The sequence below is a fragment of the Lissotriton vulgaris genome, chromosome 4_1 (genome assembly GCF_964263255.1).
Source record: "Lissotriton vulgaris chromosome 4_1, aLisVul1.2, whole genome shotgun sequence".
Classification (NCBI taxonomy): Eukaryota; Metazoa; Chordata; class Amphibia; order Caudata; family Salamandridae; genus Lissotriton; species Lissotriton vulgaris.
Window position 1 is genome coordinate 1,423,824,277 of NC_141691.1, and position 72,089 is coordinate 1,423,896,365.

A 72,089-nucleotide genomic window follows, 5' to 3' on the forward strand; every position below is an offset into this window, starting at 1 on the left:
TAAACATTTTGCCTTCTTTCTAGACCTTTTTCTGACATGATGTTGCCGACTTGGATGCTTTGGGCACCACTGCTGATCAGTGTCAAAGTGCAAGTGCTCCCTGTATAAAGTGTTATGGTAATAGGTTGTCCCTAATTGGTATGTTTGTCTTACTAGTAAAGTCCCTAGTAAGGTGCACAATGTGTGCCAGGGCTGGTAATGCAAATGCCGGTAGTGGGCCTGCAGCACCAATTGTGCCACCCACACAAGTAGTCCTAAAAAGAAATCTCAGGCCTGCCCCTGCAGTGCCTGCACACAGTTTGCTAACTGCCTTGTTGTCCTGACTAGTGCACCCACTTGCCAGGCCTTACCCTTCCCTTTTTATGCGCATCAGACATCCCTATAGTAGGCCCAAGGTACCCCCCTGGGCAGGGTGCATTGCATGTGAAAGGTAGGACATGTACTGAGGTGTGTACCATGTCCTGTCAGTAAAATACTGTCAAATTCGTTTTTCACTGTTGCAAGGCCATCTTGCTTATAGGACAGAATGGGGAATGCAGTGTCACATGTTTCCAGGATATCTTCCCATAGGCATAAGATGGAGAGATGGAGTTTAGTGTGCATGAACTCAGACTTTAATAACACATCTTTGTGTGAAGATTGTTTTTAAATACTGTGTTTAGAAAACACGCTTTTAGAAGTGGCTGGTTTCTTGTCTTAAACCATCCTGTATGCCTCTGCCTGGTTGTGTATTGACTTTCTGGGTTTTTTGATGTGATGGGGTCTGGGGAGTGTCTGACACCAGAGAGGAGTAGGTGGGATAGCAACCGGGATGGCCTGCATTTGGTGTGGGGGGAGGAATAGCCCCCTGGATGTGAAGAGGGCTGTGCTGCTGCCACAAAAGGATGGCTTCACCTCCTGTGGAGCGTCTCGGGCCCAGACCCTCACTATCAAAGGAAGAGGGCGTGCACTGGCAGGAAGACTCCCCGGAATGCTTTGGACCGGGGTTTGAGCCCCCTGATCACAAAGACTTCAAAGGCATTTAGGGGTATAAATGTGAGAGCTGAAACCCCTAAACTCAAGACTGAACTCAAGCCTGAAAAAGGATTGAGACTACTTTGTGATCAAGAGGAACCTCTGCCAAAGAAGAACAGCTGAAGAGACTGAAGAGAAGGATTGCCCTTGCTGTGTGTTCTGTGGCTGGCCTGTAGTTTGCTTATTTGACTAAGGAGAGGACAAGGGACTTTGCTGTGTGCTGTGTCCCCCTGCTTGAGAGGACTTTGCTGTATGCTGTGTCCTGAAGTAACTTGTCTCCAAGGGCATGAGAGGTCCTGGCTCCCTGTTGTGGTAACTCAGGAACATCAAAGTTTTCAAGTGTGTCTCAGCGATGATGTGTGCATGTGCTTTTTGCAGCCTGAGACCTTGGTGAGATTTGCTCCGTGACCATGTGCCCTGGAGCAGTCTTGTGCTCTGCTATTGACAGCGTGATCAGAAGTTATGTGATCAGTATTGCCATCAGCCCGGACCGTCGTCCCAAGGAGGAGCTGTGAGAAATTACCGCCACAAGCCCGAGCCTGCCTTTGCCAAGGAGCGACCCATGAACCTTCATCATCGTGGGCCCCAGGTCCTTTGCGCAAGATCAATGGAGTCATGCCAGGTTCCGAGAAGCTGCGAGGCCGTCACCTGGTAGCCCATCTCTCACTGCTAGGAGCATCTGCCGCCAACCTGAAGGCACACAGCATGTCGCCCAAGTCTCGAGGAGAGGAGAGAGAGACTGCACCCCCTCCCCCCAGGTAACGCTCAGCGAACGTGCATGTGTTACCTCCTGGGACGGAGTGCGTGCTACAAGAGACTGCTCCTGGCCTTTCCCATCTTTGCAGCGGGAGCCTCCGCTCAAGTCAGTATCTCAGCCCGTACTTGCCGAGGAGTGGCAGTACCGGGGTCAGATTGTAGAGCTGCACTTTGTTTACTTCCTAACAGTGTTGGGGGCATATTTAGGCAGTTGCTGACCGCGAGTCAGCAAAGAGTGGCATAGAGACGTTCATTAGCACCGTGATTGGTGCTAAATTGCTTTTACGATCCACATTAGTACTTGCACTATGAACTGCCTTATTACTTGCTTTTACGATCCGCATTAGTACGTGCACTACGGACAGCATTATTACTTGCTTTTACGATCTGCATTAATACTTTAATTACAGACTGCATTATTACTTGCTTTACAAACTGCATTAGTACTTGCATTATGGACTGTCTTTTTTGTACATTACGAACTGCATTACGAACTGCATAGCATTGCATTAGGAGTGCACTAGATCATTGTGAACTGCTCATTAATACTGCAAGAACCTACAAGTGATTGTGGGCCTAATTACAGGCCCAGTGAAATATTATAAATACGCATATGCTGGATATTTTTATTGTTTGGTCTCATCGTATTTTTTCTTGCTAAAGATACCGCATTTTCATAAATCAGTATGGTGTCCATTTCTGTTGTTATCACTGTGTTACTGGGAGTGTGATTGCAAATGCTTTACAGATTGCCTTGGAGATAAGCCTGGCTGCTCGTGCCAAGCTACTGGAGGGTGAGCAGGGGTTATGTAAGAGTGTGTCCCTCTTTCCCCTGACTAGAAACAAGGGTCCCTATTTGCACTAAGGTACCTACCTCAGCCAACTAGAGACTCCCAGTTCTAACAATGAGTAATGTAATATTTGAGGTCATATGTTTTGCAGGCAGGGGGCACGTTATAATTAGTTAACTAAAAATAAAACTGACGAATGTGAGTTTTTTTGTTTTGTTTTTTTAACATTAGTTTTTAACTCATTGCAACACCTGACTATAAAGTTACTTTAACCTTTATTTTTTTCAGTGAATATGAATCTATTTATATTTATATATCCTTTGTAGATGACCTGAACAGTTTTATCTACGGCCTAATGCATGCCTTACAAAATTTACTTTTAGATACACTACTGAGCATCTCCCCAATACCCCTATGAAGTAAACACGACTATTCCATTTGTCCTACTAGCTCTAGGGCCATTGTTTCTTTTGGCTGATTTTCTTCTATATATATATATGCAGATAATTTGAGATCTTTTTTTAGTCAGAGAGTGACTATTTCCCAAAAAATCTAACTTTCGATCTCACAAAACTGGCTCATTTCATGGAATCTAACTCTTGTACCACTTTCTTTGGTGCTGATCAGATTTAGATTCCCTTTATTTGGATTCACTCTTTCAATCAGATAATCAACAGTGTGGTATTAACACGAAATGGTGCATGGTTGTCCAGAAACTTTTGCCCATTAATGCACTTTCTGAATGTTCCTACTACTTGTACTAGCACTGCTGAAATCAGGAGCACTCTTCCAAATTAACATTGTCAAAGTGTGTGGTGGTTTGATAATGAGGTTTCTTCTGAACACTGGTTAAGGTGCTCTTCACTCAGAAAATGTAAAGATTAGAGTTCTAGGATTCTGTTTTTACTGCCAGAACATTTGCCCTGCAATGCTAAATTTAATAAATGTGGCATAATGCAAAACAATTAATCTCATAAAAAGTTGTCAGTGCTGTAAATAGTAAAATTGACTAAATATTTGGGACATGTGTTGAACTATCAGACCCCAACAATATCAGACATACATCAGATATCTGTACAATATCAGTTATTTTATCACCTCTATTGGATGTGGGACTAAGTTCATCCAGTAGCCTTAAATTATGAAACAACCAACTGTAAGTTCATCATGTTTGCACTTATATGCATGTTAATGATAGAAAGTAAGACTTCTGTATTCATAGGTCTGAATGTTTGGTCAACTATTTTTTAAAGACATTCACATTTTTCGGGCTCCTTTGCTATCCAATTGGTTCAATTCAATATTTTTCTGACAGACAAAATTCAGTTCATCTGGTGATGGGTTATACACTTCTCATTTAGAAAAGAGGTTTGCATAAGGATTGCCAGAACTATCAGTACCTCACCTTGCTTAGTTAAGTATCTTGAATGATTTCGCGCCATGGGTAGACAGTAGTGACATTCTCTTAACAACCCACACTGGCTTTTGCAAGGGATGTTTGTTAGAAATGGGATTTATGGTTGGCTAAGGTTTGCACCAAAGCCACTCACAAACCACCACTCTAGTCATGGCAAGGAAGTTACAAGTTGAAGATAACCCCTGCTCACCCCCTTGGTAGCTTGGCACGAGCAGTCAGGCTTATCCCAGTGGCCATGTGTAAAGTATTTGCGCACCCACACAGCAACACACTAGGTACACCACAAAAAGGACTCCACACAAGGCAATATAAAAAATAGCCTTAGTATTATCAGAAACACATTAGAAACATAATCACACATTTACACTGTGCCAACTGGCATGGGCAATATTCACAGGGGATTATATACAGAACCGGGCCAATCGGGCCATGGTCAGAACCATCAGATCAGGTAAGTAAATGCATATATAAAACACAACCAGTAACTACTGGCACCATAATGACCTAAGCATTATCATATTAGCCATAAACTCACACTAGGCCCAAACTTTATCTCACCAGCATAAACACAGTATACCTAGACATCCTAAACATAAGTACAGTATGATCTAGGCATCATATTAGGCCTAACCTTATGCATACATCACATTACGCATAGACATCACATTAGGCATACACCATCAGGCCAGAACATGGAGCATAAATCTCCTAAGCATAAACAAGGTATGCAATCACTGTAGGCAGGAACATTTAGCCTTTGGTCATCACAGTATGGCCTGGCACCCTATTAACACTCTCAACTGACTCCCAGGCCAACTGGCCTCTCAAAGGGTGCTCAAATGCCCGGCGACCAGAATGTGAGGGCTGCTGCAAATACAGCATAGTTTACACATGCACAATTGCGCTGGGGCAGAGTAGTGCCTCCCACTCCTCTCTCTCACAACATGTACCAAAGAACTGTGGCCTAAATATAGTAGCTGGCACTAAGTACTGTGTAGTTGTACCTCCATTGAAGGCCTGCCACCACTGTGCCGCTTCTGTCCGCCCTCATGGACTCTCTAAGATGACACTGTGCAAAACGTTGCAGCCACCTGCACTCTCACAGGGCAGCTGTGGTTAGCAGAAACACCCAGGAACCACTGTGCCTCCGGACCCTCCACTGGGGCCCTACGAATGAATGTGCCTCCGTTGCAGTTGCTCGCCATAACGGCGCAGCTGTGACACTCTTCATAGAGGGGGCCCGGGACCTCTATGCCCTCTGGACCCCCACATGGCACTGAAAACACATGCCTCCATCGTTGAGGTGGCCCGGTCTCTTCTGGGACTGCCCAGGCACTGACAATATGCCTCGACATTCCCCCAAGTCATAGATGGTGCTGACATTAACAAACAGTGCCACGTTGGAGCGCGGGCACCAACAATGTGCCCCAACGTGCCCCTCTCATCAGAGGCTCTACCAGAATGGCCAAATCTGGTGGAGTAGTTATAATGAACAAGGGGACCCCATTAGTAGAACCTGGGGTAGAAGTAATAATATGAAAAACAATGGTTTGGGTGGCCTCAAAAGGTCCTAATGTGGTAAGGTTTTCACTATAGTACTGGAATAAATCCTGGGAGAAAGTGTTTGTAAGGTTGCATACATATAGCGTACTTTATTTCGGTTTTTTTCTTTCAATTGTATTTTTCAGGTGCTCACACATGTGACAAGGTGCTTATAGTGACTAAGTGAACATTTGTTAAAACAACTATATACAAGGTGTCACAAACAAGGGTATTCCCCAAAAAATATATACAGTAGGGTAGGGGAGTTTCCTTGAATGGGTCGACGGCGTTTCGATCTAAACAATTCTAGATCATCATCAGGACGTGAGCTTTCCTAAAAAAATGATGAAGTAAATCAGTTTTAATACTTTATCCTTACATGAACTTTCTAATCAAAGTGGTATGGTGCTCCCAGTGGCATATAATTCATGCACATTTCTATAAATTATTAGAAGTAGGCAAACGTGGATTGAGCGCGCTACTATGGAGGAGGTTCTTTTAGAACTATAAGTACTTTTTACGCGCTTTTTTGGAGCGGGTATATATGCTTACTTCGCGAGGTGATGGAGATGTTTTCATCAGAGTTTAAAGATCAATTAACGGCTGTTGTGAGTAAGTCCAACTGCCTGAAAGTAAAGGAGGATTTTAGGTATATTGTGATCCCTATGGAGTAACCGGTTATTTCGTGTTATTTTTGAAAAAACTTACTATGCATATTCTTGGACAAGCTCGTGAATTAAATTCAAGGTAGGATCGCTCTAGTTATCATGAATTGCCACATTTATCTATAGACAAGATAAACAAAACATTTAAAATTCGAGCATAATTGTTATTGAAGGAGCCTACTAAAAGGTGAAATTATTTACCAAAAATATTCCTTTTATTCGGATATTAGGGTAATTAGTAAAAACTGGCCGGTATGGATCTAGAAAAACATGAGGATAACAATTTTAGTTTTAGAGCAGAGTAAATTGGGCATGCTACTAAAAAACATTCAGCTCAATTAGGATCATTACCCGGAGCTCGTGGCTGTCCAGACGTTCCGACGGGAGCTGTGGACAAAAGAATACGAGTGGCATTTAGAGGATGAATACTGCCACTGGACTATGTAAGAGAGTCTAGGGTAGGGGCATCCTCGGAGGCGGCGAATGTACTCACTGGATCACCGTGGGACGCGGCTCTGCTCACTGTGCCTCGCTGCTTCGGCGGTCGTTCGCAGAACTCTGTTTACTTCCTGGTTCTGAGTTGGCGCATGCGCAGGTGGCCTTAAATGATGCGCATGTGCATTGCTTGGCGACTCGTGACTACGGGGAAACACGGCGCGCATGCCTGGTAGAGGATTATACTGACAGCGCGGATAAAGTCTAATTCTGGCAGGAATATTAAACGCTCACACGGAGTGTTGCGAAGTATTCCAACAGTTCTTTCAAAAGCGCAATTTTAAGTCTAATTGTGGTGGAAAGGTTAAGCGCTAACAGGGAGTCATACAAAGTATTTTCACACAATGTCATCAAAGCAGTACTAGTTTATGCAGATAGAGCCCAACTTTTAAGCGGAGTGATTAAGCGTCTACAGTGCATATTCACAATAGCTTATAAATGGTACACAAGGAAATATTTCGTGCCTATGGACTGAAAGAAAAACAATTTCAAACAAGATCAATGTTGGCAATAGTTCTGAACTCATGAGTTAGCCACAGTTATTCCACTCATCAAGAGTGTTGAGTCCTTTCTCAATACTCTTACAGAGAAAAATCCATTTGCACTCAAGGCGGTTCAAGGTTGTCTGCTGATTGCCCCCTCTTGCATTAGGCAAAAGCTGGTCAACAACCTGCCATCGTAAATCATTCTCTGAGTGTCCATTTTCTACATAATGTTCCACTAGGGGTGCGGATAGCACCTTGCAGCGAATTCTGCTTCTATGTTGCGAGATCCTGGTCTTTATTTGCTGCGTGGTTTGGCCAATGTACAGTTGTTTGCATGGGCACTGTATACAGTATATAACGTTTTTCGAGTTACAGTTAGTAAACGATTTCAACTTATGTTTACAGTTCTCATATTCAAACAATTTGGTGTTAATCGTAAAATCGCATGCAGTGCAATTATTACATTTGTAGTATCCTACAATAGGTGGAAGATTCAGACATGTCTCTATGGTGGTATTTTTATTGGTTATGGTAGCAGCTCGTACTAGATGGTCTTTGAGATTCCGGCCCCTTTTGAAAGAAAATAGGGGCACACCTGTATCAAGTTCTAAGGGCGCCAGTACAGGCCAATGTTTTTTAATTACTTTGCAGAGTTTGTTACTCACTGTACTGAAAGTTGTCACGCACGTTATTCTCCTAAGGGGTTCTTTCTTTGTAGGTTGTAGGAGATGTTCCCTGTGGGCATACCAAGCTCGTTTCATGGCTCTCCTTACAAGCTTCCTGGGGTAGCCTCTACTCATCAATTTAGAACACAAAGTTTCTGCTTCTAAAAAGAAATCCTGTTTAAACTTACAGTTGCGCCTAATTCTGAGGAATTGGCTGTAAGGAAGGCCATCCCTAAGTGCCCTTGGGTGTGCGCTGTGATATTCTAAGAGCGTATTACGCTCTGTAGGTTTTCTAAACAGTGTCGTGTACAGTTGTTCTTCATGACATTTAATTGTGACATCAAGGTAGTCAATCTGGTGTCTGTCAAAGTTGAAGGTGAATCTCAGATCTGGTTGACTATTGTTAAGCCACTCAAAATAGTCTCTTAGTGTGTCTTCATCTCCTTTCCAGATCATTAGCACGTCATCTATGTATCTACTCCATTTAAGGATGTTGTTACGATACGGATTGTCAGAGTTCAGAATGATGTTGGATTCTAGATCATCTACAAAAAGTATGGCAAAATTGGGGGCAAAAATAGCCCCCATAGATGTACCTTTGCATTGTCTGTAGTAGGTATCTTTAAAAATGAAATAATTTCTAAAATCCTCCTTTACTTTCAGGCAGTTGGACTTACTCACAACAGCCGTTAATGGATCTTTAAACTCTGATGAAAACATCTCCATCACCTCGCGAAGTAAGCATATATACCCGCTCCAAAAAAGCGCGTAAAAAGTACTTATAGTTCTAAAAGAACCTCCTCCATAGTAGCGCGCTCAATCCACGTTTGCCTACTTCTAATAATTTATAGAAATGTGCATGAATTATATGCCACTGGGAGCACCATACCACTTTGATTAGAAAGTTCATGTAAGGATAAAGTATTAAAACTGATTTACTTCATCATTTTTTTAGGAAAGCTCACGTCCTGATGATGATCTAGAATTGTTTAGATCGAAACGCCGTCGACCCATTCAAGGAAACTCCCCTACCCTACTGTATATATTTTTTGGGGAATACCCTTGTTTGTGACACCTTGTATATAGTTGTTTTAACAAATGTTCACTTAGTCACTATAAGCACCTTGTCACATGTGTGAGCACCTGAAAAATACAATTGAAAGAAAAAAAACGAAATAAAGTACGCTATATGTATGCAACCTTACAAACACTTTCTCCCAGGATTTATTCCAGTACTATAGTGAAAACCTTACCACATTAGGACCTTTTGAGGCCACCCAAACCATTGTTTTTCATATTATTACTTCTACCCCAGGTTCTACTAATGGGGTCCCCTTGTTCATTATAACTACTCTAAGTGCAGTGGCTACACTGCAAGGGTTCCACTCATTGAGTGGTCTTCATGCTAAGCAAGTGCATTCTAGACTCCAATTCATTTGGAAATGTCTATACAAGTAGGTACTACCTACACGGAAGAATATATAGCAAGCAAGCTTACTGGCCCTTCCCTGCTTCAGGGCCCCTTACTAAGTACTAGAACCACCACAGACCCAGCCAATGATGAACTTTCTGAACTAGAGCACCTAAAGAAAAAACACGTACGGACAGAATTGCATGCCCGTATGTTAACAGATTATTTAAGAGCGGAAGTTATACCAGTGGGCCTTCAAGTGCGTAACGTTCCTGCTATTTTTATCCAGGACCCAAAATTCAAAACCGGTTATGCACACATCGGCACAACCTGTTCGCGCCATTGGATGGTGCTTGGTATAGATACAGCGATAGAACATAGCAAACGAGAACTAGAGGAGATCAAGGCATTAGAACAGGCCATAAGAGAACTAGATACATTGGCGGACGCCAAAGCTTGTCTTGAAAAGATTGATCGAACTATTCAGGATTTCGAAGCTTTCGAGATCCACAAGAAAACAACTAAAGTAACTAAAGATATTAAGAATTTTAAAAAAGAAAAAGCCTATCCTTACCTTCAGGAAGATTTCTTCACTGTAGGTCCCCAGGAGCAACAAAGATTTCCAACAGGCACCTGGGGCCGTTTCAAAAACAGAGCCCCAGTTACTTTCTCAGTCTCCTCAGCCGAATCTGACGGCTCAGACATAGCGGAGGGTCCAAGTACTTCAGCCCACAATAACTCCCATTTTTTGGACAGAGGCCAGCAGAGAAACACAGATCCCCCCAGAGGCAGAGGGAGAGGGAGAGGGAGAACCAGACAGAGATACAACTTCACTCCGGGAGAGCGCCAGACCAGGAATCGCTTCTACCAGTGGGGCTACCAATACTAAATACAGAGTTACCCCCTCAAACCAATATGGAAACAATACCCATATTTAACCTTTCTAGTCACCAACTAAACTCCATAGACATCTCCCTTCTTAGTAGAGGACTATCTTTTGTCCCCTCAGAAAAACCTAATTGGTTTAACATCCAGTCAGAGATTTTTCTTTTTTTCAGAAAAATAAGATTGCAAGCTTTCTTTAAAGACAGAGAAGCTGTCCAAAAATATGACACCACAGGACTACGTCCCAACTCCACCTTCAACCCAGCAATTGGCACTATGCCACCTGAGGTGATTACCTTTGAACATCTAATACTCCGAGAACTGGATAACATGAAAAAAGAGTATAGGTTCACACCATTCAACATTAGTAGAGAAGAAAGAAATAGCCTCACAGAACTCAGACAGAATGATAAGATCGTGATAAAACCATGCGACAAAGGTGGTGGGATCGCAATTCAAGATCGTGCCTCCTACGAAGCTGAAATTCAGCGTCAAGTTAACAATACAACACACTATGAGAAACTAAGATATAATCCCACAAAAGAGATTAGCGAAACAATCCAGCAGATTACGAAAGACGCCCTAGAAGAAGGTTACATTAGCAAAAATGAATATCTGTTCCTTAACAATAAAGACCCTCGGACCCCAGTACTGTATACTCTTCCCAAACTACATAAACATTTGACTGCTCCACCAGGGAGACCAATCCTTTCAGGATGTGGCTCAGTGGTAGAACCTTTAGGGAAGTATATTGATTTTTTTATAAAAGATTTGGTAAAAGAAACAGTGACTTACATCAAAGATACAACTCATTTAATAAATCTCATCGAATCCCACCCATACCATCCTGATTCAGAACTTCTTGTCACATTAGATATAGAGTCACTATATACTAATATAACCCAACAGAAGGGGATGGATGTAATTCGAAAACACCTGAATAATCGACCAGCGCCCCATCAAGTCCCGACGGACTTTATAATGAACCTACTTGAGATTGCCCTCACCAGAAATTATTTCATTTTTAAAGATACCTACTACAGACAATGCAAAGGTACATCTATGGGGGCTATTTTTGCCCCCAATTTTGCCATACTTTTTGTAGATGATCTAGAATCCAACATCATTCTGAACTCTGACAATCCGTATCGTAACAACATCCTTAAATGGAGTAGATACATAGATGACGTGCTAATGATCTGGAAAGGAGATGAAGACACACTAAGAGACTATTGTGAGTGGCTTAACAATAGTCAACCAGATCTGAGATTCACCTTCAACTTTGACAGACACCAGATTGACTACCTTGATGTCACAATTAAATGTCATGAAGAACAACTGTACACGACACTGTTTAGAAAACCTACAGAGCGTAATACGCTCTTAGAATATCACAGCGCACACCCAAGGGCACTTAGGGATGGCCTTCCTTACGGCCAATTCCTCAGAATTAGGCGCAACTGTAAGTTTAAACAGGATTTCTTTTTAGAAGCAGAAACTTTGTGTTCTAAATTGATGAGTAGAGGCTACCCCAGGAAGCTTGTAAGGAGAGCCATGAAACGAGCTTGGTATGCCCACAGGGAACATCTCCTACAACCTACAAAGAAAGAACCCCTTAAGAGAATAACGTGCGTGACAACTTTCAGTACAGTGAGTAACAAACTCTGCAAAGTAATTAAAAAACATTGGCCTGTACTGGCGCCCTTAGAACTTGATACAGGTGTGCCCCTATTTTCTTTCAAAAGGGGCCGGAATCTCAAAGACCATCTAGTACGAGCTGCTACCATAACCAATAAAAATACCACCATAGAGACATGTCTGAATCTTCCACCTATTGTAGGACACTACAAATGTAATAATTGCACTGCATGCGATTTTACGATTAACACCAAATTGTTTGAATATGAGAACTGTAAACATAAGTTGAAATCGTTTACTAACTGTAACTCGAAAAACGTTATATACTGTATACAGTGCCCATGCAAACAACTGTACATTGGCCAAACCACGCAGCAAATAAAGACCAGGATCTCGCAACATAGAAGCAGAATTCGCTGCAAGGTGCTATCCGCACCCCTAGTGGAACATTATGTAGAAAATGGACACTCAGAGAATGATTTACGATGGCAGGTTGTTGACCAGCTTTTGCCTAATGCAAGAGGGAGCAATCAGCAGACAACCTTGAACCGCCTTGAGTGCAAATGGATTTTTCTCTGTAAGAGTATTGAGAAAGGACTCAACACTCTTGATGAGTGGAATAACTGTGGCTAACTCATGAGTTCAGAACTATTGCCAACATTGATCTTGTTTGAAATTGTTTTTCTTTCAGTCCATAGGCACGAAATATTTCCTTGTGTACCATTTATAAGCTATTGTGAATATGCACTGTAGACGCTTAATCACTCCGCTTAAAAGTTGGGCTCTATCTGCATAAACTAGTACTGCTTTGATGACATTGTGTGAAAATACTTTGTATGACTCCCTGTTAGCGCTTAACCTTTCCACCACAATTAGACTTAAAATTGCGCTTTTGAAAGAACTGTTGGAATACTTCGCAACACTCCAATGAGCGTTTAATATTCCTGCCAGAATTAGACTTTATCCGCGCTGTCAGTATAATCCTCTACCAGGCATGCGCGCCGTGTTTCCCCGTAGTCACGAGTCGCCAAGCAATGCACATGCGCATCATTTAAGGCCACCTGCGCATGCGCCAACTCAGAACCAGGAAGTAAACAGAGTTCTGCGAATGACCGCCGAAGCAGCGAGGCACAGTGAGCAGAGCCGCGTCCCACGGTGATCCAGTGAGTACATTCGCCGCCTCCGAGGATGCCCCTACCCTAGACTCTCTTACATAGTCCAGTGGCAGTATTCATCCTCTAAATGCCACTCGTATTCTTTTGTCCACAGCTCCCGTCGGAACGTCTGGACAGCCACGAGCTCCGGGTAATGATCCTAATTGAGCTGAATGTTTTTTAGTAGCATGCCCAATTTACTCTGCTCTAAAACTAAAATTGTTATCCTCATGTTTTTCTAGATCCATACCGGCCAGTTTTTACTAATTACCCTAATATCCGAATAAAAGGAATATTTTTGGTAAATAATTTCACCTTTTAGTAGGCTCCTTCAATAACAATTATGCTCGAATTTTAAATGTTTTGTTTATCTTGTCTATACATAAATGTGGCAATTCATGATAACTAGAGCGATCCTACCTTGAATTTAATTCACGAGCTTGTCCAAGAATATGCATAGTAAGTTTTTTCAAAAATAACACGAAATAACCGGTTACTCCATAGGGATCACAATATACCTAAAATCCTCCTTTACTTTCAGGCAGTTGGACTTACTCACAACAGCCGTTAATTGATCTTTAAACTCTGATGAAAACATCTCCATCACCTCGCGAAGTAAGCATATATACCCGCTCCAAAAAAGCGCGTAAAAAGTACTTATAGTTCTAAAAGAACCTCCTCCATAGTAGCGCGCTCAATCCACGTTTGCCTACTTCTAATAATTTATAGAAATGTGCATGAATTATATGCCACTGGGAGCACCATACCACTTTGATTAGAAAGTTCATGTAAGGATAAAGTATTAAAACTGATTTACTTCATCATTTTTTTAGGAAAGCTCACGTCCTGATGATGATCTAGAATTGTTTAGATCGAAACGCCGTCGACCCATTCAAGGAAACTCCCCTACCCTACTGTATATATTTTTTGGGGAATACCCTTGTTTGTGACACCTTGTATATAGTTGTTTTAACAAATGTTCACTTAGTCACTATAAGCACCTTGTCACATGTGTGAGCACCTGAAAAATACAATTGAAAGAAAAAAAACGAAATAAAGTACGCTATATGTATGCAACCTTACAAACACTTTCTCCCAGGATTTATTCCAGTACTATAGTGAAAACCTTACCACATTAGGACCTTTTGAGGCCACCCAAACCATTGTTTTTCATATTATTATCAAATCTGGTGGAGGCACGGGTCCTTATGGGCCATCTTAAAAACAAATGTTGCCCCATCATTGGAGCGGCCCTCTGTCTGGCGGGGCCGCTCAGAACACCAAAACGCTAACCATGTACCTTGAAAGGCACCACAACACTGAGGAGCGTTTCCACTCACCGGGCTACTCGGAGGCATCTCTGTGGCAATCTCCTGCTTCACCCAGTCCCACACTGGAGCAGCTTCTCTGGTATGCGGGGATTTCCTCTTCACCCGAACTCCCTCCTGGGGCCCGGGACTTTGTTTTTGGAGCTCTTGGAGGTGGGTAGGCTCCCGTCCTCCCTTGTTTCCACGCACCAGGGCTCCCATCTGTTCACGGGTGCCCTGCACCGTCCCACAGGCACCTATACCGGCCCTGCAACCCGGCCCCACCCACGTCCCAGGCAGGATTGCCTGGCTTCCTCACTTGCCGCGGCTCGGGCCACAGGGGTAATTTCGTTTCTCGGCACAAACGCGGGGTGGCACCCGCACTGTTTAAATACAAAATAAGTAGGGTGGGCACCCGTTCAGTTTAAATATAAAAATAAGGGGGGTGGGCAACCACCTCTCTGGGCCTAACGCGGCCACGATAAACATAATTCGGGATGGGCACCAACTCAGACGGCATCACCGGGGGAATCCCTCACGCCAGGATTCCCTTGAAAAAGGCAGCAGCACAGCGCTGCGCAGTCCACGTTCTCCTCCTTCTTGGGAAATAAAAACGTAGCACTCACGAGGCGCTAGATGCAGCAAAGTCCTTAGGAATCAAAGTGGGCCATGCTGGGCCCAGGGAGGCAGCCCTCCTGGAAGGTCCTCCTGGGCCCCTGCAGCAGCCCTGCCCCTACTGGAGCCACCCACACCTCTCAGCTCCTGTCACTCACAAGCCAGACATGCAGTTCACATCAGGCAGGCAGACACATAGCACACAGAAATGCCAACTTCTAAAAGTGGCATTTCTCCAAAAGTCACCAAAATTCTGTGCATTCCATTGCGTAGCATTTATTCTCACGAGTTCATACATACTAAACTCGCCCCTGCCGCTCCTCTCATACCCGGAATTACCACTTACACACTTAACCCCCATGTATTCCTATGGGAGGGCAGGCCAATCTCATCACACACACACAGAGCGCACGCACTTTACACCGGACCACAGTGCTAAAGTGCTCAGAGGCCTAAAATCACCAACACCAAGTTACAGAAAAAGGCTAGGAGAATGCAAAACGTTTCGGGGTGAACCTGCCAAAAGGGCCAAGTCCAACAATGTTCAATACTGCACAACTACATACAAAGTGATGGCCTCCTTGAAATTATGAAAAGTTTAATTTCTCTTACTTTCAAGGTGGGTGCTGCAATTCACCTAGCTGTAATATGGTGGCCATCTTGAAAGTATAAACAATGGTCTTGATTCACAAAGCTAATCATACTCTTTTGTGGAAGTTTACAATTGTTTGCTCATCACAAATTTATTTAATGAGCAGTACCTTTGTGACTGTGGAGTCTCCACATGTAAATAGACAGGTCAGGCCTATCTTTTTGTGTGTGGAGACTTGGCAGTCATAAAAGTACTACTCTTAAACAACCTTTGTGTAGCAAACAATCATAAACTTCCACAAAAGTGTGTTTAACTTTTTTAATCAGGCCCAATATTTTGTTTATGATTGATGGTCAACTGCTATTATTGGATTTGCCAATGCCAGCACTGTTGCACTGGAAAGGTCCCTTGTATGGTGACAAACGTGCACCCCTGCCCTGAGTTCCATATGTGCAATGGTATCTGGACCCTGATGCTGATGTTTGATATTATGGGCGTACATAGATTATATGTATGCACCACGGCATAGGCCAGTATCACAAATTGCCTGTATCGCAAACTGCAATTTGGGATACAGGCCAATGCCGTGGTGCACTTGTTGGACTAGGATGGGTACCCAAAGAACTACCCTCATGATGGTGAAAGGCTACTTTCTTCCTTTACGAGGAGTGAAGTAGCCTGAGCGAGGTGATGGCAGCATACCGTGTAGTTATCTATAGAAATGAACAGGTCTTTTTACCTGTGTTACAGGAGTAAGACCTTCAGGCTAACACATGTAAAGTTCTGCTGTTGTGTGCTTAACTCACCCCAGGCCTATATCAAGTTAGTATGTAGTACTGTGGAGCACATGTTTGGTTGCAAGAATGTGCTGAGTGTATTTGTTTCTGTGAATGGTGCAATACACAGAGGACTGTGGTTCCATTTTGGGAGACCCAGGGCTGTCTGGGTGAGCATGTGGAGGAAGAGGAATCACCTGTTGTAGACATGGAATACTTGGAGTTGTTTCCCTTATCTCTTGCCTCTGCCTCCTGTATTTTTGCTGTGCTGGATTTTGTTTTTTGCTGGTCTAGATGCTTTGGGCACTTTTTCACTCCTGACCAGTGCCAAAGTGAAAGTGCTCCCTAGGTAAATTGTGTTTACAGATTGGTGTTTCCATGATTCGCTTATTTGATTGACTAGTACGTTCGCTAGTATAGTGCACTGTTCATGCCCAGGGCCTGTAAATCAAATGCCACTAGTCAGCCTGCACCCACAAAAGCAGCCTTTCAAAAGGTTCTCAGACCTGCGACTGCAGTGTCTGCATGCAGTTATAAACTGCCATGCTGACCTGGCAAGTGCACCCTCTTACCTGGCTCCAACCTTCACTCTCCTTACATATAAGGTAGGCCCAAGGCACCCACATGAGCAGGATGCAGTGGAGGTGAAAGGTAGGACATGTACTGATGTGTGTGACATGTCCTGATAGAGAAATACTGTGTATTGTTATTCACTATTGAAAGGCAAGCTGTCCTATCGGGGAGCATGGGAGACATTTTGGAACATCTTACAAGTATAACTTCCCATGGGGACAAGATATAAAGATGGAGTTTAGGTTCTCTGAACTCAGAATTTAGTAACACATATTTTAGTAAAGATGGTTTTTAAATTGTGTGTTTCAAAATGCCACTTTAAGAAAGTGCAAAAAGAACTGTTGGTGGACAGAATGCAGAACAATGTCATACACTCACCCCAGTACAGAGATCTGGGCTTAATCCATAGTTTTTTTTGCTCACCATGCCATTCCAGTTTGGACCTAGCCATATGCAAAGCAGTCTTGACCCTGAACCCAATGGGAACAATCCAGCCCGAACTGCCAGGCCAGGTCCTCCCTGGACTGGGAACAAGCATCCTTGGACCGGTTTAGGGGTTTTACCCCTCTTCAGCCAGGATAGCTTGATTCCAGTGACATGGAGAGCACGGGACTCACGTCTGAGCATGCCCGTCCCACTCGAGGTGACAAATGCCAAAAGAACTGTTGATGGACAGAATGCAGAAGAATGTCATACATTCACCCCAGTACAGAGATCAGGGCCTAAATTCATTGTTTTGTTTTGCTCACCATGCCAATCCAGTTTGGACCCAGCCATATGCAAATCAGTTGTGACCCCCCACCAATTGGAACAGTCCATCCTGAACTGCCAGGCCAGGTCCTCCCTGGACTGGGAACAAGCATCCTAGGACCCGTTTTGGGATTTCACCCCTCTCCAGCCAGGATAGCTTGATTCCAAAGGACTCAGTCTCCGCCCATCAATTGTGTGTCTTTTACTTTAAGAAAGTGGGCATTTTCTTGCTTAGCCAACTTATGTGCCTCCGCTGGGTTGTGTATTGACTGTCTGCTTTTGGAGTGAAAGGAGATGTGGATGTGCATTCACTGTAGACAGCCACCGGGGGGGTTGAGGTATGTCTTGCCTTTCTTGGATGACTCTGAGCTGAGCTGAATAGATGTGGGCTTCATTTAGAGTAGTGAGAGAAGTTTTCCTTGCATCTGAATAGGCCTGTCTCCTGTGCACAATGCAGTCACCTCCTCCCGCCATGATGCTGGATCGGAGAGGACAGAACTTGTTTGGACTGAGCTGAGAGACTTTTTGCCACAAGAGAACAAAGAAAAATGTGGTTGAAATATTGAGGCCCAGAACATTAGATTACTTCTGGACTCAAGATGAACCTCTGCCAAGGAGAAAAGCTTGGAAAGCTGAAGGAGAAGTACCGCTCCTGTGCTGTGTACTGTGTGGGGTTGGCCTGTAGTGGCAGTTTCTGCCAAAGAAAGGACAAAGACTGATCTGTGCTGTGTATCCTACTTGAAGAAGATCTCCACAGGCTTGGTACAGAGCTTGCCTCCTATTCTAAAGTTTCAGGGACACAAAGACTTTGTTTCCTCTTTTCTCCTGAACCTGGAACTTCTGTTTCAGCTGCCACAGAGGAAAATAGCAACACCGAGACAGGCAAGAGCTACTGGGAGCTGCAAAGAAGCTGTGGGCCCAGCTCATGAAGTGCACGACGCACTGGCCCAACTTGCACCACAGCTCAGAAGCCTGCCGAAGCCACACCGTACCGACTCTGATGACATCACTGAGGCCGCTACCTGCACTGGATCTGAGGGCACCACTTGTGAAGCTCACAACGTACCGTTCTGACTCTCACCCCAGCCCCGACCTCACCGACGGTGGAGCTTTATCATTGCAGAGCTGATACCTGTTCTGGATGACCTCCCGAATCCATCAACCCCACATCATCCGGAGGTACCGAAGCCTTGACGTCACCTCCCGGCAACAATAAGGAACCGACACTTAGCCTCCCCTGCATCACAGTAAGGAACCAAAGCCTCTCCTCCCCTGTAGTCAGAAGGAACCGACACAACCGGCGCTAATGAAGCATCACCTCCCCAATGCCGTGCACCGTCTTTCATTGTTTGCCAAAGTACTGTTGTTCGGGGTCCGTGTGCCTCAAAGCCTGACGTCGCACAACTTGTGGTCGTGGCCATACTTTGGGATTGTCATCTCTCCCGAGATTGTAATTGCCCCAGGTGGAGCTATTTGTTGCTATAAGATTTATTTGAGTGAATAACCTATTTTGGGTGATATCTTGATATACATATGGTGGATTTTTGTCATTTTGGTCTTGTTTTGGTTTAGATAAAGATTTCCTATTTTTTTTTTAACCGGTGTGGTGTCCATTATAGTGTTTTCACTGTGTTACTGTATGTGTGCCCAAAGGCTTTACACACTGCCTCTGAGATAAGCCTGTCTGCTCCTGCCAAGCTACCAAGGGGTTGAGCAGAGGTTTACTAAGGGCATAACTCCCTTACCCTGACTAGAAGCAAGGGTCTATACTTGGACAAAGGTGCAAATCATTGCCAACTAAAGACCCCCATTTCTAACACCTGTCCACACAGATTTGGGGATTGCTGCATTCTATTTTTTTTTTCTTTTTCCTTTTTCTTCATATGACCTCCGTAGCTCTAGCAACCATTCTATCTGTTCCACCTCTGGTGCATATAACTTGGTGGTTCCACTCTCAGCCTATGTTCTTTACAGTAAAGAAAACCTGTAACACACAACCTGAGCTGGCCAGAGGCTTTAATCATTGGATCTTATCCTGTCACTTATCTAGCATGACTCATCCAGTTCATGGATCATCCAGCGAATTCCAAAACAACCCCATAAATGGCCTTTCTCTATGTGCATTTACCCTCTGGTCTAAAGCTCTAAAATATCTTACAGAGTTCAACCAAGCATTCCAAGTAGGAGGTGCCGTCTGACGCCACAATTTACAAATCTCTCTCCTAGCTAGCAAGATCAGGTAAAATACCAATTCATGATGATGCTCCCCCAACGGGCCTAGGGCTCCCCCTGGCATAGGTATAACACTAAATAGTATAAGAGATGGACTTACCTCTAAGACAGAACCCAGGACCCTTGAGATGGCCTTACCCACACTTCTCCAGAATGTTTGTATCAAAGAGCAAGAAACTAAAACGTGTACATCATCTGCATTCTGGCAGCCACATCTCAAAAACCTAGCTTCGCCACCGCCCTCTCCCCTGCCTGACTCCTGGAGGGATGCAGTTATCGAGTTAATCCTAACGTCCGACAAGGATCCAACTCAGTGCCAGTCATATCGGCCGATTTCATTACTAAATGCTGATTATAAGGTCTTTGCTGGAATCTTGAATAACCAGCTTTGCAAGATCATTGAGCCAATAATCCATGAGGATCAAAAAGGTTATATATATAATTAACAAAACATATGCAATATTTTTCTGTAGGATAGCAAGAGGATTAAATGTACTATTCACACTACAGAGAGTGCAACAGTAGGGAAAGCGTTGGATAGTGTAGGGGTGAAAATTACTATTCCCACTTCAGACAGAGCAAAAGTAGGGAAAGCGTTGGATAGCGTAGGGGTAAAAATTACTATTCCCACTCCAGAGAGCGCAACAGTAGGGAAAGCGTTGGATAGCGTAGGGGTAAAAATTACTATTCCCACTCCAGAGAGCGCAACAGTAGGGAAAGCATTGGATAGCGTAGGGGTAAAAATAACTATTCCCACTCCAGAGAGTGCAACAGTAGGGAAAGTGTTGGATAGCGAAGGAGTAAAAATTACTATTCCCACTCCAGTGAGCGCAACAGTAGGGAAAGCGTTGGATAATGTAGGGGTAAAAATTACTATTCCAACTCCAGAGAGTGCATCAGTAGGGAAAGCGTTGGATAGCGTAGGGGTAAAAATTACTATTCCCACTCCAGTGAGTGCAACAGTAGGGAAAGTGTTGGATAGCGTAGGAGTAAAAGTTACTATTCCCACTCCAGTGAGTGCAACAGTAGGGATAGCATTGGATAGTGTAGGGGTAAAAATTGCTATTCCAAACCCATAGAGAGTGCAAAAGTAGGGAAAGTGTTGGATAGCGTAGGAGTAAACATTACTATTCCCACTCCAGTGAGTGCAACAGTAGGGAAAGCGTTGGATAGCATAGGGATAAAAATTACAATTCCTACTCCAGAGAGTGCAACAGTTGGGAAAGCGTTGGATAGCGTAAGGATAAAAATTACTATTCCCACTCCAGTGAGTGCAACAGTAGGGAAAGCGTTGGATAGCATAGGTGTAAAAATTACTATTCCAACTCCAGAGAGTGCATCAGTAGGGAAAGGGTTGGATAGCGTAGGGGTAAAAATTACTATTCCCACTCCAGTGAGTGCAACAGTAGGGAAAGTGTTGGATAGTGTAGGAGTAAAAATTACTATTCCCACTCCAGTGAGTGCAACAGTAGGGAAAGCGTTGGAAAGCGTAGGGATAAAAATTACTATTCCCACTCCAGTGAGTACAACAGTAGGGAAAGCGTTGGATAGAGTAGGGGTAAAAATTGCTATTCCAAACCCATAGAGAGTGCATCAGTAGGGAAAGCGTTGGATAGAGTAGGGGAAAAAATTACTATTCCCACTCCAGTGAGTGCAAAAGTAGGGAAAGTGTTGGATAGCGTAGGAGTAAACATTACTATTCCCACTCCAGTGAGTGCAACAGTAGGGAAAGCGTTGGATAGCATAGGGATAAAAATTACAATTCCTACTCCAGAGAGTGCAACAGTTGGGAAAGCGTTGGATAGCGTAAGGATAAAAATTACTATTCCCACTCCAGTGAGTGCAACAGTAGGGAAAGCGTTGGATAGCATAGGTGTAAAAATTACTATTCCAACTCCAGAGAGTGCATCAGTAGGGAAAGGGTTGGATAGCGTAGGGGTAAAAATTACTATTCCCACTCCAGTGAGTGCAACAGTAGGGAAAGTGTTGGATAGTGTAGGAGTAAAAATTACTATTCCCACTCCAGTGAGTGCAACAGTAGGGAAAGCGTTGGAAAGCGTAGGGATAAAAATTACTATTCCCACTCCAGTGAGTGCAACAGTAGGGAAAGCGTTGGATAGAGTAGGGGTAAAAATTACTATTCCTACTCCAGAGAGTACAACAGTAGGGAAAGAGTTGGATAGCGTAGGGGTAAAAATTACTATTCCCACTCCAGGGAGTGCAATAGTAGGGAAAGTAAATACTTCATATATAAATATAAATAACATAAATTTTAATACCAATTACAAAATAAATAAATATCAATTAAAATTACAAATAAAAATTACCTAATCATAAAAATTACCTACTAATACTAATTATTTACCAATTACCAATACATTAATTTACAATATAAAATAAATAAAAATGAGACACAAAAAAATATTTAAAAAATGTAATTACTTACAATTAAATTACTTCCAAAGCTATTCCTCTATAAACACACAACCCACTACAGAAAATAATGTAATAAAAGTAACAGATTTATCAATTAATCAATTACAATAAATTACAAATTATAGTTTAATTAATTACCAATTAATAATTAATTAACAATGAATTCTAAATAAATACCAATGAATAAACTTGCATATTTAATTAATTATAAATATATTACTTCTCACCCTATTCCCCTATAAACCCACAACCCGCTGCAGAAAATAAATTACTAAAATTAACATGTTTTTCAATTAATCAATTAAAATTAATTACCAATAATATTTTAATTACCAATTAATAATTAATTGACAATTAATTCTAAATAAATACAAATAAATAAAATAACATATTTAATTAATTATAATTAAATTACTTCCCACTCTATTCCCCTAGAAACCCACAACCCGCTACATAAAATAAATTACTAAAATTAACATATTTATCAATTAATCAATTAAAATTAATTACCAATTATGTTTGAATTAATTACCAATTAATAATTAATTAACCATTAATTCTAAATAAATACCAATAAATAAAATAACATATTTATTAATTATAATTCAATTACTTCCCACCCTATTCCCCTATTAACCCACAACCTGCTACAGAAAAAAATTACTAAAATTAACATATTTATCAATTTATCAATTAAAATCATTTTACCAATTATATTTTAATTAATTACCAATTAACAATTAATTAACAATTAATTCTAAATAAATAACAATAAACAAAATAACATATTTAATTAATTATAATTACATTACTTCCCCCCTATTTCCCTATAAACCCACAACCCGCTACAGAATTATATTACACAAAAATTAGAAATTAATATTAACTTACCTTAAATTCGATATTTTTGTTGTCTATATTATGTCTAGTCGATATTATGTCTATTCTATATTTTTGATTCGATATTATGTCCATTCTATTCGATATTAAAATTTTCTAGTCGATATTTTGGTAGTCTATATTATGTCTAGTCGATATTATGTCTATTCTATAGTTTTTTACTCGATATTATGTCTAGCCGATAATAAAAACTCAATATTTTGACTCTATACCGATCGCTTCTTTTCAAGTAAATGGGTTTGTGAGGAAATTAGCGCTATATACGGATGATTTGATGTTATTATCTTCTGACGTTAACCTCATCCTCCCGGAGCTTCTCGCAAAAAGCCCAGATTTTTGGGAAATTGTCGGGCTATGAAATAAATAATGACAAAACTGAGGTGATGGTATGGAACATCATGAATTAGGAGGGGATTTTTGCCAGTGAGCTCAGATACTTGGGAATTACAATAACGCAGGACCTCACTCAAACCCTTAAAATTAACCAAAATAGAGTTTCAAAAAAGGTTGATCTTTTATTAAAAAGATGGCAGAACATCCCACTCTCCCATTATGGTTGTGTTAACTTGATTAGGATGTGTGTCCTCCCAAAATATACCTATCTGTTTAATAATGTTCCCTTAGAATTCCCGAGAGCTGACATTCTCAAGATCCAGAGAAAGACATCGTCTTTTATCTGGGCAGGTAAAGGGATCAGGCTGTCATGGAAAAAAATGTAGGCGTAAATTACTGCAAGAGGGTATGGGCCTATCAGACTTTCAGCTGTATTGTTGGGCCTACCAATTAAAAAACTTCTGGATGCTACTGCTTACTCCAGATGATTCACTAATAGGCGGCATGCTTAAAGCTATGCTAGTGGGTATAGTGGAGCAAGGATTCATGTATAAATTCGGCTCTCCTAAATTTAAATTAAAATTGTTTGAAGACTTTGCGTATGGCGGCCAAGTTATGGTCGGACTGTCGAGACTGCCTTGGACTCTCCTAATATAGTGTCTGGGCTCCAGTGTGGTATTCTCCTGGTATACGGGAGTGTCTTTTGGACGCTCTAGCTTACCCACTAAAAGAGACTGTAGTCTCACACTGGAAGGATCTTGTAGTAGGTAATAAATGTCACTCTTGGGATTTTTGGATTAAAATCACGAGCGGAGCTTTGTCTAGGTTTAAGTTTTATCAGCTTTGGCCTCTAATGGAAACTGCCCACATGGAAAATTACCTACAAGATCTGGCCCCAAGGAAGAAATAAGTGGCTGAATGGTATAGTTATCTCCTGGAAGCAGTAGACAGAAAGATGGGACAGCCATACAGGGTCTGGGAGAACTACTTGCCAAGGGACGAGCTGAAAGATTTATTGCAAGTATCTCTACACATTCTTTACCCACTGATTAAATCTGCAGCACTTAGAAGAAACCATTTCTTTACACTCTACAGGATTTATTGGTCACCTCTTAAGATATCCAGAATAAAGGGTGGTGGGGGTTGCTCCATTCTTGTGATATGAATGGGAAACATACTGGATGAAGAAGAGCCAGTTTCTACAGTACACTTCAAAGGGTGCTCTTTGATTAAGCGAGATGTCACCGAAAAGGGGTATTGGTACATCTCATGAAAGATTTGGGATTAATAGGAGAATCATAAAAAGAAGGGCTGAGGCACTGGGGTAATCTATTGATGTACATATCACTGTGGCTGACATGCAGGTGTGAACCTCTAATCACTCCTGTGACTTGTGTTATGGGGCATTCAGATTTGGTGTGGTTCCTGGTGTGACAGACTTCTTTCTGTAGGAGCGGCAGTGCAGAGGAGAGGGCAATTCCAAAAGAGGAAGACTAGCAAAACAAACTTCAAAGACTGTAAATCACATTTGGTGTCTAGAAATGGACTATAAAAAGGAGGGTTTGAGGACCCCAAAATTGGACTTGAGATCTTAGGCCTGCCAGTTTCCCAGTAAATGAACATCACTACGGGAAACCCATGGCCACCTGCCCCTGCATCCTGGTGCACCAGTGCCTTACTGCTTGCCAGCACAGTGTTACCTGTGAGGGAAATCAGAGCACCGGAGGAAGTGAGGTCCAATTCGAATGATGATGAGGGGATCCCTACAGCAAGATATGAAGAGACAGCTTCTACAACAATCACTTTGATGGTCATGTTCAGGTTCAAGTAGGTGATCTCTTATGCCCAGGGGGGCAGCCGTGAATTAGCCATGGTTAGCAGTGCCCCCGTATGCCAGAGGGAGCTGCCGTGTGATTTCTGCTGTGCTGATCAGGCCATAGCCCATATGCAGTGTGAAGTCAGTGAACCCTTATTGTATAGGGGCTGATGTGAAGATAACTGCAACGTTGATTGGGCCATAGCCCATGTGGGAAGCGAATTTGATGACCCGGTATGCCAAAAGGGCCTGCTGTGAAGAGAAAGTCGTTGTCATGCCGATTGGGCTGATGCCTGTATACAGAGAAAGGTGGAAGATCTCATTTGCCAAAAAAAGGCACTGGAAAGGACAAGTAATGTTGCCTGGTCCAAGTTGTCATTGAAAGGAGAGGTTGCCATGGTGACCTGTACTGGCCTACGCTCCTACCTGTAGGATCAAAACCAGAGCAGACAAGCCCACTTCAACTGAGGGAAGGATCCTCCCATCCCACCGCAGGAACTCTGTGGATGCCTAGCTGCTGCTCCTGCACTGCCACAAATCTTACTCACCAATAGCAGCCTTCAGCTCTCCAAACCGCCCATGAGTGAATCTCTTCCACAGACTCAGGTTACATAATTCCTGCAGGAGCTGGTAAGACTGATCATAGGACTGCAAGGCTCCGGTGAGACTAGTTCTGCCACATAACGCTTCAGGCAACGGAACACGTTTGACTTTTTAAAACAGTTGTAGAGGGACTTCCGAGACCTGGACTACCAATGGTGCCGAACCTGAATGTCACCTATATTGAATGGAAATTAAAGTGCATTGTTGGGAGCGTGGAGAGAGTGGTATTTATTATGCTAGTGCATTATATTGACAAACAAAACTTACTGACATATCTAAAAACCATGTGGTTCTATAAGTGCTGTCCGCATGAATTGCTGCATAATGTACAAACATGGAACATTTATTATGTTTTAGAATCAGGCTGAGTCCATTAGGAGTATGTTTTTGTCAGGCACTCCTCATTTTCAGTTTTCCAACGTCCACAGAATTATGTTGAACAACAGTTTGCAGATTTTTTAACAACCAACCTTTATGTGCACATATCAGTGCAAATATATATATTTTTGACAATATTGTGAGGCTGTATCTTCTTCAAGCACAGCTGTTAGAGTATTATTTTCTTACAAATTATTTACTGCTGATATCCCCTGAACGTTGCCTTGCAAATTACACATTGGCACATATTGATGTGGTTGGTTGTTTTTCTCATCTGCCCATCCTAATTCTCTTCCCACCATGTGACCACCCTGTTCCTCTGTTTATACTACTGTTACAGCCATAGCTGCTGGAAGGTGAGCTTCTGGGGGGGTACTGATCCTAAGGATCCTTCGCGCTGACATGTTCAGGATACATAGTAGTTCGGGTCCCGGTAAATCGGGAGGAAAAGGCCTCAAGCCCCACAGTTAGGCCAGGTAGCTCCTGCTTGCACCATGGCCCTCTGAAAGGGGTTCTGATTTCAGGGCCGGACTGGGAACCGAAACCGGCCCTGGAGGTGCAAATAGAATATCACTGGTGAGGGTGATAAACAAAGAGTGGAGCATGGAGGGAAAGAGCAGGAGCCTCTGCTAAAAAAATATAAAACAAAACAGAGAAAGGAGCAGGACCTGGTGTGGGTAAACAAAGAGAGGTGTGAGATTGGGAAGTGACGGAAAGAGAAAGAGTAAGATAGAAAAATAAAACAAACTCAGAGGAAAGAGCAGAACATGGGAATGGGAATGCAGAAAAGGGTGCTTTTGCACCATGTACATAAGTACATGTACACACTGAATAAAGAAAAAAATGAGGGAGGCAAGGGCAACACATGCAATACCATAGAGTGCTAAATGCTTAATAGAAAAGAGTTCCATTGCATCAGCAGTGGGAGGAAATAACTTAGACAATCAAATGCAAAAGCAAAAGAAAAATTCCTGGGGTGGTACAAACACAATGACAAGGAGGAAAGACACCCAAAAAAGAATTTGGAACTGAGGTAGACAAGAATTTAATCCGATCTTGATCAATGGTCTGACCCACATTCCACTCTATAGTTTTGTATTCAATACGGCTGGCTTTGAAGTTGTCTATAGCGAGACAACTGAAACGTCAATTAGCATAGTTTCTAGCGCTCCGCCAAAGTTCCATCAGCACTTTAAGGTTACTCTTTGTGACTTTTCTTCCAATGTTTTAAAGCCAGAACAGCTCTGGCCTTAACTTACTGCTGTTGAATCTGGTTTCCGGTCATTGCTCAATGACTACCCAAAAATATCTATTTGGTGCAGAATTCTACAGTTCTTGATTTGAGGAATTCAAATGCTGCTAGAAGGGATTTACCTTAAGACTGATCAGACATCATCTTGGGTTATGACACTGAATGCAACTTTGAAACGTTACAATTTTTGTCTTTTCTGTGCTCCTTTGAAGGTTTTCCTGATCTAAATACCACAGCTAGAAATTATAAATTCAGACTAACCTGGACAAAAAAGTTGTCAACTACAGCCGACTTGTCCTTCATACAGTGTGCTTTCTTGTTCTACTTATTATGCTATATACTCCCTACTAACTTCTGAAAGTGCATTATGTGATGATCTTTTTAGACCGCAGAAACAATTTCGAGATACTGCATATCTGAACTGGTCACATCATTACTCTAGATTTACTCAGTAAGTAGAGGGTCATATCTCTCTCGGAGCGGCAATGCTATTTCTGTGCATCTGATAGCGAATATGTAACTCCAATTTGTCTACACTGCAAGACCAAACCTGCTCGATTGCCCATAGATTCGAGCTTTGTTTTAAGATTACTGAGTGTTTTATCTGACACTAATATTTTGAACATTGTTGTGATGGGTTTTGGGAGAACGCTCATGCTCCTTCTTTGTGAAGCATTATGAACTTTGAAATACCAATTAGTTATTTCCTTTGTTTGTATTTAGGTTTATGCATGTATTTATATTTGCAATGGTTTATTGTTTTATTTTTAAAGTTTTACATAAAATTAACATAAAAAATCTCAGCAAGTGGTAATTTATTTGGGCGCCATAGTCGTCACTGTTTGCACACCCAGTGTGACGAAAGACAGGGGCTAACCATATGTAAATGAGTCTCGGGCCAGTATTGAAACTGACATACAGAACAAACTGCGCTGCATGGCAACACAAGCAAACTTCACACATCGGGGACCTGATTCACAAAGGAAAACTTACATTACATGTTTATGTCAGTTTATGCTTTTTTACTATTTACAAAACTGAATTTAAATAGCAAATTTGTGAGTCCAGAGACTCCACAGTTGTGGCAGAGAACTCAGCACACAAAAAGATAGGACAGGTGTACATATGAGAGAAACATATATATCTGCAGACTTTCTTCATGTTAGCAATCACACAACTATCTAATGCTGAAGAATACTATTTTATTTTTCCCATCAGAACTTCAGAATTTTCCCATCAGACCTGCATAGGATTGAAAACCCCAGCACTTCGTAGAAATTTCGAAATATACTTTATTTCATTAAGATACCAGCTTCCTAAAAGCAACTTGACTCACGTCTTGATCAAGACAAAGTCATTACTTTTTTATTCTCCATTTAAAATGCACACACATAAAATGTAATAACATTGGCAACAGTTGTGAAAACACTACTTCGCATCAACATCTTTCTTAACTGATTTTGATTTTCATTCAGATTCTCTGGAACCACATCAACCTGTGTAGGAAGTGTAGACTTCAAACTTTAAAATGGAATTATCCGAATTGTTTGTGTTGTTTTATTAATTTTACACCTCATGTTTAATCTTTCATTTATTGTTTTTTTTTTACTTTACTGGTGTCACTGCCTTAATGTCTTTAGTTCAAACATCATGTGACAACACATCCTGTACCAGCAGCAGGGTCAAAACGTCATGTGGTGTACTTCCTGTGAGGTCATCGGCAGCTCAAAGGTTAAATGATGTCACTTCCGATAACTCTGGCATTTTCGTGAATAGATATCCATACTATAGGAACCACTGTTTTATTGTTTATCCTCCTAAAGTGGTTGCCCCTTGCTTTGTTTCCTTTGTAGTTCCTTTTCACATGGCTCTGGTTCCTCATGGACTGTCTTGCAACCCCTCTTCCTTATAGCTTTGCTGTGCTCTAAGCTGTAGAAGTGCCATGTGAAGCTACTCCACAGTGCACGGAGATGCGGACGGCAAGGCCTCCTACCCTGACATGGATACTTGTTGCACATTCCGAGCTCTTCCTCTGGGGCTCCCCCAAAAAGTATTTGCTGCATTTCAGGCCTGACCGCAGTGTAATCAGCAGATACACCATTGCTCAAGGTTATTCATGTATATGAAATTAATCAGGATAATGTCATAAAGGTGTACATATGCTGAACATAAATATGCCATTTAATTGTGCATGAAATTTAGCTGCTAAATATTTAAATTACAAATGAGTAACTTATGCATATTTAAATTAGGAAAAATGTGTTATGCTCTTAGTAGTATCCATGACGAGCCGGAGGACAGGAATAACATCATGGCGGAATCACGTTCTAAAGTAAAGGTCTATTTTAGAGTTTGGCTGATGGGACTTTCAGTCACAACCTCCAAGTGCATTACATCCTGTGGCACTTGTAAAATGCGGAAAGGATATCCGGCACGTTTGTGACGCTGTATCCCATCTTCCAAACTCTAAAACAGGCCCTAAGTCAAATTTTCTCTTGGAGTAAGTTTTCAATATTTCCATGAACCGCTGTTTAACTGGCCACTTTGTACATAGATTTCTATCTGTTGCTTTAAATATATGTGTTGAGATGCTGCTTTTCTACAACTTTGCTGACCAGCATTACCGCTGAAAGTACATGAAACGCCTTAGCCTTAAACACTGTCCATCTGGGCGCAAAGGGCACCCATCCAATCAAATAGTCTAATAGAGTATTGCATCCCCCTGTTCAAAATTCCACCACTGCGTGCTTAACAGAGGAACTGCAAATGTCCTATTTTCACAGGGCACGTGGATCGCGATTTTCTGTTAAAAAAGCTCGTTCTAAAAAGTCTAAAATTCACATTCAGTTTATGGGAAGGTAATAGGGTTAGTGAAGGCTACTTCTTATCTCATAATAGAGTTGCTTCATGCAATTGTCGTAAGCCCGGATGGCTCATCCCTGCTTCACTGCCCTATCACCCTCCACTTGCAAGAGGCTTTTCTATTATATGATAAGAAACCTCCATCGACCTTGGGAACATGTAGTTCAGCCTGCTACTACTCGTTAGTAGTTAAAAATAAAACAGATAAAAAACGGTCTTTTACTCCTATTACATTTTAACACATTATATCAACTGCATTTTGGAATATTTTGCATAGTATTAAGTGTAGCAAGAAAGTCAAGTCATAAACTTGTAAATAAGAAAGAAAACAGTCAGAGAGGTTGGGCAGTGTGTGTAATGTATGTGTTGTTAGTACACGCTTGTGTATGAGTTTGAGTGCATGTGTTGTAATGTTATCTTTTATTTAGTTATGGCACATGACTGAATGTTTGATTTCTGTGACGACTTTTCTAATATAAATAAACAACAAAACAATGAGGTCTTGCCACAAAGGCATTTTGTAGTACGATAAGTAGTACTCATGTAATACTCGTTTACTACTCTTACATGCCTTTGTGAATTGGCCCCAACACACCTTAATTGGGAATAATATGGGAATATTCACAGCACGCCCTATGTATATGATCAGTACAAATAGAAAGAACAGTGCCCTCTTTACACTTTTACTAATAAGGAGTTGGAGTTGGACGTTTTGGGGACAATTAAAAAGTACTGAAAAGACTACTCCTTTGATACTACATACAATACTCAAAAATGCCTTTATGAATGAACCTCTATGCATTTAATAGCAAATAGCACATACAATCTAACTACAGTATTCTTTACTCATCAATGTATTCCATTTAACTTAAATTGAAAGTTACCCAGTGCACGTATGATCCAACCGTGTTTTGCAACCTTTCGATAAGCAGTATTTCAATGGTGCAGAGCGGATATCTGGAAAGAGTGTGCCTAAGGCATGTGGGCCAGATTCACACACCTATGGCTGGAGATCTTTACCAAACAGGAGAGGTTTTAAGGCAAACTTATGAAGAGGTTTACGGGAAAGTATTAATATAATCAAACATATACAAAAAGTAAGACCATTTCTGCTTGCAAACTATACTTCTAAAGTTACTACTTTATAAAGTGTCACAAAATAGGTGTAACCCGTATTACAGCACTGCCTTGCACCAGTTTCCTCTAAGACTTTGGAGTATTAGTTTAGGGGAGTGAGAACTCACCACAAATATTAACAATCCTTGACAGGATGAACCACAAAAGTCACTAGATAAACCTGTGCTTAACACATTCGAAATTGAAGTATTATTTGGGGAGGTGGGGGTATGAACCCACCTCAAATAATAATAACAATCTGTGTCAGGGTAAACCATAAAACTCACTAAATACACCTATGATCAACCCTCTGTTAGCTTCGTACAAAAGAGATCAGGCTTAACTTAAAGGCAATGTGTAAAATATGTATGCAGTACTCAAATTGTAGTAATATTGGGCCCATGTTTGACCCAATGAGAAGTTTTACCCTTAACGGTGCAAGGTAGCAGACTGTGGCCAAAGATGGCTCTACATCATCAGATAAATGGTTAACAAGGTGTCAGTGAAGCAGTTAACTTTTGGCGGAAATCATGATTGGGAACAAATTAAATTTTATGCCCAGAGAAGGTCCCTTGCAGCTGGATACTTTTTGCACCTTTGTCCAGTGAAGATTTTCGCCTTTTATGGAGCTTGGATTCTTCCAGTGGGGCAAGGGTGCAAGTGGTAGCTGAAGAGGACCCCAAGAGGCTGGACTCCTTCTCCATGAGGTCCCGCTGGATCCTTTTGCTGCTGCTGAGAACATAGTGAGCAAAAGACACGCAATTGATGGACGGAATGCAGAACAAATCAAAACATTTACCCTCAGTCAAGAGATCTGGGTTAAATCCATAATTCTTTTTCTCACCATGCCACCCCAGTTTAGAACGCAGGGTCAAGACTGATTTGCATATGGCTGGAATGGCATGGTGAGCAAAAGAACAATGGGTTTAGGCCCAGATCTCTGTACTGGGGTGAATGTATGGCATTGTTCTGCATTCTGTTGACCAATTGTTCTTTTTGCAGAGAACATAGTGAGAGCAGACTGAATCTTTGGCTCAGCTGCAATGCACCTTCATTGTATTGGCTTGGCAGTTTGCCCATACAGCACAAGCACTTTGGCAGTGGTAAAGCGCACAGAGTCCTAAAAGCCAACAATAACAGGTTCATAAAATTGGAGGTTGAAGGGTAAAAAGCTGAGGATGGCCATCAGAAAGGGCCAAGTCCAACACTGGATAATGCTGTTAATGCTCTATAAAAATGTGAATACACAACTACCACCACATGCTCGAGGTTACAGCTTTATAACGGTATGTGCGTTTATTAGCACATTATGAAAGTAGATTCATTATTGTGTGACTATCCTCCTCCGTGCCTCGGACAGCCCCCGGCCGTCTGACGTCACTTGGGTGCGTGTGCGTCGGACAGCCGGGGGCCGTCTGACTTGCGCACCTGTAGAATTCGCCCGCACAGCGGCTAAATGTGTGCATCATTTAAGCGGGTATAGTTGCCTGTGTGTTTGGCCTGTTCCAGTGATTAAATTTGCAGCTGGACCCTACTACATGAGTTTATTTTTCGGCAACTTGTATTTAGTCATAATTTATAGACTAGGTCATATTATTATGTTTGACATGGTGTTGGATTTCGTCGGAAAAACTTGTAACTTCCAATCACAATTTCTTGCGAACCCTCTTCTAAAATCAGCAGATTTGCTTCCAGTTTTGTATAATATTTCTTCAAGTGTTTCAAGTTGCAACATGTTGCTTCCTGGTACAATGGTGTCCAATCGTGTTTTCTCCAAGCGTTCTTTTGACAGAGCAGGTGAATGGCTCAGTAAATTAACGCTCCTGGCTCCCGTGTTCTGTGATCCATTGACCACAAACTTGATTTCCACAAAGACTGATTAAACCAACCCAGGCAAGTGAATTGAAAACCATCAATTTAAAAAAAAAAGAGAATGTGCTATTTGCAGCGCTTTGAAATTGTCTAAATTGTCTATAATACCTGTAGTTTTTCTTGTTTTGATGCCGTTCCCAGATAATGGTTTGCAACACCATTAACCATCCCTTTCTATATCTCTGCATTCCTTGTCTTCCTTCATGGTCACATTCAACTTGCTAATCTGAAATAATGCAACCTCTTCTCTTTATTACAGTCCTATAATTATTATCCCATACATCCAGAGCTGGGATTTGAAATGTGTAATCTAGGGGGCATATTTACAAGCCCCTATTGCCACCAATTTCAGTGAAGTTGTGATGGCAATAGGGGCCTCGCCTTGATTAGCGTGAAAACGGAGGGTAATGGGTGTTGCGGTGGGCATTCCACAGCAGCACCCATTGATTTTGATTCTGCCCCCTATTTACAACAGACGTTGTGGTGGCAATAGGGGCTTGTAAATATGCCCCCTCATGTCTTGTTTCACTGGTGTGTTGAACTCCATTACATCAACGCACCATTTATTAACTGTGCTAATCTCTTTGTTCTCAAGCACCTCATTACAGCTAAAGTGACACATGCCCCGGTTACTTACCGGTAATCTTCATTACTCCGAGTATAGTCTTCCTCGCCACATGAGTTACATAGTGAGCTTTAGCTCCACAACAGAACCCTCCAAAGCAAAAAGAAACCACCTCCCACCCCCTCCCAACATGGCCGACCAGTCCCACCTGACCTCTATAAGAGGCGGACCGGCCCAACCAACAGCCTGATCTACCAAGCAAACAATGAAGCCGATAGCCAGACAGGGAGGGGGGGAGGGAACTCATGTGGCGAGGAAGATTATACTCGGAGTAATGAAGATTACCGGTAAGTAACCGGGGCATTACCTCCTCGTAAGTCTTCCTCGCCCCCTGAGTTACATAGTGATCAAATACCCAAGCCAACAAGGCTTCATTGACCACCAGAAGAACCACACCACACGGTGATGCAGCGAAACCAACACAAGGTTGATGTAGAAGAAATGAAAAGAAAACAGGGATCATAGGAAACCTGAAATCAAGACCTCCAGGAAAGGAAGGCCAACCAGGAGTCGCAGCTCCAGCACTCAGAACGGCCCCAGTGAAGTCCCCCCGGGACTGCTAGAGACCCACCTACAAGGCGGGGGACGACCACGCCGAAGCCTGGTAAAACTCCACAGAGGAGACACCCAAGAAGGGGGCCCAGGGGACAGAGCCGCCCCCCCGCGGACCGACCCTGGACCCCCGCCGGATCCACCGAACCCAGCGAAGCGCAGGGAAGGATGCTAGCCTGTGAAAGCCAGCGACCAAGGCGGGAAGAGGGCTAGTGGCCCTAACGAACCGGGCCAAAAGACACAAAACAGGCCAGCCCACCGGGCAAGGAAAGACGTGCGGCCAAGAGAAGCCAAAACAGCACGTCGAACAACCAGCACGGACAAGAGAGGAACCTCGTCGGCAGGGAAAAAGTGGTAAAGATACCACCCGAGTCCGGGGCCCCAGGGAAGGAACCCCGGGATGGACACGGGGGTCATGCCGGAGGAACAACCACGTCCGGCGAAACCCGCAAGAAGGGAGGGGAGCGGAGGAACGACCCCCGCACGCCCCCTTGCCCAGCAGACACCACTGCCACCAGGGAAAAACCACCCAAAAGGTGAGGAACCGCCAAGCCACCGAGGGCCGGGGCCCAAAAGGGCGGACCCCGAAGAGCTCGTAGAACGAGAGAGGGAGGATGCAAATGTATCGCGATATACATAGCGCACGTAACACCCAAAGGCATCAAGGTGCTTGCCTTGGGAACCCGTCCTGGTATTCCCCTGTGAGACAACCCCAGCAGGATACCAGGTGAAAGTCAGGCATCCCGCCGCCAGGGGCCCTAGTGGAGATTAAGTAAGCAATTGCCCAGAGTTGCAGAGTGAACACGTGAGACGAGTAGGCACCGGAATGAGAATTATCGAGTCCATGGAAGTTATTAAGCCCAAGACCCACCGAGGCGGGGATCCGAACCCTGGCCCAGGACCAATCTCAGCTACCGGGACTGCTGCCTCCAACCCCTGAGCCACACTTCTCCACTAACATGGAACGCTCCACGAATTTGCGTCTCACCCTTGCGCAGGAGCCATGCCAATCTTCTCTGTATCGTTCCAGATATTGTAAATGTGCTGCCGAAGCGAGCCCTGGAAGACCTGCGGGAACCCAGCAGCAAAGCCACAACCCCCGAGCCAGCAGCGACATCCGCTCCAGAACCAGACCTGCACAAGGAGGCAGGCCAGCCGACAAGAGCCGGCTCAACCCCGACGCCGAGAGTGGGGGACCCCACCACGGTACGGGAATATCCGGGATCGGCCCGGAGGCTCGACCCGCCAGCTCGCCAAAGGAGAGGGAACCCGGGGCGGTGGACCCCGTCGGGAACCAAAAACAGGAACGTACCATGACAGGCGTGGCAACCACGCGCGGGTGCCAGGCACCTCTCCTCTGCAATGTTCCAAAATAAGTCCATGCGCTGCCGAGGCGAGCACCCAGGAGCACCCCGGCCCTGCCCAAGCGAATCCAGCCGAGGACCCGTGAAATCAGAGGGCACGGGGGAAACGCGTACATCAGACTGAAAGGTCACGCGAAAGACCGGGCAATAAGGACCCGGAAGGAGGAGTAGAACCCGGGCCGGAGGGCCGAGTCCCCCACCCAGAACCGATCCACCGGAGGCAGACCGAGCCGAGGCACCAGGCGCCGAAACACCACCGGGACAGGGCGAGACAAGGCAACGAAGGAAGATCCGACATAGTCGAGCCGTCACAGAGCCGGACCCCGGGGGAAGGATGGCCCGAAGGGACAGGACCGGCGAAACCGACACTTCCAGGGCGACTGACCCGTTATATGGAACGCCTCACGAACATGCGAGTCCACCTTGCGCAGGGGCCACGCCAATCTCCTCAGAATTGTCCCAACTTTTGTATATGAGTTGCCGAAGTGAGTACGGCCAATACATGGGGACATCGAAGCATAGGTGCCAAGGCGGCAGGCCAGGAGGACTGCCAGCAACACCCGAAGCACGAGGAGCTGCGCGACCGCCGGAGATCCCAACGACCCCCAAACGACCCGGCGCCAAAGGATGGCCCCCCCCCCTGACTGACCCAGAGGGAAGTACCGGGTCCAGGCACCTGACCCCCGAAGGAGGACAAGCCCGAGACAGGAACCGAAGGGACCACCGCACATAGAACAGGGAGCCGACGGAGGAGAGACCCCGCCTGACGTGATGCCTCACCCACGAAAAAGATGAGGCCGGGCTGTATCAATTGCCCAGACAGGGAACACCAGGACTCCCTCCCGGCGAAGAAGATCCACCAGGCGGGTCATGAGCACCGGGCCAACCCACGGGTCAGAAGGCAAGCCCAACAGAGGCACCCGCAACCGAGAGTGGGGACCCCCACTCGCAGTCCGGCCTCCCAGGCCAACCCAAGGTCCACAGAATAGACAAGGGAAGGAGGTGGCATCCGAACCCGTTGGGAAGGGGGGACCTCGTGGAAAGACCGCAAGACCAGCAAGACCGGTCACCGGCCAGCCAGCCCGAAGATCCCAAGAACCGTGACAGCCACGGCCAAAGACGGGACGCAACGGAGGCGACAGCCCCCTTCCCCCCCAGGGAACCCCCAGGAGTGAGAGGGCCGAAAGCTAGGATCCAGGGGCGAATATTGGAGCGGCAGTACCAGTACGAGACCGGAAAACCGACACCCGGGCCCGGGAGCCAAAACCTGACCGCCCCGACCGACACCCTGAAATCCGGGTGGAATGGCCGAAGGACCCCACCCCTGCAAGGGCGGGTCAACGGACGCAGGTAGAGGAAGGGATCCCGGAGACTTGCGCAGAGAACGCCCCCAGGGAAACCCCGGGAACAACCCCCGCCGCCGGGGGAGGCAAATGCAAGCTCCAAACAGGAACGAAACACCAAGTAAGTGTGCCCTCCCCGCGTAGGGGTCCTGTCACACTTCCCAGTAGCGCAACTTGAGACAAGACCAGCGTACTACACCCCCGCAAGGGCACAAGGCGCTTGGACGCCAGCAGCTGTAGACTCATCCCGTCTAACCCCCTGAGGCGAAACTTTCACCTTGGGATACCACTACAGCATCGGCAGGATTCGACCTGTGGTCTGTGAGGGCTGTCCGCACCAAAGGCACAAGACTAACCTATGAGCTATAGCTCCTTAGTCCCGGACACCCCCGAGGAGGAGGCCAGGCATCCAAAGCATTGTGGGGGCCGAATGTGGAGAAAAAGCAAGCAATTGCCCAGGGAAGCAGAGCGGGACTCCATGAATGGAAAAGGCCCCGAGGCGCGACTAACCCGGACCCCGGACTAAATCGCACCCCAGATCCGCCGAGGAACCGAACCCAGGTCCCGGGCCAGACCACTGCCCCTGGGCCTGCCCTACCCACCAGTGGGCCATACTCCCCCACCGGGTACCGAGAGGGAGACAAAGCCAGGAGGGGGCGGGGCACCCCGCCTCGCAAAGACCCCTAGAAGGGAAAGCGCCGGAAAACCGGGGGAGCCCTCAGACTGCGACAGAAGGGGGGACACATCCGCCACCCCGAGGAGTTCCCAGCAGTGCCAACACACCTGAGCCCGGCGCATCCTGACGGCCCATGCACAGGAGGAAAACACGGGCTCCCAGGGTGCCAGAAGAAGGACTACAGTATCTCGAGCAGTCCCCATGCCGTTCCCCGAAAAGAACGCGCAAAGCGCTCCTGAGCCAAAACCCCAAATAGAAGTGCACTGGCAAACGGAATCCACAGAGAAGAAATGCACTCACCGAGGATCGTAGATACAGACGCATTGGCAGGATTCGAACCCTGGCCTGCGAGGGCTGTCTGTTCAACAACGCGCCCTAGCTCCTTCCCACGCAAGCCGCGTCAAAAACGCAGCGCCAGCAGGAGAGGGCCGTGTCAATTTTCAAATGGCCGCACCTGGCGGCAATCAAACCCCGCCCCTGAGGGGCGGGAGGCGCCCGGACCAACACCAGCGCGGCAAACCGCCGCGGCCCGTAGGGGAGAATGAAAGGACATGCACGGAGGGAGGCGGCCGCGACCAGCGCCGCGCCTCCGAGACCCAGGCTGGCCGGAAAGGAGAGCCAGTGCAGAAAACGAGGTAGGACCGACCGGTACGTGCTGCACGCCGAGGCTCCTACCCCGGCCAGGCCTCAGTGCAAGTGACTAATGAACAAACGCCTATAGACGGACGCAGCAAATTATGGCAGCCGGGAATAAGGCACACAACCCGGCCCATTACCTGCACGTAGTGCACCCAGACAAAATCCCCGCACTCCAACAGCACATTTCAGAGACTTCACTCAGAATTGAAGTCATTAATATCGTAGGCTCGGGTATTAACCCGGGGAAGTGCTGCCTGCAACTAGGCTGTGCGCCACAATGCATTGGGATATATCCATGGGCAAAGGCACGTGAATGAACCCCTGCCCCTCCACGGGCGAGGCACAACACACAGAATCTGCGTACCAAATGCACGGCAAACATTTACATCCACACATGCGACCAGCGCATTGAATGCCACCGGAGCCCCAGCACACACACAGGGGAACCAGCGCCGGACCCGAAGCCCACCAACGGGCAAGGGCCCTTTAGTAACGACCGGGGGAGACACGGGCATTTACAAACACCCCCCGGCCGCCCCCCCCCCCCTGTAGACCCTTGGCACGCTAGAGCAGCACCTAACCGGCCCCACAGGACCGGGGGAAGGAAGAGGGGGGGGGGTTAGTAGGCCTAAGGCACCAGGGACCGCTAGAGCAGGTCCTCCATCCTAAACCCCAAGGGCCAGCTCACGCCGGCCCATCTTACCTGAACAGCGCCTCTGGAGAGTATCGCGCAGAACAAAAAAAACAGGCTGTTGGTTGGGCCGGTCCGCCTCTTATAGAGGTCAGGTGGGACTGGTCGGCCATGTTGGGAGGGGGTGGGAGGTGGTTTCTTTTTGCTTTGGAGGGTTCTGTTGTGGAGCTAAAGCTCACTATGTAACTCAGGGGGCGAGGAAGACTTACGAGGAGGTAATGGAAGATGCTGTTAAAACCTCTGTAAGGCAAAACATCTCAAAGGCCCTACCCAGTAGCCATTTTGGGGGTGTTGTCAAGTAATGGTCGCTTGCCAGGCTACTCTCTTTTTAGGGATTTGACATTTTTTTAAATCATTTACATTTTCCCCACTCACACTCTGCTGCTTTTTAATCATAAAACTGTTCATTTTAAAAATGATTAAAGGGACTAGGATCAATGCAGCAGTCATGAAACAGACACTTCACTAAAGCGCAACTGACTGAGCGAGGCAATAAGCTGTCTGCAGTGAGTGACCAACTTTAGTCCAGTCTGGACATCCACTAATGAGCCATAGACCCTTACACATTAGAACTTTTCTTGGATGCCACCACAGAATGAGCAGTATGCGTTGTATATAAACCACAAAAACTAAAGATAATCACCACATATTGTTGCCTTTCCATCATGAAACACAATGTTACATCATACAGTCAGAGCGTGGTGGTCCTTCTACTGTCTTTAACCAACTGGGTGTGAAAACCTCTACTTTTCTCGATCTAATGGTCACACTTGTCATATGCACTGATACCTCCTTGTGCCTTGATAATGGCATTAACATTAATTAAGACCTTCTAAGATATATTATGAACAAACAGCATATGATCCAGAATGTGGCTGGTTCCCAGCTTCTGGGTTGTGCAAGAAGGATTAATTTGCTCATCTTGTAGGTACACTGGATTGATTACAAGTAGCCAAACAAGCCTTCTTTTAAATAACTGTGTATGAAGTACAATGTAATCCACCAGTTTGGCTCCCCTCACACCATATATTTGTCCTCACAGGATTTTCGGATGAACCCGGGCTCAGAAAATCTGAAGTGTGGTTAGTCTTTTTATTCAAGCCAATGAAAAATGTATATTCGTTTCAAACAGGTTGACCATAAAAGAGCACAAAAAATACAACATTAATAAATTAAAACAACCTTAAAGAGAGAAAAAGATTATATCCTATAAAAACAAGCATTTGCAATGCAATAGGTCTCGCATTTGCAAGAGTTTAAGCTATTGGCATTGTAAATGACAATGCCTTTATTTATGTTTTGAAAACCAGCATGTAAATAAAAGGCATTGCCATTTACAATGGCAATAGCTCAGACTCTCACAACTGCGAAACCTATTTCATTGCAAATGCTTTTTTATTGTTTTCAACGTTTTAAATTACCATGGAAACCATAATACAATCAATGAAATGGAAGATTAACCCCTTACTGTTAGACATGGGAGGTAATAAAGGGGTCAAAATCAACAAACATCTTCCGTGGTCCGTTTGATTGAAATAGTGTCAAGTGTTGTATTTTATGTTAATAACTTTGAGTCGGCTGATCTTTCTGATAGGAAAGATTTAGACCAACATTCAAAAACAAAACACAACATCAGAGAAGTAAAACTGTTGGAGTGTAAAAGCAGCGTATTCGAAACACAATGTAATAGTCTATTCCATCGCTGCCATATATGTGCTAAGCAGATGGATGAAAGGGGCAATAAAAGCCTTAGAAGACAGTACCTGCCAGATAGTTCACCTTTTCTTTAGTCCTGTGTGAATCCCCATTTGCTTAACCATTAAACACCCCCATAATGGGGGTGTGTGGGGGAAGATAACTTCTTCCCTTAGTAGGGACAGCAACCCTGTCCTTCGCCTTAGCTGATACAGAGGGCATAGAAGAATAGAGTGCCTTAATTCTTTTTGCTGCACAAGGACCGTTATCAAACTCCTGATCCTCTTTGAAAGAGTTCCGATAAAGGAGGATTACTGTTTCTTGGGTATGGTACTGTTGACGTTTCCAGGGGGTTGGCAGACAAGCAGATAGGACTGTGGTATATCTGATAGTCAAGCCAAAAGCCTCATCATAAGGTGTTACGTTTCTCCAACTTATGTCCATCAATTTTTTTTCCATTTCACTTTAATACACTGCCAATTTCCCTGACCTCTTTCGATTGTCTACAGCAGGCGGCTCTGCTATTTGTGGCCCGCAGAGACCGTCTAAAATCAACAGGGATGGTGGCTTTCATAAACAGCATTTCTTTTTTTAAACAGCCAGTATTCCTCGACGGAACCAGGCAGATTACATTTTTTTTTAAGTGTCTGGTTTGTGAATGCATTGAGGTGAATAGGCAGCTCTGTCCTGGAACATTGCCTACTTCCCCCGACATGTGTGAATCCCTCAATTGATGCTGAAAATGTCTGTATACCTCCCACTGCTCTTTGTGAAAGAAGCAAGTTTGAGCTCACTTGCCTCTCCCGGCTTGGTGTGACGTCAGACATTAGAACTCCCAAGAGACTCCACACTCCGTACTCCGCTCCAGCTCTACGCTCCGCCCTGCTCTGTGGTGCTCGGAGGAGCTTTAAACTCTCCCGCTCTTCCTCCTCCTTCGCCAGACACCAGCAAACAGATAGACCACATGGATGAAGAGGAAACTGAAGTCAGTGGGACTATTGGGTTAACGGCATGGATGCTGGGGAATCAAGTAGCACAAGAGTTGCAATCACTGAAGAAAAATAAGCAGACAGGACATGTGATCACGCCGTGCGCCAGACGCATGCATGTCTCTTAAAAAAGCGCGTGGTGGGAGCGTATGAGCACACAGTGATAGCGTGTGAGCGCGTGGTGGGAGCGTGTTAGCCAGAGAACAGACGCCATGAGCGTGCACATCGCATGTCCAGGCGCGCACACGGTTTGTCTCCCTTCGTGCACCGAACAGACAACAATAGTCTCGCAAAAGCGAAGCAGCGCATGAGCTGCGTTCGCTAGTCGAGTCCTAAAGTAAATAATCATTCTTTAAAGGCAATGTCTAAAAAGGATCCCTGTCTCACCATGTTGTCAGCTAAAATATACTACTTTTCCTAATCCACTACACCCCATTTAAATAGAGCAATTCATTTACTTGAAGATACTCAAAGTTGCGCAGAGGATCTTAAAGGAAATGTGAACCCAGTCTCATATTTAGTAAAGAGGGCAGTTTCAAATGATATTCCTTTGCCTCACTATAAAAACGTCAAACTTAATTAAAGTGCAAATAATCCATATTGACGAACTAGAGGGCAAAACTTCTCCTAATAGGGACTGCCCCCGATATATATGACGCAATACAAAAACATAAAAGAGGGTATGTCAGAGCACACACAAATCTTAAAGCAGCCTTATAGTCCCTATCATTATTTCTATATAAACAGGTTTCAAGTAGTATCTCCATAGCCCATCATATAAACTACAAAATGAAATAAAGTGATGTGTGCTTTGCTTGGAAGTACCATCACATGGACAAGGAGTCATATCGCTGGGTTTTTGCTTCATAACAGGGAAGCCAACTAATAAATGTATTATACTTATCTGTAGCATTGTCAAAACAAATCGATGTTGTGGAATTGAGGTCACAGTCAGCTACAATTAGAAACTGTCCCCAGAAGTGATTGACATATATAAAACTATCATGGGTTTCTGAGACTTGGTGAGGGCCTTGTTCCAAGACCTAGCACCTAAATAAAGGGCTTTGACCTTATGCAGTGCCAACACGCTGCATGCTGTTCTAATCCCAGGGGTATCATGTAACATTTGAAAGAATTCATTATTATAGTAAAGCCAGGGGATGTTAAAGACATGATCAAGTGCTAGACATTCAATAATAATAGATTTTATAAAGGCTGTTTCAGGCTTGGGCCAAATTGAACACCAAAGCAAGACTGGCTTCAGTGAGAGTAAATCCTCCAAATAGGTTAACCCAATCTCTTTGTGGTAAGTTGAGATGGAGGAAGGAATACTCAGTAGTCGCTTAAGGAAGGCATTCTCTTCAACCTGGCCGCAAGGTGTGTTGCCCTAAAGGCCCCCTACATACATAGCAGCTGACAAAGCTTTACATTGATATATCTTAACAATTTTTTTAATGGAGCGGTGTTAGAAATGGGATCTCTGGTTGGCTAAGGCTTGACCCAAAGCCAGGCAGAGACCACCACTCTAGTCATGGCAAGGGAGTTACATGCCAAAGATAACCCCTGTTCACCCCCTTGGTAGCTTGGCACGAGCAATCAAGCTTATCCCGGTGTAAAGCATTTGCGCATGCACACAGCTACAACTTCCCAGGCACACTACAAAAGGAACTCCACAAAAGGGTATATCAAAAATAGCCTTTGTATTCTCACATCACATTAGAATAGTAATCAGACAATATACACTGTGTCAACTGACACTGGGCAATATTTACAAAGGATTATATGTTATGTTATGTTATGTTATTTATTCTTTTGTATAGCGCATGGCTACTCAAAAAGAGTGTCCCGGCGCTTTATTGGAAAAGAAAGGCTGCAACACAATAACATAACACCGATAAAAGAAAGAACAGAGTGCCAAACAAATACATACAAGAAAAACCAGCTACTGGGTAAACAGCCAGGTTTTAAGACCTTTTCTAAAAGCCAGCAGGCTGGTGGCTCTCCGCAGAGCAAGCGGCAGAGAGTTCCACAACTGTGGCGCCAGCAATCCAAAAGAGCGGCCTCCAAGGCGCGCTCTCTTCACACGCGGAACAACTGCCAAGAACAGGGATTCCGACCTCAAAGACCTGGTCGGTTGATAAAAGACCAGTCTCTTTTGAAGGTACTTTGCTCCCACCGCGTGGAGAGCTTTATAGGCCAGAGTCAGAGCCTTGAAGGCGATCCGTTTCCGGATAGGAAGCCAATGCAAGGTTATCAACAGGCCCGATGCACTGGACCGTCTATTTAATCCATAGATTGCTCTCGCAGCGGCGTTCTGCACCACTTGGAGCCGCTGCAGCAAGTACTCTGGAAGGCCCAGGTAAAGAATGTTGGAATAATCCAACCTGGACCCGATCAGAGCCTGCACTGTCAATTTCCTATGCTCCTCGGACAGCAGGGGAAGGAACCTCCGCAGCATCCTAAGGATGCCGAAGCAGGTGCCCGACACCCCGAGGATCTGAGATTTCAATGTTAGCCCATTATCCATCTTGACCCCCAGATTCTTGGCGACCTGGGAAGAACAAGACGGAGGAAACATATTAATCGGCCACCAGGCCTGCCAATCTGGCTCTGTGTCGCACCCAAAGAAGAGTACCTCGGACTTATCGGAATTGCACTTGAGGCTGTTCAGTTGGAACCATTGGAAAACAGCCTCAAGGCAATCCCGGATACTCTTCTCCTCAAAGTCTCCTCCTCTCTTACATGAGAAGAGGAGCTGGGTGTCGTCAGCGTAGGATACGATCTGGGCACCATACGACTCCACCAACGCCGCCAACGGGGTCATGATGATGTTAAATAGGGTCGGGCTCAGGATAGAGCCCTGTGGGACCCCGACTCCCAGAGGCGGCATCACGGCGGAATCAGGCGGAGCCCAGACCGTTTGCCGGCGGCCGGCAAGAAAGGAGGAAAACCAGTCGAACACCGTCCCCCGCAGACCTATCTCAAAGAGTCTTGCGAGAAGGCCATCATGGGGGACGGTGTCGAACGCCGCCGACAAGTCCAACATCACCAGCATGGCTTTGCCCCCAGAGTCCAGAACCCCTTTAATGGTTTCTGCGACCTCCAGGAGCGCAGTCTCTGTGCTTAGATGGGGACGAAAACCCGACTGGGTGGCATGCAAGATCTCGTTGGTCTCAAGAAAATTGGAAAGCACACCCTGCACGTGTTTTTCCACAATCTTCGTGAGAGCCGGCAGCAGAGAGATGGGCCTATAATTAACCGGGGCCTTCGGATCTAGGCCTGGTTTTTTGAGCAAAGGAATCACCATCGCCTGCTTCCAGGCTTGTGGGACCACTCCCTGACTCAGCGAAAGATTCAACAGCGGGTTTGCCAGTGGCCACATGGACCACTGTCAGAACCATCACAAAGTGAACTTAGTAAAAGTAAAACAGATCATAAATGTACAAACAGTAACCACTGGTAATCACTGTACCTAGCATCAACCTGTAACATAAACTACATTATGCACAGTATCACATCAGGCGGGAATTACATTCTGCGCCAACCTCACCAGCATAAACACATTATGCAATCCTCTCACAAGTCTAAACACAGTAGACCCTAACCTCCTAAGCATAACTCACATTAGGGGCATACATCACACAGTGAAACATAATCTCACTAGCATAAACCATGATATGCAAAACAACCTCATAATCATTTAGAGGTATCAAACAGGGTGCGTAATCATACTACATACTTTACATTTCCTAGCACCACAAAACCACAATAGGGCCTGGCGCCCTACAATCCTAACAGTCCCCCTGGCCAAGTGGCCATCTCATAAAAGGGGCTTAAATGTTCTATGTCCCAAGAGTCATGGTGCGCCGCCAAAGCAGCGAAAGTCAAGGGTGCGCTATCTGCGCAGGCCTAAATGTTGCAGCTGCCCACTACTTGCTGGGCAGCTGGGGATATCACCTTAGGGCCTAAAGGATGCAGCTGCCCACTACTTGCGGTGCATCTGGGAGTAGGGAAAGGGCCCTGGCACCACTGGGCCCGGAAGAAACATGTGCCCAAATAATAAAAGCATGGGCCCCTCTGGGCCTTCCTAAAATAATTCTGGCTATTGTGGGAGCCACACGAGGCTCTGAAAATAATGGGGCCAAAAGTTGGAGCCACACGGGACTCTGTAAAACCACTCTGCCTCCCTGTAGGGATAAATGTGCCTCGTTGGAGCGGCCTACTGTCAAATGGGGCCGCTCGAGAATTAAAACAAAAAAGGACAACCCTGAGCCCTCTCTTACCGGACTCCTTGCATGTGGTCTCTTCTATGCGACGGGATGCCAGCACCAACAATGTATATTTAAGGACAACAAGGGAACCCAATTAAGTCAGCAAGGGACCTTGGGAGTAAATTCTTTAAGGTAACAGTGATCCCTTACAAAAGCAAAAATAGAACTAATAAATATAGACTCAATCGTTTCTATATTGATTTGACATGCCCAGCCAGACAGAGGTCGAATATTTACTCATTAGCGATGCAAGGAAATATTTACAAACAATATACAATGTGGGGCACAAGCCTGTGTCCTACTTAACACATGTAAAACATATAAAAGAGGGAACCGAACATGAAACAAAAGGCTTTTAGGCAAAAGCTTCGGACTCTGTTGTACTGGTAATTGCACAATGTCAAAAGTACAACAGAACATTACTTGCACCTTTACACTTAAAAGACATATAGGTTTTTTACAAATGTATAAGGTGTACAGAGTTGTCGACAGCGTTTCGATATGTTTAACACGATATGCGGATCATCATCAGGATATATGATTTATGCCTAACAATTTAAAGCCTCATGTGCCATGAAGGAGCCGAGGGGATTGCATGGCTCAGGATCTGGGGTAATCGGGAGAACCAGTGCGGTATTTTGGGATGCCCTATTTGGGGTCCCAAGTCGAGCGTCAAAGGAGCCGAGCATGTATCAGCATTATCGATCACTCGTCAACGTGCCTGAAATAATAACCAGAATGGTGCAGGGTTAGTGCTCCAATGCAATCCCCTCAGCTCCTTCCCCGGAAATGAGGCTTTATTTTGTTAGGCATAAATCATATGTCCTGATGATGATCCGCATATCATGTTAAATGGATCGAAACACCATCGACAACTCTTTACACCTTATACATTTGCAAAAAACCTATCTGTCTTTTAAGTGTAAAGGTGCAAGTAATGTTCTGTTGTACTTTTGACACTGTGCACTTACCAGTACAACAGAGTCCTAAGCTTTTGCCTAAAATCCCTTTGTTTCATGTTCTGTTCCCCCTTGTATATGTTTTACATGTGTTAAGTAGGGCACAGGCTTGTGACCCACCTTGTATATTGTTTGTAAATATTTCCTTGCATCGCTAATGAGTAAATTTGGACCTCTGTCCAGCTGGGCATGTCAAATCAATATAAAAACGATTGAGTCTATATTTATTTGTTCTATTTCTGCTTTTGTAATGGACCACTGTTGCCTTAAAGAGAAGGCACCAACAATGTGCATCGGGCCCCCGGCGTTGCAACCTCCAAACCACGGGGCTCTCCACTTCACTGCTGACGCCTGCCGGGCTCTCCCTCCTTACGGGAGCCCCGCCTCACCTGTTCGCCATGCTTCACCCGGTCCCCTGCCTCGCGACCGGGATTTTTTAGATGGAGCCTATGAGGATCCCGGCGGATCTTGGGCGGCGAGCGGGACTTCCTTTCCTCAAGCGGAAATCCTGCCCGCTCCAGGCATCGGGCTGCCTGACTTCCGGTTTTGCCTCAGGCCGCGGCGGTGAATTCTTTTACTCCGGTCATAATGAGGGGTAGGCTCCCTCTTCACGAAAAATGTAAAGCAGGGCGGCCACCCGCTATAATGTAATAAAAGCCAAGTCACGGGTGGGCACTCGCCCATTAATTAAAAATGCAAATGAAGACGCAGGGTGGGCACCTGCTCAATGAAATCAAGATAAGTGGGGTGGGCACCCGCAAATTAAAATAAACATAAGCGGGTGGCACCCACAATTAAGGCATCATGGGGGGAATCCCTACAATGGGGATTCCCTCGCCCAGAGCTGCAGCGTAGCGCTGCACAGACCCCAGGCTTTTCTCCTTTGGGGGGTAAAGTAAGTTAAAGTGCTCCTAGTGCACAGACAGGCTGAAAGTCTCTGTAAAGTCCTGCAGGCATAAAGAAATGGAGCAAAAAGCTCCTAGCAAAGTGGTCTTTAGAAAGGAAGGGGCCATGCAGAGCCCAGAGGCCAGCACACAGGGCCCTTAAGCAGGAGGGCAGCCCCCATGGTGGTCCCTCCTGGGCCCCACCAGCAGCAAGCCCCCATCCATCAGGAACAGAACAGGAACTGAACATTTACATGGGATCACAGCCCCTTTTTTTATACAACATTTTCCCTTGGTGACTCAGCACAGGTCTGGGGGGAAAAACAGAAGCAACTGGTTTGGGGGAGCTTTGGAGCACTTTTTTGTGCTCAGCTCCTCTCCTTTGTCAGCTGGGGCTAGGTGCTCAGACACACCACAGGGGGCAGAGCCAGCATTGTGGAGGAAAGGCACAGCCCTATTCAGGTCCCAGGTGCAACTCCTCCCTCCCATCTATATGCAGATCTCCCTATTCACCACTGGGCAGACACATCCTGGCTCCTGGAGCCACCCACATCATCCAGCACCTGCCAATACACAAGCCAGACATGCAATTCACATCAGGCAGACAGACACACTGTACACAGAAATGCCAACTTCTAAAAGTAGCATTTCTCCACTAGTCACAATACATCTGTGCACACCATTGTGCAGCATTTATACTCACGAGTTTGCACATACTAAACTTGCACCTGACTCCTCTCATATCAGGAATTACCATGGACATACATATCCCCCATGCATTCCAATGGGAGGGCAGGCCAATCTCACCACACTCACTCAGAAAGCGCATGCACTTTACACTGGGCCACAGTGCTAAAGTGCGCAGACGCCAAAAATCACTATGTCAGAGCTTAAGGCAAAAGGATCAGGGGGGAACCTGCCGAAAGGGCCAAGTCCAACTTACCGCTACCAAGTTTGCTAAAAAATCTGAAAACACTTGCTCTGACTCTACTAATTTTTAATCAAGCATTTTGTACATGATTAACCCATTAGTCATTACTGGCGTTTAAAATACCCAAATGGTTAAACAAGTTAACCCTTTTGAAAGGGGAACCCTTAATATAAAAGGGTCTACTCTTCCGGGGCTTTTTACCACATATCATTGTAAATGTCTTAGAATTTTTAATATTCAGTTTCCTCCCATCCATGAAATAAACAAAGGTCTCCATCAGTCTCTGCATGCTGAAGGTAGTTCCTAATATCAGTACCTCTATGTCCACAAAGAGTTATACAGGAACCGAATGGCCGGCAACAATAGGCACGCTGGCCTGCAGAGCCCTGAGGGCATCATCAATCCAATTGATGTATAAAAAAAATAAAAATGGGGCCAAAACACACCCCTGTCTGATTGCTCTCATGATTTTAAATGGTTGAGTACATTCTCCCATGGAGCCAAACCGTACCTTAGCAGACAGATAATATGGAAAGAAAGATGACAATATTCTTAGGTGCCCCAAGTGATTGTAGGGTATGCCACCGGATTGAGCGACTCACTAGATCCAAAGCATTGCTAAGGTCAGCAAAACACAAATATTAAGATCCTGGCTTATCTTTGGTATATTTCCCAATAAGCAAGTCCAGATTGACACACTGTTCTACTTTCCCAAGTCCCTTCCAAAAACCATCTTGGGCTTCCGAAAGAATGGAATTGTTGGTGGTCCACTCTTCCAATCTATGGGGCTCATTACGATGCCGGACAGAAGCTCATCTCTAGTATTGGTGGGGGTGGAAAAGATCTTTTTTTCCCATCCCTGATGCATATTATGGGTACCACCATGTTACAATGGGCCAAAAGAGGCAATTCTCCGTCCGACGCAGTTTTACTGGATCTGCATGTTTTCTCGGTACACAGGGGTGGCGGGCGGAGCCTATAGAGAAATCCCGGCGTGCAGAATCACGTTCCGTCCACCAACCAGATTACAATGTAAGAAATAGCCCTTCCCACCGCGAAGTAAAAACCACAACATCGCGGATGGCAGAAGCACAACTACGGAAAGGAAAATCCGACCTAGAACTCATACAGACCAGCTGAGCCTCCAAGGATCCACCTCTACAGGTCTTACCACTGCTCTACCTGGTGCACCTCCGGCAGATGAGACGCCGCCGTGTCCTACAGCAGAGGTACGTCCCAAAAACCTCCATGCATGCAACCCCTGTACAACTACAACTGCCAGCAAGCGTGCAGGCCGGGCTGGCCCCACAATGTATGTGGCAACCTGCCAACTGTAAAGTGCGAGGACCATCCAATTCACCTGAGTGACACCCTCAGGGCCCCTTAAGGCAAGTGAGGCCAATGCCGTGCCCCACCAATGCAGACCGCGCACCCCATGACATTCAAAAATATAATCCTCTGGCGGCTCCTATTGGCAGATGGCGCATTCACATGGGCGGTGCCACACCGTGTCGGCCAGGGAGTGCTGCCTGCAATACTGCACCACCCAATTGGGGCCAATGCATGTTTACAACGTGGACGTCAGCGACCGCGCCTGTAAACACATCATGCATTTGCATTGTCACCAGGCGAATTGCATCACACACCCCAAAACATCAGCCGAAAGTGATGTGTTCACCCAGTGAAGGCATCATAGAGTGTGACCTTTGATTCAAGTGTGCACACACATGGCTTGTCCAAGAAAAGAAGAGTGAAATTACATTCTTTGTTATGCCCCATGGCCAGCATGGCCCTAAATGAGTCAAGGAGTCCAAAAGCCCAAAGAGCTCTCACTGTACTAATGTAGTGTAATGAAACTAACAACCTGTCAGCACTACCTCTATATCTCTTGCTATATGCTTAGAGAATCCTTGGCCATGTGCCGTCTTCTGAAAGGCCTGTGATGTAGCCTGACAAATCGAGGTGTCCATTTACTGCAACTCAGACACACTGGTAATCCCTAGTACTTACGACACACGTACTGGTGTGGCATGCATTGTGCCTAGCTGCCATTGCCTGCAATGTCTTACACACGTCATAGGAGTGCAAATATGTAGCAAAAAACTCATTGCCGGGGGCGTGGCCAAGATGGCGGCGGAGTAGGACGTGTTTCTAGTCCCCTCCGGCGCCAGGCCCTGCAAAGCTTCGTACTGCATCGGCCCCGGGGGTCCCCTTGTGCTACCGGCTGCTCTGGAAACATTTGGAGGCTGTGGTTGGCGGCGGCGAGCTTTCCGACGGCGTCGGAGCTGGTCCTCGCCGCGTCGCAGCTGACGGTGGGACTTGAGGCCGGACGGGCCGCTGCGTGAGGCGGCGGCTCTGAAAGACCTGTGGTGGACGGAGCGAGGTTTTTGGTGCGCCCGCCGGGGCACAGTGGCTGGTGTTGCCGGGGTCCGCCGGCGTTGGAGCGGTGCCGGTTTGCGGCGGCAGCCTCCGCGACTCGGGTGGAGGCGGAGCCTGGCGTGCAGGAGCGCCGGACATCACAGCGCGGCCGACTGCCTACTTGAGGCTGGGGTCTGCGGCCTGGTCGGAATGCAGATGGAGCGGCCCCGGGATCAGCATAACTGCCTGGAGCCCTGAGGCGGGGACAGCACACGCAGGAGCACGCAGTGGCTGGGGCGCAGCAGTGAGTGCAGCGGCTCCCGTTGGGGCCCAAACACGCTTGGTCAGCTTCCTTGTTTCTGGGCGAGGCCACAGGGCGAAGCGAACGGCCGAGTTGGGCCGCACTGTGGGGAGGCCCCAGAACAGGACACGGGAGCTCGTGCTTCTTGCCAGAGACTTGGAGGGGGCTGCGAGGGCCTGGTGGCAGGGTAGTTGCCCAGGGGGACTACATTGGACACATTTGGACACATAGCAGAGACCCCCGACGCGGGTTTGGCCTTCCCCTCCCCCGTCCATAGCGGGAGCTGAGCACCTGTTGGCATTCTGAACTGACCGGTACGGTCTGCGGGAAGGACGACCGTGAGTGGGCGCCGGAGCCCGAGGAGCACGCAAGCTTAGCGGGGATTAGGGGACGGATGATCACCGGCCTAGCAGTCTCCACGCAGCATTGCGACTGGTGCGTGCGACTTCTAAAAGGACTGGACCTGCGGATGCGACCTCCACTGGACGCAATATACCTGCGCCGCTGACCTTGGGCCTCCAGCAACAGTGGAGCACCAGACTGTAGTGGCGGAATTGGACCCTGTGCGTGCAGCCTCTGCAGGTCGCAGTGTTGACTGGTGGCGACGCGCTTCCTGGTGGGAAAGCCCGCAGCGCCATTTTGATTGGGTTGCCCGGTATGCCCGGAGGCCCCGACCTCGCTCATCCGTGGCCTGGGCTACTAAAGAAGGGGGCCCTGCATTGCATTTGCACACGCTAGCGTGACCTAGCTGGAGAGTGGGGATTGCCTCCGCCACGTGCTACGACCGAAGCTTCGTGATGTCTAATACGTTACGCAAGGGGAGACCGGGGAAGGACGGTGCACCTAAATCTTCGCAGCAGCCGGCCTCTCTAGGAGCCAGTGGCTCGTCAAAGCAATCGGATGATGAGGCGCCTGCCACTAAGGCCTTTATGTCCGAGCTCTTCGCCTCCATTAAAGAGGACATCTCTGAACTACGGGCACAACTGGCTTCGGATCTGCGGGAGGTGCGGAGAGATGTGGATGGACTTGGAGAGCGGGTAGTGACGCTAGAGGATCATGATCTGAGTGTGGCAAACGATGTGCACCAGCTACAACAAGACATCATCCACCTCACGGAACAGAATCTGGATTTGCAGACCCACACAGAAGACTTGGAGAACCGTTCCTGGAGGAACAACATTCGTATTCGAGCTGTGCCATGGGATGGAGATGCGGGGGACTTGCGTGGCTATGTCCTGGGCCTGTTTCTGCAGATTCTGGACGAAGAGGACTTGCAGGAAGTAAGAATGGACAGAGTGCATAGGGTGGGGTTGCCCAGGCGAGGGGGTCCCCCCCAGACATCCTTGTATGTGTCCACGATTTTCAAGTGAAGGAGCGCATCCTGCGGAAGGCCAGAGCTATCTCATCTCTACAATTTAGGGACCATCGTCCCCAGCTCTTCCAGGATCTCGCAGCCTCCACGCTTCAGAAGAGACGAGAGTTCCGCCCAGTGACCTCCTTCCTGCGGGAACGCAATATTTCCTACTCATGGGGACATCCCTTCCGCATCATCTTTCGCTGGCAGAATAGGCTGGCACAGATTCGCTCCCTCCAGGTAGCGAAGGACCTTTTGGGCTTAGAGGATGTCGCGCCTTCCCAGGGAGCAAACACTTCGCCATCAAGGAGGCGTCATCGCTCGTCCTCCTGGCACAGAGTTGGTTCGTCTCCGGGCCGGCGGCGACCGGACTGCGCTGCTAGCCTACAGGAAAGGGGAGATGCGGTGGCTTCGGTGGCCTCAGCATCACTAGCAGATTCTCAGCAAAGCTCTGGAGCGGCCTGATTCCTGACTCGCTGATGGTCTGGCGCCGGAGGGGCACTGGCCTAAAGGTACCGGGGGTTTGGTTGTACTTTTGGAGAAGACACCCCGGTCCCTGGCCATGGGGTTCGCCGAGATGGTACCCCTGCCCCATTTTTAGTCCAGATGGGGCCTCACGAACTACGGTCTGCTGGAACTGCTGGGTACTTTGTTCAGGTTCAGTGCTCTGAGTTTTTCTCTATTGTTCTTTTAGTTGTGGGGGGGGTTGAGGGGAGGGGGGACCTGGGTGGAGGGTTCATGGGGGGTCAATGGTGGCGACGGGTGTGCTCTGTGGCATGTGTGGCTGGGATGTGTGCAGTCAGTTGGGATAGGTGTGGGGCGAGAGGGGATGTTTCCAAGGTGGGGGATGGCTTGTGGTTCGGCGGGTAGCGTCGGGGGGGGGGTGTCCTGGGTCGCTCCCCGGCATTCCTTCTGACTGGTGGGGTTTCGGGTGCGGGAGGGGAGGGGAGAGTCATGAGATGGCTGTAGAGGGGGCTGGTGTGGTATTCCAATATGCCTGTTAGTATAGGGACTTGGAATGTTAAAGGCCTCAACTCACCGCAGAAGCGGCAGAAGTTGTGGAAATATGTGACGGATCACCAGCTGGATGTTGTGGGACTTCAAGAGACTCATCTAGCGCGCAAGGATGAGATGCGCCTCAGGCATAGGGCGTATCCCCTTATATATAGGTGTTCTGCATCTACGAAACATAGAGGGGTGGCTCTCCTTTTCCGCGCTGCATTGCACTTCCAACCTTTAGAGGTACGCAATGACAGGGATGGTCGCTGGCTGATGGTAAAAGGGCTTGTTCAGGGGCGAATGTGTACTTTTGTAGTAGTGTATCTCCCTAATGCTGGTCAAAATAAGTTTCTACAAGACATACTACAGAAAGTGGGTGACTTTGCTGATGGGCACTTGTTCCTCCTAGGGGACTTCAACTTGGTGTGGGATAAGACAGTGGATTGCTCTGGGGCCCACAGGGCTGATACGGGTGTGTTTTCGGCATCAACGCAGCAGACTTGGTCCGACGAAGCATCTGCCCCTGACTATGTTACGGCAGTTCCCCCAGGCTACAGTGCCTATCGGCAGGACAGGCCCATAGGAAAAGGAGGTGGAATAGCCATCATAGCAAGAGACCAATACAAAATCCGTTGCTCGCCTATCCCCATCAAAGCATGCGAAGCCATGCATTTTGACATCAATATGGCCCCCACGTACAATTTCAAGGGATCACTGATATATAGACCCCCTGGCACCAGATCTGCGTTCCTTGCAAATCTTACCAATATCACCGAATCTATAGCAACAGAAGAATCCACCACGATATTTGGTGATTTTAATTTTCACTTAGAGCTTCACAGTGATAGGGACACCACAACCCTCATATCAGATCTTGACTTGATGGGCCTCAAACAGTTGGTCACTACCTCTACCCACCAGGCAGGCCACACGCTGGATGGAATCTTCACAAACGTGGAAGGACTGTCCATTACTTCTGTACTCCCTATGACCTGGACAGACCATTCAGTCATCTTTAGCAAACTGACTATCAAAGGTCCGCAGAGGAAAAAAGTGAACCCTGCAACAAAGGGCACTTTCAGAGTTTGGAAGGACATTAACCGCAACGATTTAATGCTGCTTCTCAACACCTCAACCCCGGAACTATCCACTGACCCAACGATTGCCACTAATCAATTCCAAAAATGGTTGGGCGAAGCTTCAACTCAGTTGGCACCCACCAAATCAATTTCTAAAAACAGAAATACGCCCAAAGCCCAGTGGTACACGAAAGAACTAAAAGACCAAAAACAACTCACTAGGAACAAGGAACGACAGTGGCGAAGAACCTATGACACTGAAAACAAGGACAATTATAAGAAAGCCTTGGCTACTTATAAATCAATGATAATAATAGCAAAAAAGGATTATTACACCCGCCAAATAGAAGCTGCTAAAAACTCCAGCAAAAAGGTTTATGACGTTGCAAAAACCCTCGCGGGAAATGCCCCAGATCTCAACCCACCCCCATCACAATCATTATGTGATGCCTTGTCAGACTTTTTCTTTACTAAAGTCAATGATATTTATCAAGCATTCAATCTCGACCAGGTCCACAGTAGTGCTTCCACTCCTCTGATCACTTCTTTGACTAATCCAACTAGTACTACTATGACCTCCTTCAATGCCCTCACCACTGATCAAGTTAAGAGCATTTTCAATACGATTAAAGCTGGATCAGCTCTGGATCCCTGCCCCACCTCTGTACTAGCCACAGTACCAGACACAGTCGTCCCCATCATAACCACCCTCTGTAACATTATTCTGGCATCCAGATCCTACCCTTATTCTCTGAAAAATACTCTGATTAAACCTCTGCTTAAAAAGCCTGGGCTAGATAAAAGCGAACTGAAGAACTACCGTCCCATTGCAAGTCTCCCTTTCCTAGCGAAGGTCATAGAAAAGGCTATGAACCAGCAGTTATCAGCCTATATAGAGAACAATCATTTGCTGGATGACACTCAGTTCGGCTTCCGCAAATACCATGGCACAGAAACCGCTCTCATCAAAGCAGCCGACGATATAAGAGTCATCCGTGACCAAGGAGGAACTGCTGTATTAGTCCTCCTTGACTTGTCGGCTGCTTTCGACACGGTCGACCACAAGATTTTGGTCGACCGTGTCGAGAGGATGGGCATTCAGCTCACTGCTAGAGATCTTCTGGCCTCCTTCCTGACCAACAGAACCCAGGCGGTTACACTGGGCCCCTTCCAGTCGGCCGACCTGTCGTTACCGTGTGGGGTCCCACAAGGCTCATCCCTGAGTCCGACACTATTTAATATATATGTGTCGGACCTTGCTAGTGTCATCAAAGCCTACGGGATGGGCCTGACCTCATACGCCGATGACACCCAGTTGGTTCTGGCCATAAAGGGCGATGGACAGAAGATGGCGGAGAGATTCCAAGATGGGATGACCGCTATTAGTGAGTGGATGGCAAGAAATTGCATGAAACTTAACTCCGATAAAACGGAGGTGGTTATCTTCGGCAATCTCTCCCCAGCCTGGTCGGCAACTTGGTGGCCAGCGGCCATGGGCACTCCTCCCTGCCCCACGGACAAAGTTAGAAACTTAGGTGTCACCTTTGACAACCAGCTCAACTTCATGGCCCATGCGAATAAGGTGGCTGCCAATGCTCATTTTAAGCTGCGAATGGTAAGGAAAATCATTCCTTACTTACCAGAATCAGCAGCAAAAACACTAGTTTCCTCACTAGTGCTGTCTTCATTAGACTACTGCAACGGTCTGTTGCTCAATGCCCAGAACAGAGTCATTAAAAAATTACAGACCGTGCAGAATGCCGCCGCCCGAGTACTTTAAAAAAAACCGAGATTTGCACCCATCTCGGACACGCTTAAACAATATCACTGGCTGTCCATTCACAACAGGGTCAAATTCAAATCTCTGTGTACTGTCTTTAAATCACTTCAGGACCTAGGACCCCATTTCCTCAGAAAGCAACTGATTCCTTACATCCCTCTGAGAATGCTCAGATCCACCTCTCTCAACCAACTAGTGGTTCAACGCAGTCGAACAGCCTCCTGGGGCGATCGCCGCTTTTTAATTGCGGCCCCTAGACTCTGGAACACCCTACCTATTCATATAAGAACCAGTCCCACTCTTCTTCAGTTCAGAAAAAAACTGAAGACATGGCTCTTCAACCAGTAATCCTTATTTCCGTATTTCCTGTCTAGGGTGAGACTTTAATGCAATTTCAGCGCTGAGACGCCTAAGGGTAATTGTACGCGCTCTACAAATGGCATTAAATAAAATAAATAAATAAATAAATAAATAAAATAAAGATGGTGGGGGAGTTGGGATTAGTTGATGGCTGGCGCTTTTATCACCCTACCTCCCGGGATTACACATATTTCTCTCACGTACATCACTCCTACTCCCGATTGGATCACATTTTCCTCAGTCAGGCCCTTAGGGGAGATGTCCTCGATTCCACCATTCTTCCGCTTTCAGTCTCTGACCACAGTTTGCTGGTGCTTAGCCTCCATTGGTCATCGACCGGCGGCGGGCAGAGGAAATGGTACTTCCCGGCCTCGGTGGTCAGGGACGATAACTCCAACAAGACACTGCGGGCAGCCATTAGGGAGTTTTTTTAGCTTAATCCAGCATCCAATACCTCGGTCGCCAACACCTGGGATGCCTTTAAGGCGTCTATCAGGGGCACGTGCCTGGGTCTTAATGCTCATCTTAATAAGTTGCGGCGAAAGGACCGGGAGGCTCTGGAGGCCGAGGTGACACGCCTCGAACAGGCCCATAAACTCAATCCCTCGAGAGTGACCCTTCGACCACTAACGGCGGTACGGGGGAAATTGAGAGCTCACTACAATAACAGGGCCGAACTTACGATGCTGAGGTTGGGGCGACAGTCTTACTCCTGTGGGAATAAGGTGGGTAGGCACTTGGCGCGTCAACTACGTGACAGGAGGGAACGCGAATATATCGGAGGGATTCGGGATGAGACAGGTGAGTTGCAACATAGGGACGAAGCGAAAGCGGCCATTTTTGGCCGCTTCTATGCGGACCTCTACGCGGGGGACAGGCTCGATACCGGAGCCCAGAGGGAGTACTTGAGGCGCCTGCCCCTCCCCCAGATATCTAAAGAGTGGAATGGGCTGTTGGAGGCTCCGATTACCAGGGAGGAGGTGCTCGAAGCCATTAAGAATCTGAAACTACACAAGGCGCCTGGGCCGGATGGATATACGGTGGTCTTTTACAAATCCTACGCCACCGAACTTTGTGATTTCTTAACATCCCTCTTTAATGACATGGCCGTGTCCGGCTCCTCAGCCGGCTCCTTGGCGGAGGCAGTGATTACGGTTCTGCCGGAGGCCGGAAAGGACCTCGCCCAGTGTGCCTCATTCCGCCCCATAGCGCTACTTAATATCGACGCTAAATTATACTCAGCGATCCTGGCACATAGATTGCAAGATTTGATGCCTGCCATCATACACCCGGATAAATCCGGATTCATCAAGGGGCGCCAGACTCACGATAATACGCGTAGGGTGGTTCATTTAATTGAAAAAGCTGATAGGTTCCGCATCCCGGCTGTACTGGTGGGGTTGGACGCCGAAAAGGCTTTCGATCGAGTGGATTGGGGCTTCCTGTTTAATACGATGTCAGCCTTCGGTTTTTCTGAAAAGTTTATCACCATGGTGAAGGCCAACTTTTGCAGCCCCAGGTCTCAAGTGGCAGTGAATGGCCATCTGTTGGCGTTCTTTCCGCACTCCAGGGGCACCAGGCAGGGATGCCCCCTTTCCCCCCCTCCTGTTCACATTGAGTATTGAGCCCTTGGCGACGGCGGTGCGAGAGCATGAAGGGGTTCGGGGTGTACCGTTCACGGGAGAGCAACACAAAATCACGCTCTTCCCGGACGATATTTTACTGTCGGTAGCGGACCCGGAACACTCACTGCCCTGTGTCGAGGAGGTCTTGCTGCGATATGAAGCGGTGGCAGGCTTCAAGGTCAACTACGGCAAGTCGTATATCTTGAATCTTACTCTCTCGCAGGAGGAGGTGGAACGCGTGAGGCCCTTGACACCTTTAGCCTGGGCAGCTGGTTCACTGGTCTACCAGGGGGTCCATCTAACTCCGACAGTGGGCAGGCTGTTTTCTGCAAACTTCCCGCCCTTGCTAGCTAAAACCCGAGCTGAACTGGATAGGTGGAAACCTAAATTTATATCGTGGCTGGGCAGAATCCATGCTGTAAAGATGGTTCTCCTTCCTAAATACTTATATTTATTTCAAGCCCTGCCCATCCCCCTAGACAGCGAATTTTTTCAGCGTCTCAGAACTCAGATACTGCGATTTGTGTGGCAGGGGGGCCGGGCACGTTTTTCATTTGCGGTCTTGCGTCGGCCGAAATCCGAGGGCGGAGTGGGACTTCCTGACTTGCAGCTTTATTATAAAGCGGCGCAACTGAGGGTGCTGGTGGAGTGGTCGCAGCAAACGTCGGAAAAACACTGGCTGCATATGGACCGGAGCGTGGCTGGCAGATCGGTCTGGGACTTGGCGTGGAAACCCAAGAAGTACCGCCCGCTGAACGCCTACGTCAGTACCCCCACGGGTACCACACTGAAGGTCTGGGACACCTTAGCTACGGACGAGCATTGGACCACGTTCCCTTCCCCGTTTACGCCCTTGCACTTCAATCCGGCCTTCCCGCCGGTGCTTTGAGAGGGGGTCTTTGATGCTTGGAGGGAGGGAGGCTGCAGGGCTTTGACTCACCTGTTTCATGGGCAGGATCCCCTCACCTTTGCTAACTGTATGAGGGACTATGGGATCCCCCAGTCCGAACGATATCGTCATGTTCAACTGCTTCATTGGGCCACGACACCTGGATATTGGAGGCAGCAACGAGACCTCCGTCACCATTCGAGGCTTTCATATTGCGGACGTCTGCCATGAAGGGAGTCATCTCCTTTCTATACCAGCTTTTGCTTAAATCGGCGGTGACGCCTAGACCTCGTTACATGGAGCAGTGGGAGGTAATGATAGGGAGAGATATCTCCGATACTGAGTGGTCGGCGTTATGGCGGGACATGACGGCATTTAATCATTCGCTGCATCTGAGGGAAGCTCATCTCAAGACGCTCATGCAATGGTATCTCTGCCCAACTAGGCTCCCCCGCATCTATCCGGCCACCTCAGACCAATGTTGGAGGGGATGTGGGCTCCTCGGGGACTCCCGCCACATCTGGTGGGACTGTCCAGTGATCCGACCATATTGGGAGGAGATTCTCTCACATATCAGGGACATACTTCATTATCCTATAGAGGACTCTATTGCCTCTGTTCTGTTGGGCTTGCGTGAACCCGGTCTTGAATATCAGACCCGGGCTGACAAGAAGATCTTATGGCTATGTTTGGGAGCAGCCAAACTTACGTTGGCCGCTGCTTGGAAACGGAAGGAGGCACCGGCAATCTCTCTGTGGCACTCACGACTCTGGAAGCTTCTAAGCTTGGAAAGAATGGCGGACATCTTCCTTGGTAATTTCAAGAACTTTCAGTTCCAATGGGGTCCTTTGGTTGCCTTCCTCTCTAAAGGGCTGCCCTCCGCTGTCTGTCCTGCATCCTTACGGTCACTGCACCTCTTTCAAGTCTAGTCTGGATGATAGAATGTGTGTGGGTATGTCTGGAGTCGCCACCATGGGGGGTGGGGGGAGGAGTTTTACTTTCTTGTTCTGGGCGTACTGGGGTGCTTACTGCTGGGCCCGTAGCCGTCCGGCTTGGATGTGAAGGAACATGGGTTTGACGGCTCTTCTACTCAGCTTCCACATCATACAACGCCGTTAATAGATTTACCGAACTGTTAGTCTAAGGACTTATGGCTTTGCTCACGTAGCTTCGGACTTGATGTGCCTATGTTCCTATAAGATGTCATTGCACCTGACTTTGATTGTGCCCCCTGCGTGGGGAAATGTGCAGCACCTCAGTGGCCTTTCTTGTGTTACCTGTTCTACTCAAACTGCAAAATAAAAATTAAAAAAAAAAAGCTCATTGCCTGGATGACATCATCTGTCATTTACAGCCAAGTGTGCATGTATACACAATCCATGTGTTTATGTACTTCATGAAGGTGAACATGGCAATGTCTGTCGAGCAAAATCACCACACAGTCCCGATGTACTGACCCATAATGTTCACATTTGTCTGCCCACCTTGCTGAATATACATGTATCATTGTCCAGCTGACACTCACTGCCCTCATTCCGTATTGTTGTTGTGTATTGTGGGACTGAAGTCTGAGGCCGTGCAGTGACAGCAGCCACATGCAAATCTGCATAGATGCTGCAAAACAGAAGTGCTGTGGCATCAACCACAGGGCAGACCAACCTTGATGTATCAGTATACTATATGCCATACGCATCAAGCTATTATGGATGTTGAAGTAGTGAGTATGTCGAGTGAGTGAAGAAATGTAACGTTTGTATGCGTGTCACTTGTGCATCTCACATGTCCTTGATTCAAGGTAATGTTCTGCTTGTGTGAGTCTTCGCTTAAGCTGTGAACCACATCTCTCATCTTTGACTCATCTCATGCATGTATACCCTGACAGGATACGTAGGAAGAGACTGCCTATCTTTTGACCTGTCCCACACCTGGTGCCGATGAAGGACATCGGCATCACCAGGAAATTACGTTTGGATCGCTTCACATTGCAAGAGCTATGTGCTCATTTGAAGGCCCATTTGAAGCCAAAGCGAACATAGCCTGCTGCATTGTCTGCTACAGTGAAAGTGATAGCTGCACTGCATTTCTTCGCCACTGGGTCTTTCCAGTACACTGTGTCCAGTGCGGTTGGGATGTCACAGCCCATGTTCAGCATGGTGTTGAGTGATTTCCTGTCAGCATTGATGCTGTACAAGGACAGCTATGTCTACTTTTCGAGGCGGGATGTATTGCCAGCTGTGAAGGGGGTTTTCTTTAATCTGGGAGGCATCCCAAATGTGGTGGGAGCTATTGACGGAACCCACATTGGCCACGCTCCACCACAGGCACGTGAACACATTTATCGCCACCGAAAATACCACCACTCCATAAATGTGCAAGTGGTATGCCAGGCAGATCAGATAACCTCACATGTCTGTGCAAAGTTTCCTGGTTCTGCACATGACTCCTACATCTTGGGAAACAGCAGCATACCACAATTGATGGCTAATCTGCACCCCAAGCGGGCCTGGCTTGTTGGTGAGTGTGCTGTATCAATGACTGTGATATATGTGTGACATGCTGCTCTCCTCACATATTCTGATTTCAATGTTTGTCTGTGTTCCTCACAACTAGGTTACTCAGGGTATCCCAATAATCCGCGGTTGATAACCCAACTGAGAAATCCAACAACGCCCATGGAAATCCACTACAATGATGCCCATGGGAGGACACGTAATGTGGTGGAGCGCACTTTTAGACTGCTCAAGTCTAGATTTAGGTGTCTAGACAAGAGTGGTGGTGCTCTACTCAACTCCCCCCATGCAAATGAGAGAACACCCCCAGCAGATAGCACTGGCGCTTTATGTGCGCTGGCACTATCGTTATTACAGAAAGGGCTACACAAGCAACTGCGTCCCCTTCTGTAATACCAAAGTGCACTTTATGTAATATGGCCCGTTTTTTTATTATTTGCTTTTTCGCTGATGGAACTGACTTCCAATGACCCTTCGACTTTCCTACAATTTTGTAGCTTTTAGTAGAGATCCAAAGACCTATGTCTTCTGCCTCTAGCTCACTTTCTTTTCAACTTGAGCGCAGTCAGTGCTGGGATATCCGGATCTGCAGTAGTCAGGGTAACAAGTGTTTGTTCACTCAGTCCTCCATCGAAATATCAGATTTCGGACATCCGCTGATGAGCCTTAAAGCCTTAATCATTACAAGATTCCACACAGACATGATGTGTGTTTAGTTGCATAATGAATAAATAGATGACAAGATGATCAGACAATTGTGGATTAGATGGGATGTTCGGCAGAACATGAGAAAAAACTTGCTTCGTTTATAGCTATTTCCTTCGTAATTTCGCAGTCTACAGCTGAAATTGATGTACGTCATCGGAAATACTGTCCAGTCCTAAGGGGCAGATTTTCAAGCCCCTTGCGCCTCGTTTATGCCACCGTTGCATCACTTTTGTGACACAGCGGCGGTGCAAATCCTGCTCCATGGTGCGGGAGTACATACAACGTGACGCATCTGGGAGATGCGTCACGTTCTAATGCCCTGCTCCACATGTAGGCGTTCCTGTGCAGGGGGGAGCGTTCCAGCGCAGGAACGCCTCCTAAAAGTGGCTAAGTGAAATCTACAAGATTTCACTCAGTCACTTTTAGGCCCATGCTGCGTCAAAACCCTGCGCCTGCCTGAAGCAGGCGTAAGGATTGATGCACAATTAACTAGATAGGGCCCCCAGAACATTGCTGGAGCTGCGTCGCTCTTGCGACGCAACTACAGCAATGCGTCACTTTTATGGCACAGATGCGTGACGCATCTCTGCCGTTTTTGCCCCATGGTGCGCCGCATTGTAAATGTGGCGCATCCATAATGGCGGAGCTGTGGCGCACAATAACTGGCGCATCCCTGCTAATTTGCAGGGATGCGCCAGTTATTGTAAATATGCCCCTAAGTGCCTAAACTTCTTTAATTTTAAAGGGAGTGTATCTGCACTTTTCAGCTCGGGTGCTATACATTTAATGGGAGAGTACCAGCACTTATCAGAAGAGGACAAGTACTCTAAAGAGTGGTACATGCATTTCTGTTTTTCCATTTCAAGCAATGGACAAAGTCCTTTGAGCTTCTTGATCACTGGTGAAAGCCCTGATGTATGTCACATGCTGGTTACATATTCAGATAATTGTGTATTCTGTTGGTAGTGAGAAGAACATATGTGTCTTAGATGTTTCGTTTTTTTGTTTAATGTGCCTTAGTTTTATACATGGAAGTTATAGTTAGGTATATTTTTAGAATTAACTTTTTCCATACATGTGCACTGTTTTGTTTCGGGTAGGAGCAGTTGTGACACACATATTTTACTTTGATGGACAAGACCCAGTCTCCTCCCCCCCCCCCCCCCCCCCCCACTCCAAGCTAATTGCTATTATATAGATTTAGGATATTGCATGGCTGTATTCTATTAACGTGTAATAAATACAACCTATGGCTATAATGTCCGATTTTCAACAAAATCTGCGCTGCTGTTAGTAGCTGATTAGTATCCAGCAAACAGCACTGCTGGTACCAGCCCTCCTTTAAATAGAGGTGATTCCAGGAAATGCAGAAACCAAGCAAACGCATTCTGCCAGATCACCAGGTTCGCGCAGCAGAAAATGAAAAGAAAAAAATCAATGGGACACTTGGCTACGGCCACGGTTTATACAAACGCGGCAATCGAAAGCACAGAATGCACAGAGTGGAGGGAAGGCGCCCACAGTCACGAGCCGCTCGCATTCGATTTAAGTTCGCCTCTCTCCAGACAGAACAGGGATATTGTGCAAATCCAATGTCACACTGCCAGAGGCAGAAGGTGCACCGCACACCGAAAAAACAAATGGGCCTGTCATGCTCGGTGGAAAGCAATAAATATCAAAAAGAAAACCCGGCGACCGCTCGGACGCCGGAACTGCCGCGGTACAGTAAATGTGTTAGAAGGGGGCATTCCACTTAAAGCGGCCTGCTGAGGTGGCTGCGACGAATTGTGATCTTCGCCAAGCAGAAGATATTTACATCACCCGATTCTGCTGATTTAGTTTTTTTCTACCGTGGGGGTCACCGGGAGAGTGATGAGTGTCGTCTCTCTGAGTGACAGGTGTCTCAAAAGATAAAACATTACATGCACTTCTTCGCGCATGAGTATATACAGCACGACCCCGTCTAAAAGCATACTGCCGTTGTAGCAGAGGCTGAAGGAGATTTTGTGAGCTACCGAGTTTATAAAATGACTTATGCACACATTTCCCTTTCTGATGGTCTGAATGACTCAGCTAAGTATTTAATTCTGCCATGAAGTTTACTTTTTTTTTCTCTAAATAAGCAATTAATCTCCACTGGCTATATCCACATAAATACTTTCCCGTCGTTCTCTCCTTCCCCAAAGGGCTGCTTTTTCATTTTTCGCTTCGATGGCTCCTCGGTTTTTCCTCTCACGATTTCCATAGTTGTAGCCCAAGGCTCGCGCTCTCACGAAACAATCTCATTTGAGGACCTAATCAATTCCTTTGGTTTATGCTGCCGTCTCCGTGTGCGTGACATTTAACTCTTTCTCGACACCGCTGACCCCTCCAGCGAGGTTGCATCATGGGTTAGGTTTTAGATCCGAAAGCTGCTGTTGTTCCACGAAGACGCAGTGAACACCAGGTTCAGGTGTGCTGAGCTGTGCTCGTCATCACTCTGACCATCTGTCCAAAGCTCAGCCTGTTTACAACATTTGAAAACATAGAACCTTTAGTGTTCGCCCTCCTTGTTCTGTGTGAGGTATGGTAAAGTGAGAGTTGTCATCCACTGCGCATGAACCCCAATATGGACCCCAGAGTCAGCATTTACATTCAGAAACAACACTTTTATGGGCGGGGGGGGGGGGGGGGGGGGGGGGGGTGGCAAGTCAGAGCAAATAATTTGATATGCTTCTGCACCTGACACTTGAGTAATGAAGGCCTTTGCTGTGTTTGTAAGGTAACATTTGAATGAATTATGCACATCAAGCATAAATCTGAGAATTCAAATACAGCAAATTGTGGTCTGATGTTCGAGCAGCTATATCGGGAGCTCTGGTGTCCGGAAGTCGTCCGACTAATTTCTCGTGAAGTCTGATTGGTGCATGACCTGCACCGGATGAAAGGAGCAATTCTCTGCAGCCTGGTGCCAAAAAGAGCATGATTGTCTCTGGACTTTGAAGATGGTACAAAATGCTGAAAGGTTTCCTCGGGGCACATCTAAGTGGTGCTGTGGCTGTTCTGGGCACGATTGACAGACAGTGGTGCATGCAGGCCAACGTGACTCTCAGAGACATGCTGGGTTTGGTGTGCTTGTGCCAGCAGGCTTAACACTGAAACAGATGCTGCCACTCCTGTCACTGCTGCACAGCACTGTGCTCGGTTTGAGTGTGACGACTCCTGAAACTTTTTGCAGTGCTGACATTACTAAACAGCAAGTCAATTCAGCTATCCTGCAGGGCTGCCAAGTTCCTTCTACAAGTGAACACTTCACTTTCCATCAATTCGGCCACCCCGGAAAGGTAATAGCAACCAGAGGGCAGGGAACCTTGAAGTGAGGATCTTGGCTCCCTCCAATTGAACTGTGTGTCAATTCCTTATGATTGCTAAATAATAATAATAAAAATATCCTCTGATAAAATCCACAGAGCCCTTAATGGACTATCGGTCTTTTGAGACTACAACAATTTTTTTTAAAAAGGAATGACATTGCACAAATTAACATTTTTTTAGTTCAATGAAGGTTTATTGATCATAAGAAGAAGCATAAATACAAATACAATGAAAAAAGAAAAATTATGGGGGAAAAAAGCGTAAAAGGGAAAAGCAATGTACAGTATGGGGATGTAGAAATAACAAACTTTTCATGAGCAATAAGGATAAAAAGAAGAACATTAACATTTTTTAACTTGTAAATGTTTTCTTACTCAGATGTTTTATGTAAATTGCAATGATTTTCTATGTAATTTGCAATGATTTTAATTAATCTGCAAAATAAATATATTACTATCACTTGAAGTACAGGAGAGTCCTGACACTTCATGTTGAAAAAGCAATCTTCATTAAAATTCTTGCCTTGATGCTGCGGAGGAGGAGTAAAGCCAACCTGGGCAGCCATTGTGCTATGTCTCAGGCTGGTTAATGACTGCAACTTCCTCCACCTTTAACAGTTTCATGAGTGTATATGCTCCACATCTTCAACATGGGTGCTGATTCCCCAGGCACGAGCCTGGAGTATCACTGCCTGATGATCTGTAGGGCTAAAGTGGGTGGTGCAGGAAAACCAAATCCATTATCCTGCAGGAGCCATTAAGAATTACAAGCCACCCCTGCAAGTGGATAGTCCACTTGAACAGCAGTCCTCAGATTCTGAATGGAGTTGGTAGTCTGTATGTACAACATAGAGAGATGAACTGAAGTCATTTTTCTTCCCTCTTGTTGGACACAAACATTTCAGGCATTTGTGGAACAGAGCGCATGGCACCAACATTTGACATTGACATCAACTGTGGAGTGGCTCTCATTCTTCTGGAGTGCTGGGTACCCTTTTTGTGCCTAGGGTTTTCCACAAGATAGGCATTGTGATCTCAGATCTATATCCAGTCTGTGCACTCGTTGCAAGTTCATAAACTAGGGAGACAATAAGATTACCGTCTGTCTGCAATGACACTGTGATAGAAATTGGGTGCCTGGTTGACTGGAGTGGAAGTCCTGCTCAAGCAGTAATCACAAACCTAGCCAGAGTAAGTCACAAACATACACCAAATTTACATGTGCTCACCCTCTGGTAGCTTGGCTCACAGCAGTTAGGCTTCACTTATGAGGAAATGTGTAAAGTATTTGTGCCACACTTTAAACAGGAAAACAGCGAAAACACTGCAAAAAAGATTCCACACCAGGTTAGTAACATAGAGGTTAATTTAATTAACAATACCAGACAAAAACAACAAAAATCCAATAAGAAAAGATGGAGTTATGAATTTCTAAGGAATAAACTGAAATGTAGTGCCTAAAAGCATAAAGCGCCAACCAGGGATATCTGGTCATGATAGACTGGGTCAAATATAAAAGTTCAAGCCAATCGCGATGGAGCACAGGTCGGATTTAGTCCCAGATAAACCCTCCTGAAGGTTTACCTTCTCAAGAATTGGGCAAAGAGTATCATTCGTGGAGCAGAAGTTCACTCTGGGCAAGGACAGCTTCACTGGTGGTGGTTAGCGGGGTGCGAAGAGCAGGCTGGTCGTCCCGGATGGATGGGCTGGAGCTTCACAGTGCTGATCCACGTTGGCGGGCGATGATTGCTATGAGAAGAATGCAAAAACCACAGTTGATGGACAGAATGCAGAACAATGTAATAAATTAACCCCAGTACAGAGATCTGGACCTAAATCCATCGTTTTTTTGCACTCCACACCAACCCAGTTCGAAGATGGCCATATGCAAATCAGCCTTGAACCTGTGCCTCAAGGGAACAGTCTCGCCCGAACTGCCAAGCCATGTCTTTCCTGGACCGGAATCCAGCACCCTAGGACCGGTTTCTGGCTATCAGCCGTCTTCAGCCAGGATAGCTTGACTCCAGTGGTGTGGAGAGCATGGGACTCACGTCTGAGCATACCCATCCCACTCGGGGTGACAAATGCAAAAACCACAGTTGATGGACAGAATGCAGAACATATCATACATTCACCCCAGTACGGAGATCTGGGCATAAATCCATCGTTTTTTTTGCACTGCACACCACCCAGTTCAGACATGGCCATATGCAAATCAGCCTTGACCCTGTGCCTCATGGAAACAGCCCAGCCTGAACTGCCAAGCCATGTCTTTCCTGGACTGGAATCAAGCATCCTAGGACCGGTTTCTGGCTATCAGCCGTCTTCAGCCAGGATAGCTTGACTCCAGTGGTGTGGAGAGCATGGGACTCATGTCTGAGCATACCCATCCCAATCGGGTTGACAAATGCAAAAACCACAGTTGATGGCAAGAATGCAGAACAATGTCATACATTCACCCCAGTACAGAGATCTGGGCCTAAATCCATTGTTGTTTTTGCACTCCACACCACCCCAGTTCAGACATGGCCATATGCAAATCAGCCTTGAAATGAGCAAGGACACGCGGAATATTGCCTGCCTGTGGAACCTCCTCTCTCCATACTGGAGGAACTCCCCTCATAGGATAATGTTTCATTTTCTGTCTAACTGCAGGACCAGGTTCAAGAATAGTCTGAGAAGAAAATAAAGACCTGAAAGTGACAAGTGTCCTAACAGCGTCCTCAACTTCGGAACCCACAAAAAGTCCTTTATCAAACTTATCCTGCATGTCCAACAAACCCTGAGGAGTTAAATCCAACTCCATATTCTCCCATCCTTTGACAAGAATATCACACATGACATTAAAAACATATCTCTGCTTGGGCACATTCCACTGGAGAAAGGTACTCAGAATATCGGATACACTATACTGTGGACCACTCATGATCCATTTGTGAGCAAGAGAGTCCAACGCAACTCGTTCGTCAGAATCTGGGATTTGACTACGGGACTGCCTTCAAGAAAAAGCAGGAGTCCTATTAAAAGACCCAAAAGGGGGGAGAAAAGACCAGAAACAGTATCAACCAATCGTTTGCGAGTTGGGGAAGAATCAGACAGTAAAACTGGAGACAAGGTATTAAGCAAAGGAAGAGAAGGACTAGTCGCGACAAGAGGAACCGAAGATGAAGGAGACTGAGGTACAGAAGTTAGTGGCAAAGGAGGCAGGGGTGGCAATGCAGAAGAGGCAATTGCGGAAGAGCCGGACCAACTAGCTGAACAACAGGTTGCTGGACAGGTGGCAACAATAAGGGTGCATTAGCTCCTGGTACATAAGGTGGAGGCAATCTCAACAAATGGGACATTAAGGGATCTTCGTCAAGATCCTTATTCTGTGGAGAAGTGGGCAACACAGGGTAGCATCTATCTATAGCCATACGATGTTGTCTGTCTGAGACTTCAATCGCTCGATCAGTCTCATTGTCCTTGAACTGCAGGGCAGCCTGTATGATTGTCATATCCTTCGCTTTTCTATCTTTTTTTTCCTGCTTAATTTCTCTCTGCTTGGCTTCTTTACGCCAAAGGCGGAAAGAGTCAAACATCGCCGGCAGGGCTTTCTTTTGAACAAAATTGCTTCTAAATTGTTTAATATATCCGGATCAAAGCTACCATTTTGTGGCCACTGTAAAACACCATCTTTCTTCGTGTATCTGATCCATGCCTCGTTAAAGGCAATGGGGTCAACACCATGTTTAGAATAGAGCTCATAAGTGGGAGTTCCAACCGGAGGAATCGGATATGAGTCCTAGAGCCGGGAATCCCTATTACAACCAAAACAACAAAACTTCCTAAATTTGCTAAAACCAGGCATCTTAAATTCACTGGTCCGTTTACCAACTTCAAGGGGTTAAAGCAAAGAACACAGCACAAACGTACTCACCCCTTGGCTTCGGCTATTGCAATGGTCGAATAACAAAATTCAAAAACAAAACAAAGAAGTGGGCGCTACCCACGAATACTTAACTAAGTGGTCTCTCACGCCAACAGAGGTCCGTCTAATGTCTCGTGATACCAGTCATCACCAAAGGGACCAAGGCAGAGTGGCAGTCAGGGCAGCAGTCATCAGCAGCCGTCGGAAAGGAGTAGCCGTGCTGCAAAAGACCTTCGGTCCACTTCGACATACAGGGGTCGCTTGACGTGGTTCGCGAATACTCCGGAATTTTCTTGCGAGGCTTCTCACGACCCTCTGGCTGAACCGCTACCACTGAAGTGGCCCCATGTTGGGCGCCAGTTGGAGAAACGGGCCTTATGGGCCTGGCGGTGCAGGGCACGCCTTAAATCCCCGAGTTCACCTGCCTTGTCGAACAGAGACACGAGACACTCTGTTGGGCGTAGAAAACCAGGTTTATTAGCTGCAGCCAAGCACAGTTGTCCCAGAAGTATGTACAGCGTATATTCTGAGGAGACTGCCACTTTAGTCCGTGGTGCACAATCTTTTATAGCACACATATTTACAATGTTTACTCCCTGTACATACAAAGCAAGCCAATAGGAAAAGTTGGAAAACAAGCTAACAGGTGTCCCAAATACGCCCCTCTATCAAATCCCGTGTGTTACCCCTCCCAACAAATTAATCAGTGCTAGTACCGACAATCCAATTTGCAGGTGGCAGGACGTATTTGTGTGCCTCAAAAGATAGTTGTGTAACAAGAGAATACAAGGAGAGAATAGTGAAGGCCTGTCGGATAAGATAATGTAAGGAAAGCATAGAAGAAGCCAAATAGTCAGTCGAGACCGGGATCAATCAACCCAGACATGGATTAACGAACTCGGCCAGACCCTGACATCGGTTTCGTAAACAAGGGCAGGGGGTTACTCTTTAACAGAAGAAACACGTAGCAGCTGAGAAAAGCAAAAACACTCCGTTCGCCGTGCTGCCTGAGTGAGGGCAACACAAAATGGCGATGAGACACAAAATGGCGGCTAAATACGGTACGAAGTCAGAAACTGAAGAACCTCAAGGGTAAGTCAGTAACACACTTTAAATTAACCTGTGTTCACCCTCTTCTAGGTTGGCACAGAGCAGTCATGATTTACTTAAGGGTCAATGTATAAAGTATCTGTGCAACACATCAAACAGAATCACAGTGAAAACAACACTAGAAGACTCTACACCTACTTAGAAAAATAGAGTATGATTTTATAAATAACAGAAGAACAAAATGACAAAAATCCAATAAGAAGAATTCAATAATTATAATTACAAAATGTTGTATATAGAGCACAGCTACTTCAACTGAAGTGTCCCGGCACTGAAATCTAGCTACAGTGATCCAAGCATAAAGCAGCCCAGAGGAGTAGGAGAAAAGTCTATCTGAATAACTAAGTTTTCAAGTTTTGTTAAAATACAATTTCAGCCTTTGCCTGTCTTAAGGCAAGAGTGAGTGAATTCCACAGTCAAAATATGACTTTTTAAAGATTAAATGCAAAAATAGTGCTTAGATGCAGTGCGCCTAAAGACTTTATTGTTGCGTGGAACAGGGACTCAGTCAAAAGTTCAAGCCAGCGAGATGGAGTGCGGGCCATATACAGGACCAATACCGGCCAGCTGAGCAAAAGTAAATTAATCTTGGTCGAAAAAACAACGAGATGCGGGGTGCAGCCAAGTGATGATTCAGTGTTTATCCCACAATCGAGAAGAACCAAAGACGAATCACCAGTTCGGAGATGCATTGGATCTGAAGGTGATGCACAGGGTTTCTCCACGCAGTTGAAGGGATACGTTGATCGTCCTTTTGCAGTGCCGGCAATGCAGTGTTTCCAATGTGCTCGTTTCGATGGCAA

At 46.0% G+C, this 72,089-nt stretch overlaps 2 non-coding genes across 2 annotated transcripts; both read right to left on the reverse strand.

Annotated features, from left to right (window-relative positions):
• Positions 1-35,461: 35,461 nt before the first annotated feature.
• LOC147724071 (U6 spliceosomal RNA) lies at positions 35,462-35,568 on the reverse strand. The gene has a single exon (XR_015295366.1). It is a non-coding gene; the product is annotated as a U6 spliceosomal RNA (small nuclear RNA).
• Positions 35,569-36,258: 690 nt separating this feature from the next.
• Positions 36,259-36,365, reverse strand: LOC147724072 (U6 spliceosomal RNA). Its single transcript, XR_015295410.1, has one exon. It is a non-coding gene; the product is annotated as a U6 spliceosomal RNA (small nuclear RNA).
• Between the last annotated feature and the right edge of the window lie 35,724 nt (positions 36,366-72,089).